This window comes from Narcine bancroftii, chromosome 1 (assembly GCF_036971445.1).
Source record: "Narcine bancroftii isolate sNarBan1 chromosome 1, sNarBan1.hap1, whole genome shotgun sequence".
Taxonomy (NCBI): domain Eukaryota; kingdom Metazoa; phylum Chordata; class Chondrichthyes; order Torpediniformes; family Narcinidae; genus Narcine; species Narcine bancroftii.
Window position 1 is genome coordinate 452,584,137 of NC_091469.1, and position 66,173 is coordinate 452,650,309.

The window sequence follows — 66,173 nt, forward strand, 5'->3', positions numbered from 1 at the left end:
ACTCCAGAGAAATTGAAAAAGTATGGGTTTAGTAATTGGATTCTTGTTTTAGATGTGGATTATGTACTGGAACTTTTTTACATCCAGTCTGATCTTGTGTTAAAGTACAACCATTTTGGGAAGGAAGTAGGTTGATTTTGGAAAAATTATTTAATTATTTTTTTGTTGGAATATATGGTTTCTTTGAAAGGATTAGGGTTAGATAAATTTCAAATTACTTTTGTACGTTTGGTGCTATCTGTAGCACGGAAATGTATAGCTAGTACCTGGAAAGATAATGTGGAGATTAATATTTCATGTTGGCGTGTAATGAATCGAGAGCTTGTATTATTATGGAAAAAATTACACGATAATTATCCGTTTTTTGTTCAAAAGTGGTCTCCTTTTTTGGAGTATATAAATCTAGACATACTTTGAAACATTTTTTATATTTACTGTATTGTTCTTTATATTTGGCTCCCCTTAAAGGAGCTGGCTGAAGGGGTGGGAGGGTGGGTGGTTTTATAATATTATGTAAAAAAAATCTCTATTTTTCTTTGTTATTATTGTAAGTTGGTTGTTATCTTTAAATAAAGTTTTCAAAAAGAACAGTGCTAAGATGCACTTAGCAGAGAACTTTAATTTTAAGCATAAATATTATCAACAATCCACTCCAATTCAACCACATTGAAACTGTGACCAAGATCTCCATCAGTGCTGGAGCACCAGAGGGCTGTGTTCTCAGCCCCCTGCTCTACTTGCTCTACACCTATGACTGTGGCTCAGTACAACAGTACCATCTAAAAATTCACTGATGATACCACAAAAATGGATTGTATAAAAAGGAGTGATGAGTCAGCATACAGGAGGGAGATTGAAAACTTGGCGGGTTGGAGCAACAACAAAACTTCGCACTCAATATCACCAAAAATAAAGAGCCGATTGTTGACTTCAGGAAGAGAAACCCAGATCTAGTAATCATTGGGGGGTCAGAGGGGAGAGGGTGAGAAAATTTAAGTTCTTGGGAGTCACTATCTCGGAGGATATTTGCTGGATCCGACACTCCGATGGCATCGGGAAGAAAGCACGTCAACACCTCTACTTCCTCAGGAGTTTGCAGGTGTGATATGACATCAGAAACCCTAGCAAATTTCTACAGATATGTGGTGGAAAGTGTATTGATACCCCTAAGCATAAAGCCCTGCAAAAGGTAGTGGGCACAGACCAGGACATCACAGGCAAAACCTTCCCCACCATTGAGAACATCACCAGCAGCGATCATCAAGGATCCATATCATCCAGCACACACTCTGTTCTCGCTGCTGCCATCAGGAAAGAGGTATAGGTCCCACAAGACTCACACCACCAGGTTCAGGAATGGCTACTTCCCCTCCACCATCAGGGGACTCATTTGAGGACTCTGACTTTTGCACTTCATTTTTTTTTTCTCCCTGTATTGCACAGTCAGTTTGTTTACATTTCTTTATTTGCTTACATGTATACATTGAGTACAGTTTTATGTTTGCACTTCCAATAAGTGATAATTCTGCCTCGCCCACAGAAAAAATCTCAAGGTTGTATGTGATCTCATGTGTGTACTCTGACAATAAACTTAAACTTTGAAATTTGATAGTGTACCAACACCTCGACTTCTTCAGAAGCTTAAGAAAAATCAGTATGTTCCCAGGGTCCCTAAACATTTTTTTTTAGCTGCACCTTAGAATGTATCTTGTTGAGATGCAACACAGCTTGGTATCGGAACTGTCTTGCCCAGGGTTTTGATCTCAGCTCAGACAATCATGCAAACCAACCTCCCTATATTGACTCCATCTTCAGCTCCTGCTGCCTTGCAAAATGAGCCAGCATATTAAAGGACACATCCCTCCCCATCGCAAGCTCTTCTCTCCCACCCCCCCCCCAATCAAGAGAAAGTACAGGAGGTTGCAAGCACCCTACTCTGTCCTTGTTGTGTGTTTTATACCAATGATAAAAAAAAATAAATGGCGTGACACACACATTTCCAGATTTAAGGACCATTTCTTTCCTGTGGAAAAAGAGTAAAATATGATACTGTTTAACTGTAGTAATGTCTTCAACACTGCACTTTGTCTTGTGTGACGTTATACCCTGTACCTTTGTTTTTATTTTTGAATTACCTGTTGTACTATGTGCAGGTTGACTCGAAATATTCACATGAAAAATAAAAGATGTGTTTAATCCCTTACTTTAACCCAGAGTGAGCAGCAAAGTTGGGGCATCAAGCTTACAATTGCTTACCATTGCTTACCATTGCTTACCATTACATACCATTGCTTACCATTGCTTACCATTGATTACCATTGCATACCATTGCTTAGCATTGGTTACCATTGCTTACCATTGCTTACCATTGCATACCATTGCATACTATTGCATACCATTGCTATCATCGCATACCATTGCTTACCATCACATACCATTGCTTACCATTGCTTACCGTTGCATACCATTGCTTACCGTTGCATACCATTGCTTACCATTGCATACTATTGCTTACCATTGATTACCATTGCATACCATTGCTTAGCATTGGTTACCATTGCTTACCATTGCATACCATTGCATACCATTGGTTACCATTGCTTACCATTGCATACTATTGCTTACCATTGCTTACCATTGCTTACCATTGCATACCATTGCTTACCATTGCTTACCATTGCATACCATTGCATACCATTGCTATCATCGCATACCATTGCTTACCGTGGCATACCATTGCTTACCATTGCATACTATTGCTTACCATTGATTACCATTGCATACCATTGCTTAGCATTGGTTACCATTGCTTACCATTGCATACCATTGATTACCACTGCATACCATGGCTTAGCATTGGTTACCATTGCTTACCATTGCATACCATTGCTTACCATTGCATACCATTGCTTACCATTGATTACCATTGCATACCATTGCTTAGTATTGGTTACCATTGCTTACCATTGCATACTATTGCATACCATTGCTATCATCGCATACCATTGCTTACCATCACATACCATTGCTTACCATTGCTTACCGTTGCATACCATTGCTTACCGTTGCATACCATTGCTTACCATTGCATACTATTGCTTACCATTGATTACCATCACATACCATCGCATACCATTGCTTACCATCGCTTACCATTGCATACCATTGCTTACCATTGCTTACCATTGCATACCATTGCTTACCATTGCTTACCATTGCTTACCATTGCATACCATTGCTTACCATTGCATACTATTGCTTCCCATTGCTTATCTTTGCTTACCTTTGCCTACCATTGCTTATCATTGCTTACCATTGTTTACCAGACCAGGCCAAAAGCAACACAGAACAAGAGGACTCAGGCATGGATATCCAAGTATGACGTTGTGCATAATAATGGAAGATAGGGAGCAGAAATGGAAATACAGTAATTGTCTGCAGGAAGCAAAACCTGAAATAAAGCATGCTGGTTTTTTTTAAATTGGCAATGGCTCTCCTAAATCCATCATCTGAGAAGGAATAAATTCTCTCTCCAGACCCTCCTCTGACCACATGCTTCTTGGCACTGGGTCCTCAATGTTCTGAATGAAAACAACAGGCCCATATTTCTGCATGTCAAGATGGTTTGGGTTCAATGAATTGAGAGCTGGTATCACTGCCAGAAACATGCCTGTTAAGTGGGGTGAGTTGCCAGTGCTGTGGCAAGTTAAGCGCACACTTTTGATATTCTCACTCTGCCAACATCCCTTTCGCATAATGAGAACAGATATATGTTTGTATTTGAAGATACAAACCAGTTTGACAGGATAATCTAAAATATCTTGCTGCTTGGAACAAAATGATCTTGGAACACAATTATGTTTTCTGGATACATTCAAATTTGATGTGATTGAACACAGAAAATAATTTAATCACAAAGCTTGCCAGCTATAAAAAATTCATATTGAATACATTTCAGCTGTAATTAGTGTTCACACACACACACACACACACACACACACACACACACACACACACACACACACACACACACACACACACACACACACACACACACACACACACACACACACACACACACACACACATTTAGTCTGAACACCAAAATGTGTTTTTTCATTTCTTCAGTTCTATTTGAATTATACATGGGATGTGAATACATGAGTAACCTGCTAAAACAGATTTATAAATATTGAGTGCCAAGATTGCACAGCAATATGGGTAATCACACTGCTGTCCAGAACCCAACCACCCTCATACCATATGTCATTTTTGCAAGCATGGAACTTTGACATGAATTTTGCAGTATTTTGTCTATAAATAATATTTAAATGCACATGCATACTAAATATGCATGACTGCAAAAGGAGGCAGTGAAAAAAAAATATTTGCACTTTCATTTCTTCTACTATAACAGATATGGCATCATGACACTGACATTAACAAATGAAAGAATGAATGAAGAGTTTCATGAATGAAGAGTGGCAAGGTCCATGAATGAGTGTCAGCACCCTTAGCGTAGTGGTCAGCGCAACGCTGTTACAGCACCAGCGTCTTGGTTTGAATCTGACACTGTCTATAAGGAATTTGTATGTTCTCTCTGTGTCTGCCTGGATTTCCTCCAGGGTGCTCCAGTTTCCTCCCACCCCTCAAAATGTATGGGGTTGTAAGTTAATTGGGTGTAATTAGGTGGCATGGCCTTGAAGACCAGAAGAGGTTGTTAGCATGCTTTAAACCTACTTTTTTTTAAAAAAAGAGACCAGAAAAATAATCTGCTGGAGAACTTCATGGGTTGAGCATTTTCAGCGGGAGAAAAAAATGGTCAGCATTTCAGGGCTGATCCCTTGAATTTTACTGCCACATGAAGTTTATTGTCGTGTACGAAAGTAAAGTATACAATACATGTGGAATCAAAGTCTGACTTGCTGCAGCTTACCAGACACATAAAACTCACTCATAACAATTTAAGTATAATTAACAAATAATAAGATTTTAAAAAATATATAAAAGAATGAGAAATGTATATCACAGTTGGCTGGTAGTGCCAAAATATATACTATGTCAGTAGTACAGGCAGATCTTTGATGCTTTGAAGTAGTGTTATGGTTAGGGTAGAACTGGAAGGTTGAAGAGCCTAATATCCACTGGAGATGATGTTTTCAAACCTAGAAATGCCCTCTGTATCTGCACCAAAAAGAGAGCATGGTCAGGGTAATGTGAATCATTAATGATGCTTGAAATAGCACCTCACCTAGATCTCTTCAATGGACAAGAAGGCTCTTGCATGTGATCTGCCACTCTACAATTTCCTGTAGTCTTCTGTGTTCCTGAGCATTCAAGTTTCCAAATCAGACAGTGAGGCAGCTGGTCAGTATACTTTCTGCACTACACCTCTAGAAGTCCAATAAATGATTCAATTACATCTTGAATCTCCTCGAGCATTAAGACATGAACAGGCAGGGAATTGAGGGATACAAATCACATGCAGGCAATGGATGAGTTTAGATTGTCATCTTGGTCAGTGGGCTGAGCTGAGGACCTCTTCATGTGTGGTAATGTCCTGTTTTGGACAACATGGTTGTCAACAGCATCACAAACAGCAATGAGGAAGCATCTAGAAGGGAGATACATCAGCTCGTTGAATAGTTTCACAACAGCAACCTTGAACTCAACGTTAGCAAAACCAAAGAGCTGCCTGTGGACTTCAGGATGAAATCCTCCCACCTGGGTAAGCAATGGAGAGGGTCAAGAACTTCAACTTCCTGAGTGTCATCATCTCTGAGGATGTGTCTTGGGGCCTCCATGTTGATGCGGTCACGAAGAAGGTTCATCAGTGGCTATAATTTGTGAGGAGTTTGAGTGATTTGGTATGTCATCAAAGACTCTCAAAGATGTACCATGTACCATGGAGACCATTCTATCTGGTTGTTTCACTGTCTGGTATGAAGGTGTGAATGAAAAATCTCCAGAAAGTTGTTAACTCTGCCTGCAACATCATGGGCACCAGTCTTCACTCCATCGAGGAGATTAAGACATGGTGTCTTCAGAAATCTGCCTCGGTCTGAAAGAACCCCCGCCACCCAGCACTTAACACGCTACCATCAGGGAAAAAAAGTAAAGGGCCTGAAAACAAGCAACCAGTGGCCCAAAGACAACTTGAACCACAGAAACCATCCGACTTTCTTTGATGTCCTTGCTCTATTTATTTTTGAAATGTAATTTATTGCAAAGCAAATCGTTTTGTGGCACGTTCATGTCCACAAATTCTGATCTTCTCTGGGATGTTGAACCATCGAGATTTATGAACAATTTTCAGAAATTTACGATAATCTTCTACCCATAATTTCGTTACTAATGAGAAGCAGGAAATTAAGAATTTGGAATATTTGGACTTCTGAAACCCATTCATGTCTTCCTAGTTTTCTCTCACTAAAAGAATCCATTAGTTTACTCGTGTCTATCGCCCTCCTAATCTATCGCTAATACCTTGGGTTTTGTTATTGATTATTCTCCCTGACTCCATTGTATTTGTTCTATCATGTCATTGCCTATTCGTCTCTCTTCAACTCAATTACTCCATCTCATTGTCACCCTGTCTGTTACCCTCTGTTGCTGTCTGTCCCCTGTTCTCATTGCACTCCATCAGATTTATCCATCTTTTTCCTCCTTCCTCATCTCTCTTGGCCATGTTTGCAATTAGTCTGTCTCCATTCCTCGCAGTTCTACGATGAACATTTATCCCCACTCATTCTTTGTTACTCTCTGAGTTCTTTGTCATTTATTCTGTACATCTCCTTCTATCACCCTCCCTCTTCTCTGATATCGTCTCTGTGACTTTTATTGCCTGCATCCCTCGCCTCTATTGCTCTATTTAGACCGTTGGACTTGACCCTGCCCTCCCCGTTTCGCTGGCCCCGTCGCTGCACCATTCATTCCATTCCCGGCAGAGCGTGGTGACGTATTTGGATACAGTAAGTTGTTAGTAACCGTCTCTATGGTGACGCGTACTGACGATCTATCAGTCGCTGCAGCTTCCCTCGTGCCATCATGGAGGAGCTGGTTTCCAGCGAGTGCATCTACAACTTGCTGCCCTGTCCTGAGGAGCCAGCTCGTCGCCCGCTCAAGTGAGTGTTATCTGCAGGCCGGCAGGCTCGGATAGAGGGGCGAGAGGTAGAGGTAGAGGAGGAGGTGGAAGGAGAGGGAGAGGGGAGAGGAAGGGGGAGGGGGGAGAGGAGAGGGGAGAGGGGAGAGGTGGGGGGAGAGGGGAGAGGTGGGGGGAGAGGGGAGAGGTGGGGAGGGGAGTGGTGGGAGGGAGAGGAGGGGGAGAAACGGGGAGGTGTGAGGGAGAGGAGGGGGAGAGATGGGGAGGGAGAGGAGGGGGAGTGACGGGGAGGTGGGAGGGAGAGTGACGGGGAGGTGGGAGGGAGAGGAGGGGGAGAGACGGGGAGGCGGGAGGGAGAGACGGGGAGGCGGGAGGGAGAGACGGGGAGGCGGGAGGGAGAGACGGGGAGGCGGGAGGGAGAGACGGGGAGGCGGGAGGGAGAGACGGGGAGGCGGGAGGGAGAGACGGGGAGGCGGGAGGGAGAGACGGGGAGGCGGGAGGGAGAGACGGGGAGGCGGGAGGGAGAGACGGGGAGGCGGGAGGGAGAGACGGGGAGGCGGGAGGGAGAGACGGGGAGGCGGGAGGGAGAGACGGGGAGGCGGGAGGGAGAGACGGGGAGGCGGGAGGGAGAGACGGGGAGGCGGGAGGGAGAGGGGAGGCGGGAGGGAGAGGGGAGGCGGGAGGGAGAGGGGAGGCGGGAGGGAGAGGGGAGGCGGGAGGGAGAGGGGAGGCGGGAGGGAGGCGGGGGGAGGCGGGAGGGAGGCGGGGGGAGAGGGGAGGGAGGCGGGGGGAGAGGGGAGAGGCGGGGGGAGAGGGGAGAGGCGGGGGGAGAGGGGAGAGGCGGGGGGAGAGGGGAGAGGCGGGGGGAGAGGGGAGAGGCGGGGGGAGAGGGGAGAGGCGGGGGGAGAGGGGAGAGGCGGGGGGAGAGGGGAGAGGCGGGGGGAGAGGGGAGAGGCGGGGGGAGAGGGGAGAGGCGGGGGGAGAGGGGAGAGGCGGGGGGAGAGGGGAGAGGCGGGGGGAGAGGGGAGAGGCGGGGGGAGAGGGGAGAGGCGGGGGGAGAGGGGAGAGGCGGGGGGAGAGGGGAGAGGCGGGGGGAGAGGGGAGAGGCGGGGGGAGAGGGGAGAGGCGGGGGGAGAGGGGAGAGGCGGGGGGAGAGGGGAGAGGCGGGGGGAGAGGGGAGAGGCGGGGGGAGAGGGGAGAGGCGGGGGGAGAGGGGAGAGGCGGGGGGAGAGGGGAGAGGCGGGGGGAGAGGGGAGAGGCGGGGGGAGAGGGGAGAGGCGGGGGGAGAGGGGAGAGGCGGGGGGAGAGGGGAGAGGCGGGGGGAGAGGGGAGAGGCGGGGGGAGAGGGGAGAGGCGGGGGGGAGAGGCGGGGGGGAGAGGCTGGGGGGGAGGCGAGGTGGAGAATGAGGATATTTTGTTGGTTATAAATAAACAAAGTTGAGCTGGGTTACTTTGTGTGAAATGTGCAGTCTGGATTAGTATTGTGGTCAAAGCTAGTGTGTGATGGGCCATGTTGAGTTGTCAGTCACAATCTGCAACTATTGATGTCCAGGTGGTTGTACAATTGCTAATGGAACTAAAAGTCAAGTTGAGGTGGTTACATTTTCTCTAGTGTATCTGTGAATTGTTTCAGACAAAGGGCTGAAAGATGCTTGTTACCATTATCCTTGGCCTTGATAAGGTTTCATTTGCAATACTTGTCCAAAAGGTGAAGGCCTATAAGACCAGGAAAACTGGGCAAAGTGGATCCAAAGGTAGCTTGGTGATAGGAGGCAGAGGGTTGAATTTGTAATTGGGAGTCAGTGACCAGTGGTGTATCACAGGGATCCGTGCTGTTTGTCAAATACATTGTAGATTTTCATACCCTGTATGCATATAGGAGAAGTGATTGGTAAGATGACTAGACGTGTTGATTACTAGTAGAATGATATTTATTGATTGATTGATAAAATAGGCAGATCAATGGCACATGGAATTTAATATTGATCAATGTGAGAAGATGCATTTTGGGATGACTAGTAAGGGTAGTCATGACTAACAGATATTGGTAGTTTAAACTCTGAATGGTTGGACTCCAGGGAGAAATGAGGAACAGGAATCTCTGAGCAAGCCCAAGGATTTCTGAATATAGAAGCATAATTTGATAAGGTGGTGTAAAATTAATATGGGACATTAGCCATGGCATGGAACATAAAATCAGGGAGTTTGTGGTACATATTTATAAAATATGGTTATGGGCCACAGTTAGATTATTGTTTGCATTTCTGGTGAAAGATGAAATTGCTCTGGAGAAGGTGCAGATTAGAGTCACTGGGATGGAGTATTTTACTTCTGAAGAGAGACTGGATAGGATGAGTTTGTTTTCCTTGGAGTGGAAGATCTGAGTGAGGTGTATGAAATTGTGATGGGCATAGACGTGGTAGATGGTTGGAAACTTTTTCCTAGGATAGAGATATCAGAAACTGTATGATATAAGTTTAGGTTTGAAGGGAAGTGATATTGATAGGCTCACAGCATTTAAAAATTGGTATACTGACCAATTGTTAGTGTGACAGATTATGTTATATTTTATTGTATATATGTTTTAAAGGAGATAAGTTGTGGCAGGGTTTTTTTAGTGTAAGTCATAAACAAACACTAAAAAATCGATCTCAAGCCGGACAGTCCAGGCTCTGAGCGCCTTTGCAAAAACTTTGAAGAATACCTATAGAGACTTTACAAATAGGTGTTAATTGGACATGCTGTGGAGTAATGGATTATTGTTTTGGAAAGCAACAGATGAACACACTCAAAAGATTAGGCCCGGTGCTGTAGTCTGATTGAATGTAGTTGGCTAGTCTAAGTAGGTCATGTGGTTTTGCAAACAGGTTTTTTCTAAGAGAGAGAGAGAGAGAATTCAGTTCAACAGTTTAGCAGCAGCAGCAGCTGGGACTGGAAAATGACAAGCTGGCAATCTTGTGGAAAAACCCCATTTTGAAGATGGGTTGTGAGTTCTTAGTTCAGCCTGTTCAAAGCCCTTGTGGTCCATACAAAATGAGATGGCTGGCTGTATGATATTTCACTTGAAATAAAAAAAATCAAAAAGGAACTCTCTGGTGACCCTGAAAGAAAGAAGTTATCATCTGGAAAACACTGATGGGGCAAATATAAGAAGGAATCAGCTGTGTGTATCCATCAAGCAACAAATCTCTCTCTGAAAACCAACAAAAACATTCCTGAGCGGTAACCATTTACCTTTCAAACACCAAAGCCTAGTGACATTCATAAATGTTAAATTCTGTGCACAATATAAGAATTTCCTGATACTGGTGAACTTGGAGGAGTGAGAAGTGAGATTGGACTGTGAATCAAATAATTTTTCTGAACTTACACACACAGACATTGCATACATGTGTGCTTAGAATGAGAAAGGGGTTAAGTTAATAGTAATATGTTAGCATTTGATCCTGTTTTCATGTTTAAAGATCATTAAAAACAACTTTTGTTTAAATAACCATTTGTCTTGATAAATTTCTATTACTGCTGGGTTTTGGGGTCCTCTGGGCCCATAACACTGGAAAATGGGATTAGTGTAAATGGGCAATTGACGGTTGACATGGACATGGAGAACCAAAGAGTCTGTTTCTAATATTCAATCAACTCTGTCAGTGAAGTAGTAACCAGATATTGGTAGTTTAAGACCACACTTTGAACTCTTCCCCTTCATTCCTCCATGTTTCTTTTGAATAGTATTCAACAAGGAGAACTATTTGGGCACTAAGAGAAAAAGTAGAAGAAACCCTAGTTTTTTTTTTCTTTCTCTGTCTATGAATGAATTTACAGGGTCTGTAGTCAAGGTTTAAAATTCACAAGGATGTTACCACTGACTCTGCATTACAAAGGTCTAACAATATCATTAGTCCATTCTGTCAATGGGCAAAATTTACCCAGGGATGGTTGCAGAAAAGTGTAGGATTTTGAAGTGAAGGCATGGTTTTCGACTAAGGTAGATCGTTGTTTGACTTGTTAGTGCAAAAGTTCAGCCTACTTTGGTCCTATCCCCAATTGTTAGTGAGTCACTAGAGAGAAACAAATGTTAATGGAGACAAATGAGAAAGAAGGGGAGAGGAGAGAAGAGAATCAAGGAAAGGAGATCTGGTGAATGACATGAGATGAAAGGGAAGGAGGGAATATGATAAAAATATAAAACCTAAATGCCATTGAAACAGTGTGATGGCCAACGAGCCTGGATCCTGTGAAATCTTCCAGTGTACTTTCTGGCTTAGCACATTGCTTTCACATCCAAGGTGTGTGAGGAGTCTTAATGGCATTAGTGAAGTAGATGAAGTACTCAATACATTCTTTCATGGCTCTGCTGGCATAGAGTATTGTATTGTCTGCAAAAACTGCTGCTTTGATCAGAAGAAGCACATGCATTTATAGCTGTAGATGCTTGTATATGTTTATTAGAATGTGCTGGTGCAGCCTGATCAGGTTGCACCTATTCTTTGAACATCCAATTCTATCAAAAGACCCGATGTTCTGACAAAAGTATCCTGTTTGAGTTGCTGGAATGTGAAAGATTATTGCAGAACAATTGGCACATAGATTTTTAGGTTGTAGCAAGGGGTGGTAACAAGATCAGTTTGAAAATGACGATAATTTCTTGAACAAATTTCTTCCTAATTTCGCTGATATTTTGTTGCATTTATGGAATGTACAGGCAATTCTTTATTGCCCATCCTAAGTGCCCTTGGACAGCTGGTACTGAGCTGCCAACTTGAATGACTGCAGTCCTCGTGATAAAGGGAGACCCTCAGCGGTTTTAAGTCAGGGATTACAGGATTTTGACCCAGCAGTTAATTTCCAAGTCAGGATGGAGTGTGGAACTGGTATCTGTCTGATAGTGATGTCAAAAGTTTGGTGATATCGAAATGCCAGGTGCCAGAAGTTTGGAAGTTACCATTGAGAAAAGTCTGAGTGTGCTGTTGATGGTAAACGATTGCGCGAGTATGTCAGAGGTGGGTGTAATGTTGAAAAATTGACATCTTTCTCCTTTATGATGTTTTATGCTCTTTGAAGAGGTTTAAAAGAGGGTAATATTTAAAAATACTTGTCCTGGGTAAACTTGTACCTCTCACTTTGTTCATTTTAGATTGGTCACAGTGTTTGAGCTACCGAAAGAAAACAGACTCACACGCTGATGTGATCTTTATTACTAAATCTAAAGCTGAATTCAAACTACAATATGCAAACCCTTCCCAATTATACTTATCAACGCCTGGACTGGTCCCAACTGCCAAAGTGAGGCAACGACTGCACACTTGTAGTAGGTTGTCTGGGTGCCGGTAGCAGCTTCTCCACTTCCCCCGACCGGGACGTTGGTTGAAGTCTAGATGTTCTTCTTCTTGCTGAGTGATGTTGCCACCTCCCAGAGAGTCTCCAACTTCAGGAGTGGGACCATGGCTTATATTACCCAAAAATTGTTTACTCATAGCTTATCTCTTTGAATAAATGATTTAATTATCTTTAAGGTCTCCTGACAGTCTGCGACCAACAAAAGACAACTGCATCTCTGGGCCTCATGGTGGAAATTAGATAATATCTACTGATGCAACTGCATCCCTTCTTGCATAAGCTGGTCTAAACCCTCCATTACAATACTTTCTTTCTTTGCAATTTCATCACTTAGAATTAATAGGAACACTATCTGCAAACTGTTTGAGAAAATAAGATGGTGCTCCTGACAAGCCATGTTAGGGCTTTGGAGCAGGAGTTAGATAAGCACCAGAGCATTTAAGAGGCAGAAGGTGAGAAAGTTAGCAGCTACCCTCTTCCTGTCTCCTAGGTGTAATAGTGTCCCTGTAACTGCTAACTATCTCACCTTCTTCCTCTTAATGCAGAGTTGATTCTGCAACTACCATGGGTTACAGTTAGGAGAGGGAACAGGCAAGCAGAGCAGGGCCCCCTGCTGGGCGTCCCCCTGGAAAACAAGAATACTGTTTTGGATACTGTTGAAGGAAATGATCTACTGGGTACAAGCCATAGCAATCAGGTCTCTGGCATGGAGTCTGGTGCTGTGGTTAATAAGGGAAGGGGTGGGGGGGGGGGAGAAAGAGGTGAGCTGTGGTGATAGGGTCTTCCATAGTTAGGAAGACAGATGACAGGAGATCATGAATCCCAGATGGTGTGTTCTTAGGTGGGAGGGTGATCAGCCAGATGTAGGGACCAATGACATAGGTAGGAAGGAAGAAGAGGTCCTGCAAGGATAGTTCAGCGATGTAGGTGGTAGGTTGAAGAAGAGGACCTCAAGGGTAGAGATCTCAGGATTGCTTCCCATGCCACATGCTAGAGAGATTAGAAATGGGAGAATAAGGCCATTTAACATGTGGCTGGACACATGGTGTAGTAGGGAGGGCTTTGGGTTTCTAGATCACTGGGCTCTATTCCAGTAAAGGTGGGATCTGTACCGACAGGACAGATTGCATCTGAACTGGAAGGGGATTTATATTCTTGGGGGTAGGTTTGTTAGTCTTGCCCTGTTGGGTTTAAACTAGATTTGCAGGGGGAAGGGAACCAGATGTTAGAGAAGTTAGTGAGAAGGAGGTGGATAAAGGTTATGTGAGGACTGCATGTATAGGTAGAAATCAAAGATTTGTAACGTGATAGAAATTTTCTCAGGTGTATTTATTTTAATGCAAGGAGTATTGTTAGGAAGGCTGATAATCTTAGGGCATGGATTGACATGTGGGATTATGACATTATTGCTATTAGTGAGACTTGGTTGCAGGAGGGGCAGGACTGGCATCTTAATGTTCTGGGGTTCCATTGCTTCAGATGTGATAGAGGGAGAGGGTTGAAAGGGGGAAGAGTGGCATTGCTAGTCAGGAAAAATATCTCAGCACATGCAAAGTCAGGACAGCCAGGAAGGGTTGTCTACAGAGACCATATGGGTGGAGTTGAGGGACAGGAAAGGTGTAACCACACTGAGTGGGTTGTATTATAGAAGCCTAATAGTGAGAGAGAATTGGAGGAGCAAATCTGTCAAGAGATAACAGACCAATGTAAGAAACAGGACATTGTGATAGTAGGAGATTTTAACTTTTCAAATATTGATTGGGATTCCCATTCTCTGAAAGGGCTGAATGGCTTGTAGTTTGTGAAATGTGTTCAGGAAAGTTTTTTAAAGCAATATATAGAGGTACCAATGTGAGAGGATGCAATTCTTGATCTTGTATTAGGAAAAAGGCAGGTTAGGTGATAGAAGTATGCTTAGATGAACATTTCGAGTCCATAATGTCATTAGCTTCAAGTTAATTATGGAAAAGGACTTATCCTTTTCCATAAGTCATGTTGAAATTCTAAATTGGAGGAAAGCAAATTTTGTGGAAATGAGAGGTTTACAAGGTTATGAGAGGTATAGGCAGAGTGGATGCAAGTAGGCTTTTTACAGTTAGATTGGGGAGATAAATATAAGAGGTCATAGTTTTAAGATGAAAGGGGAAAGGTTTAAGGGAGACATTAGGGGAAAGTTCTTCGCTTAGATAGTGGCGGGAGTGTGGAATAAGCTGCCATCTGATGTGAATGTGGGCTCGATCAAGTGCTTTGAGAATAAATCAAATAGATAAATGGATGGGAGAGATCTGGAGGGTTATGGAATGGGAGCAGGTCCATGAGATTAGCGAATTAATGGTTGTCACAGACTAGAAGGGACAAATGGCCTGTTTTCTGTGCTGTAGCATTCTATGGTTCTATTTATTGTGCCAAAATAATTGCTAGTTTCTTTGTTTATCTTCTTTCACTCAAAAATATTTTAACTGTCTTATTGTTTTTGAGGTATCATTCAAAACAACGGAAAAGAGTACAAGATGAGTGGAACAGTAAGAAATCTTCACACAAAACAATGGGTTTACCCAAAATTGAGCCTCCTTGTCCAAAGCATCACCTGCAGAAGCATTCCAAGGAGCCAAAATTACCAGAAAGTAAGAATCTAAAAATGCAACAAAATATTTTATTCTTTGTAATTATAAGCCATAGCAAGTAAAATAAAAGTTGTATTAGTCTCTGTGTGATTCTCAATACATATTCTCATACGTTTTCTGAAATGTTTTGCAACATTTGTTGTTTCATTTTCACTGTGCTCTTCTGAATGTTAAGCACCATTTCACAAGCCAACACAGTGCTTGTGCCTTCCATGAAGAGAAACCGACATTTATAGCAAGCTCAAAGAAATGAACTCATCTGAAAGTAGAATTGGATGAAGAACCTGATGCCCTGAATTCCGTAATGGATGTGGCAATTGATATGCACTAGTTGACATCTTTCACACCTCTAACAATACTGGAACAATTCAACACAATGAAAGGTAGCAAATATAACCCCACTAGTTAATAAGAGTGCGTTAAAAATACGAACAATTAGCCCACATGACCAGGATGGCAAATCTTGGAATCCAAAATTAAGAGGTGGTAAGAGGGTACTTGGGATATAATACAAGTTTGGCAGGGTTAATGTGGATTTATGAAAGGGAACTAAAGTTTTAAACTTTATTTGAGATTGTAATTAGAATTAGACAGCATGGTTAGGGTAGCAACGAACACAATGCTATTACAGCGTGCCAGTGAATCGGGTTCGAATCTGAGACTGTCCCTAAGGAGTTTCCATGTCCTCCCTGTATCTACATGGGTCTTATCCAGGTGCTCTCGTTTCCTTCTCCTTCCATAACTTCCCAGGGTTTGTAGGTAAATTAGGAATAAATGGGCTGTACAGGTTAATGGATCGGAAGGGCTTGTTACTAGGCATATCTCGCTTTTTTAAAAAAAAGAGAGTGAACCAAATATTGCAGTGGGTTTTTTTAACTTTCAGGAAATCTTTGGTGATTAGAGTTAACTGAGAATTAGCTAAGTGACAACAAATAGGACAATAGAATAATTTTTTGATCAGCAGCCTATGATCAGTGGGCTGCTGGATGGATCGATGTGGTATGCCCAGTCTTATCAATGATGTAGATGAGGGGATCAAGGTCAATACATCCAAGATTGATGCTTATATAACTGCTTATAAAACTAGGTTGCAATGCGAGGTGTTGAGAGGCTTTGGGAGATGTAGGGAAACTATTTTGTTTCAGATGCAAATTCCTTAAGTACTAGAAAATTTGATCGTCTTACTGTATTTAAATGATTTTACTCTTCTGTCCACTGAATGCTATCTGTCAATTTCTTGTTCACTCATTTAACCTATCTGAATCCTTTTGCAGGCTCTTAATGTCCACCTCATCACCTGCTAACCCACCTATCTGTGTAGCCACAGCAAATTTGGCTATTATATTTTCCATCCAAGCCATTAATATGTATTGTCAATAGATAATGTCCTGTGGTTCTCCATAAGTTACCGAATGCCAATTTGAAAATTACCATTTTAATTAACTGTGAAACATTTCTGTTAATAGTGATAATATGTTGCCTCTCAACCTTCTTGAAATCCAAATCCATCTGTCTGGTTTCTTATCCATTTTACATGCTCAAACATCTATCATTCTTTCTTTCATGTAATGTGTATTGATGTCTTATCTTGCTGTTACCTTTTTAATGCTTGATTCCAGCTCTTTCCCAATGACAGGTATTAGGGTATCTATTCTACCATTTCCCATTACATTTTCGTTTTTCCAATCTTCTAAGACCCTTTTAGAATCTAAGGAATTTTAATAGATTACTTACAATGCGTCTGCTATTTTGCAGTCACTTCATTTAAGGTCCTGAGTTGGAGACCTTTAACCTCCTTAGTTCCTCTGGTACTTTTTTTTTTAAAGTATTAGATACTGTTCCAGAATAACAACACTCCTCACAAAGGAAGTTTTTCATGATATCCCTCTTGTAGCTTTTGCCTTTAAATCTATGTCCCTAGTCCTTGAACCACCTGCAATAAATTCTCACTGCTTCACACATCAGCAAAATCTCTTCCCAGTTTTTTTGACTCCAAGAAGCATAACTATAGTTCAGTCATGACCTGTCAACTGAAGTTGCTTATCCATAAAACCATTTCTAATAACTCACTTCTGCATTTCCGAACAATGGAATCTAGAATTGAACTGTGATTCAAGGTGAGGACTGATGGCGATTAGCATCAATCACACGAGACAGGGTGCAAGTAAAACGCTAGTTATAATAGGCTAATATATACAACTAGGCCTTGCCTCTGTGCAAGCCGAGGCCAGAATAAAGGAGAATGAGCAGTAACCGGTTTATATAGACAAGGTCGCCAGATGGTGGCCCCTGGTGACCTAGTGGTGGTGTAATAACATACCAACATATTCACCCCCCCCTTAAATTTTTCCCCCCACCCCCCTTCTCTTTTCCATGTGTTCATCAGTCCAGTATCTGACGAGGTTTCCTTTTCCTCCTGGATCTTCGGGGTACTGGGGCAGGGGGGCTGGAGGGTATTGAGGGCCGAGGATCCTGACATTGGGAGGGAGTATGCTGAGGGGGTGTAGTGCTTTCCGTCCGAGTACTGGTTTTTGGGGGTGTTTTCGGCGGGGCCCCATGGAGTGGCATGACAGTCGTCCGTCAAGGTGTCTGTCATTCTTTGTGCTGGTCCGTAGGGGTCCGCGACTCTCCCGCATCGTCCACGGTCCTTTCCTGCTGATCTGCAAGGGTCTGTGGCTCTCCTGCTTCATCCGCCTGGTGTGAGGTCCATGGTGGCCACCGAATCTTCCTGTCTGTCCCTGAATGCCTCACTTCCACTGGCTCCACCAGAGGGTCCATTTTGTGGGACCTGCAGTGTTTCCGGTGGAGCGCCGGTCCCAGTATCATCAACCATCTAGGCAGCACCGTGCCTGTCGTGGCTTTCTTTGAGAAAGAAAACATACGATCGTGAGGTGTCATGTTAGTGGTGGTACACAACTGTGAGCGTATGGAGTGTAAAACCTTCGGTAACACATCTTGCCACATTGCCACTGGTAGGTCTTTTGCCTTTAAGGTCAGTAGGACAGTTTTCCAGATAGTGGCATTTTCCCTTTCTACCTGCAAATTACCTCTGGGGTTATAGCTTGTGGTGCGACTGGTGGCGATGCCACTATCTCTCGGGTACTGCTGGACCTCAGCACTCATAAAGGTGGCACCCCTATCTGTGTGTATATAGCTGGGGTACCCACATATGCTGAAAATGGATTGCAGGCTGTGGATACGTCATGACACGGAATAGCAAAAGGGAAGCATGAGTATTCGTCTATGGCATTAAAGAAATAGACGTTCCTGTCATGGGAAGGGAGCGGGCCTTTAAAGTCGAGGCTGAGGCACTTGAAAGGGCTTGAAGCTTTTATCAGCATGGCTTTATCCAGTCAGTCAAACTGCGGTTTGCACTCCACTCAAATGGGGAAGCCCCTGCTTACCGTCCGTACCTCATCTACCGAGAATGGGAGATTTTGGGTCCTTATGAAGTGGAACAGTCTAGCGACTCCCAGGTGACCCAGCTCATTGTGTAAGCTCTGCAGCTGGGATATGTGGCTGAGGGCTGCACAGGTGCCCCTAGACAGTGTATCTGGGGGCTCGTTGATCATCCCTGGACGGTATAGAATGTCGTAACTATACGTAGACAGTTCTATCCTCCAGTGCAGAATTTTATCATTTTTTAATCTTCCCCCTGTTCTGGTTATCCAACATAAAATCCACAGATCATTGGTCCGTGACGAGGGTGAAGCGTTTACATGCCAGATAATGTCTCCAGTGCCTTACAGCTTCCACAATGGTTTGAGCCTTCTTCTCCACTGCTGAGTGTCTTACCTCAGACTCCTGTAGGGTCCACGAGAAAAAGACTACCAGTCGCCCCTCCTGGTTTGGAGTTGCAGTTAATGTTACGTCTGAGGCATCGGTCTCTACCTGAAAAGGGATCGTCTCATCTATGGATCGCAGGGTTGCTTTTACAATCAGATCCCTAATCTCCGTGAAGGCTTTGATAGCTGCTGGACTGAGAGGAAAAATTGAGGTTTTTATGAGTGGGCGGGCCCTGTCGGCGTAATTGGGACCCACTATGCATAATATGCGAAAAGTCCCAAACATCTCTTTAAGGTTTTCTGTGAGTGTGGGACCGGGAGGTCTATAAGCGGGCACATGCAGGCAGAGTCCAGGCTGATTTCCCCGTTCTGCACCACGTAGCCCAGACTAGCCAACTTCCTAGTGCTGAAGACTCATGTATCCTTATTATACGTTAGATTGTGGTCCTCTGCTGCCTGAACAAAATGTTGGAGGTTAGTGTCACGGTCAACTTGAGAGTGGCCGCAAATCGTAACATTGTCCAGGTATGGGAACACCACCTGGAGTTGGTACTCATCTACTATGTGGTCCATCTCCCGCTGGAACAGGGATACCCCATTGGTGATGCCAAAGGAGAGGTGGAGGAACTGATACAGCCTGCCGTCTGCCTCGAACACTGTGTATATGCCGTCGCTCCCTCTCATGGGCAACTGGTGGTACGCTGCCTTGAGGTCTATGGTAGAGAACACTTTATACTGAGAAATGCTGCTTACCATGTCCGCAATACTTAGCAGTGGGTAGGCATCCAGCTGCGTAAATTTGTTGATCGTCTGACTGTAATCCACCACCATGCGCCACTTCTCCCCTGACTTCACTACAAAGACCTGTGCTCTCCGGGGGCTGGCGCTCTTCTCTATAACGCCCTCCTGCAGGAGTCTGCGGGCTTCTGGTCTAATGAACTCTCTGTCTCTTGGGCTGTACCTCCTGCTCTTGGTGGTCACTGGGGTGCAGTTGGGAGTGAGGTGAGTGAATAGTTGGTGGGGGGGGGGGGTTTTCTATATTCAGGGCCATCAGGCTACATGTTGCCTGTTCTTAAGGGGCCCATTGTGTACTATCATGATGCTTTTCAATTGGCACTGGAAGTCCAGCCCCAGTGGGACGGGGGCACAGAGGCGTGGGAGAACTAGCAGCTTAAACTCTTCATACTCTGTGCCCTGTATTTCCAGTGTGACCCTGCAGAAATATTTTAATTTAGCTACGTGTCTGTTAGACGCTAATAAAATCTGGTGATCACTCAGGTACATGTTTAGAGCAAGGCGTTCTACCAGCCCCTGGTCTGTGAAACTTTCCGTACTCCCGCTATCCATCAAGCAACTTACTGTTGACCCATTAACTTTAATACTAACGGTAGTGTCTGATAAATTGGGTGGACTCGCCTGATTCAAATGCAGAGAGGCCAGCATGGCATGTCCTCCATTCTGGTAGTACTCGGCATCCTGGTTGTAGTAGTACTCTGTATCATATTCATTCCCCCGATAGTGATATCCTCTGTCCAGCATCCTTTGCCCAAGATGGCCGACAGCACATGGCACTCTGCCTGAGGAGAAAGAAGAAGAGCTTTCCCACCTCTCATTTGCATGAGAAAGGGTTTTGGCTGGAGCCTTGAGGCTTCTACAGATTTTCGCATAATGTCCTCTCTTTCCACACTTTGAACAGTCCTTTTCCCTAGCCGGGCAGTGAGCTCTGGGGTGCTTGGGCTGTCCGCAAAAAGGGCACTTTAGAGCACTCCAGTGGGGCTGCTGCTGCTATGTGCTGCCCTTGATCACTAATGTTCCTCTCCCTGTGAGGGGCTAACGAGTTCAGCAGTGAGTACTCTTCTAGTTCTCTCCTAGCGTCCTAAAGAGCCTTCGCAATAGTCTCTGCCTCTTCCATCCTAACTATCCCCTTTTCCAGCAGCCTTTTCCTGATTTCTGTAGATCTGATGCCGACCATGATCCTGTCCCTTACAAGGTCATCTGCATACTCTTGGGCTGATACTGCTTTAAAAGTACAGGCCCCTGTAATTTCTGCACTAGCCTCCCTTATAGTCTGAGGGAGTATCCTGTCTGGCCCTGGGGATTTATCCATCTTTATTTACCTCAAGACAAGTGGTGAATCTCTGCTAAGCTGTCTGTCTTCCCTTCGGCGAGCCTTGCTGTACTAATGTTGGCTGTGCATTATTTCTACTGTTAAGGACACTCCTCTTGGGTATAACTGTATATGCACACATTGTCTTTCATTATTGTACCATTAGTTTCTGCTAATTAAAGCCATGATTATTGCTTGAAAAAAAAAAAGTACAGGCCCTTGCTAAGTCATTCAGTGGAAGTATAAAATCTCTATCAGGCTCCCCTGCTTGCTACGACCTGGTCATAAGCTGGTGCCTAGAGTGTAGCTCACTGTGCTCTCTATTATAATGTCTCTGTAGGGTACTCAACGCCTCTTGGTATGATTTAGCGTCTTGTATAAGCGAGTACGGGCATTCTCCCAGTTGGGCTAACAGTAGCATTAGCATCTCCTCTTTTGACGCTTCTTCAACCCCCGCGTAATTTAAAAACCATATCTGCCATCGGCTGAAGTGCATGCTTGCTCCGGGGATTCTGCTCCAGCCTGTCAGGCCTCAGCACTTGGCTAAACCTAAGCCTTTGATTTGGTGGTGGGGGGGGGGGGGAGCACATACCTAGCCTGATCCCTCTCTCACGTGGCCACCCGATCCTGCAGAAACATGGGTAGTTGGGGGTGTCTCGGGGGTAGTAATCCATCCCCACAGTCCTGGCGATAAATCATGATCGGGAGGGTGACTTGCCATACGCCTTCCACTTGCACTTGACGCGATCCTTGGTTATAAACCAGGAACCCAGTGGGTTGCATGGCCGGTCCCGGTAAATTAGCTAACAGGCAGGGCTCTTGGCTGCTCTTTACCTGCTCTGGGATACTTCTGTCCTTCTCATAGTCCATGATGACCACTGGGTGAATCCTTCTCTCCCACGATTTCGGATCCACAGCTCTCTGTCCTTTCCATCCAGTCTGTACTCGGCGGCACATGCGCAGGAAGCATCCCTGTTTCTTGGTCCCTAAGCCAGGCCTCAGCAGAGTCGGGAGCATGGGCAAGGGCAGAAGCAACACCCATTCTGGATGTATATTAGCCTATTAAATTGATGATGACTAGCATCAACCACACGAGACAGGGTACAAGGAAAACGCTAGTTTTAATAGGCTTATATATACATCTTGGCCTTGCCTCTGTGCAAGCCTCGGTCAGAATGAAGGAGAATGAGCAGCAACCGGTTTATATAGACAAGGTCGCCAGGTGGTGGCCCCCTGGTGACCTGGTGGTGTAATAACATACCTCCACAAGGACATCATCTCTGTGGACTGAATGGCTTCCTCCATTGTTATTTCTTGGAAGTCTCTTTTTAGAATCTGGGCAAAGGATTTCAAATTGTTTGTGCTGAGCTGTGTTTAGAATGATATGTGCTACTATTTTCTCTTTGTTCAGTATTTCTGTTTGTTTAACATTCAGCAGTATTGATCTGTTTTGACATGTGATTGGAACTCCCAATTTCAGAGTTTCCAGGAGATGGGACTGATTTTTCTTCACATTAAAAGTAGAATAAAGTAGGTTGCCCCTCATCACCATGTTCAATACTGGGAGATTCTGGCTGTGATTTCATGATAAATACTCAAGATTATTTTATTATGTAATAAAACAGAAAATATATTACACAAAATTTCCTAAATCATACCTAGACAGAGATTCACTAACAGCAAAAGAATTGCCCATCACCCTAGAGACAGTGAAAGAGAAGCAAAAAAGAGTCCCCCAGAGTCAATGAATGTCTACGGCTTTGCCTCCAGCATCCACAATCACACAGCCTTCTGTGCAAACCAACCCCAACATGAGCTCCAGAAGCATCTCTCTGACAAGACCAGGAAGACTGCAGCACCCTCTTGCATCCCTCTAGTTACAGAAAGAAAATGCAGCCTTTCTTTGTGAATTGTTATATAATCATAGATTATTAGAGATATCTGAATACCATAGTTTTGCCATTAGTCATGAATTCAATTCCGTGGTGGAATCAGCTTTCTGGTGGAATCAAAGTTTCCCACATTTCTGCTTATTAATGGATATTCTATTTTTTGCAGTTATTGAGAGGGTTAGGGTTATATTCCAAATATGCTACAGCAGAGACTGATAACTACTTAACTTGTAACATTTAGATTACATATCAGAAGCTGAGGTACCACACAGACTTTTCCAAGAATTAATATTATGTTCCTAATTGGGCAGAGCTTGCAGAAAATTCTGAATGCAGTCGATGGTTTTATGAACATTAATTTTAGTGGAATGAAAATTGCAGGCTTGATGCCCATATTGTGGGCCTGGTTCAGAATGCAAGATTATGGAAATAGTCCAAATTCTTCATGGATATCAGTTCATAGTTGGCACATGAATGGGAGAACCCATTGTTTCATTCTGGGATGTCACAGACAGGAATGTGGCAACAGAGAATTCTTCAGTCTGAAGTATCTCAAGAATGTAATGTATTTCATTCCACAGGGGAACCTTACAAAGTCCCTGTAGATGGAATAAAATCCTCTATTCCATCTGAAAAGCCACTTATGGGACTCCAGACAAAGAAAAATTTTGTTGAAGCCAATATAGCTGAAGTCAGGATGTCAGTGCCCAAAAAACCAGTGCCCATCTATGTCGATACCAGAAGAGGAAATAAAAATTTACTGGAACCATCAGGGCTTCTTCCAACCCTCCTGCACAGAAAGGTAGAAACCATCATTTAATGGAGTACATTCATGGACTGGAGAGAATGTGTTTTTTTTTTTCCCCTCGTTTGAACCTTTAAAATCAACTTTTAAAACTTTTACCATATTAAAAGGAAACTGCATTGTCATACACCAAATGTTTTAATTTGTTGAAAGAAACTAGGTTGTCTTCTAATTATTGGATATCATTAATTTCAAGAGGAAAAGAATATAAGAGCAGGAATGTATTGTTGAGGCCTTTCTAGGAGAAATTAATTGGAGTATTGTGAACAGTTCTGGGCTCCTCATTTAGGAAAGGATGTGCTGTTGTTGGAGAGGGTTCAGAGAAGGTTCACAAAGATTCCGGGAATAAACGGGTTACTGTAGGATGAGCATTTGACAATTTGATGATTGGGCAATCGAGTTCAACAGTTGAAGACAAAATTGGGCAATCAAGTTCAAGTTGAAGACTAAAGGATTGAAAAGGAGAGACTCAGAAGATAGCAATTGATTGGGCAATCATTGGATCAGGTGACCCACTATAAGAGTGAGGCTGTGGTCATTGTTTGAGTGGAAAGGCTTTGACAAGAAGAGACTGAGGTGGCGTTACAAGAGATGAAGTTTTAAAAAAAAGTCTGCCATATTCGAAGAACAAAAAGATAGGCCCAGGTAAGGGTAGGTCTTGTATGTCATTCATTTCCCCCTAGTCATAGACAGTGGATATGGTAGCCATGGCAAGGGAATCCTCCTCTTGCAGAATGTGAGTCATTAGTGAAAACAGCAATATCCCTGACAACTTCATCTGGTGAGAAGTGGATCCAGTTGCTGCTCCTGACAAACTGAATTATAGAACTGAAGCTGGAGTTGGATTAACTGGATCATTCGGGAGGCAGAGAGGGTGATAGAAAGGAGTAAACAAGGACATTATCATACCTAGGAGGCAGAAGGAGAGTAGATAGGTGACAGTCAGGAGAGGGAAAGTGAACAGGGTAGCAGTGCAGGGCGCCCCCTGTGGCCGTTCCCCTCAATTACAAGTGTAGCTTTTTGGATACTGTTACAGGGGATGACTTTCCAGGAACAGGCTGCAACTATCACTTCTCTGGTGTAGAGGCTGGTCCTGTGGTTAAGAAGGGAAGGGAGGAGAAGAGATGTAGTGATAGGGGATTCCATAGTTAGGCTAACAGATAAGAGGATCTGTGGAAGAGATTGTGCATCTTGGAGGGGCAGAATTAGCAGCTCAATGTTCCAGGCTTCATTCACGTTATAGCAGGGGTGATGAAAATGGGAGGAGTGGCGTTGCTCATCAGGGATATTATCACAGCTGTGCTCAGGTAGGACAGACCAGTGGACTCATCTACTGATGCTATGTGGGTGGAGCTGAGGAACAGGGAAGGTATGACCACACTCATTGGGTTATATTATAGATAAGCCAATAGTCAATGACAATTGAAAGTGCAAATTTGTAGAGAGATAGCAGACAGCTGCAGGAAACATAAGATTCTGAAAGTAGGAGATTTTACCTTTTCAAACATTGACTGGGACTCCCATGCTGTAAAAGGGTTGGATGGTTTAGAGTTTGTCAAATGTCTTCAAGAAAGTTTTCTAAATTAAGTGGATAAGAAGTTGGTACTTTTTTTGCATTTGACTTGGAAGTGTTCCACAATTAAACCTTTTTGGGTTGATTTGGGTAATTTATTAGAATGAATAACTGGAGTAAGATTCCCACAGGATCAATGTTATTTTTACTGGGGAATGTTAGAGGGATTAAACCTAAATTAAAACTGAATCTGTATCAAGTAAAATTTATTCAAATTGCCTTGGCAATACCTGGAAAATGTATTGCTATAACTTGAAGGTCAGATACTGATTTGGGAATGAATAGATGGCATGCAGAAGTTCAGAGTTGAGAAAATTACTTATAATTTAAGAGATAAATATATATTTTGTGAAATATAGAGCCCATATTTGTGTTAAAATTTAAATGAATCTTGAACATACCCTTTCTCTTACAGGTCTCTATAAATATTTTTATGTTTAAAAGTATTCAAAAGTGAAGTGTTCCTGTTGTGGGTTTCTTGTCCTTTTTTTTTAGTTTGTAGGGGGTTGGGGTGGGGGGATTTATAGGTTTTTCTTTCTTTTGTATTTCTTTACATTTTTAATATAAAATACAACAGGTATTTAGATTAAGTTTGAAATAGTGTGATATGTTTGCTATGTGGTTTTATATTAAATAAAATATATAAAAAAGGAGTTTGTTCAATCAATATATAATCACTAACTAGAGAGCATGCAATACTGGATCTTCAATTGGGGAATGAGACAGGACAGGTGATAGAAGTATGTGCAGTGGAGCATTTTGGGTCCAGTGATCATAATCCCATTAGTTTCAAGTTAATTAGGGGCGATAAATCTGGGGCTTGGGTTTAGATTCTAAATTAGAGAAGGGCCAATTTTGAGTTAATGAGAAAGGATCTGTAATGTGAGGATTGGGATAAATTGTTTTCAGGCAAGGATGTGTGAGTTAAGTGGAAGACATTTGAAGGTGAAATTTTTGAGAGTACAGAGTTTGTATGTTCCTGTCCAGATTAAACACAAGGTTATCAGGGATTGGGAACCTTGGTTTTCAATGGATATTGGAGATCTGGTTCAGAAGAAGAGAGGTGTATAACAGGTATTGGCAAAATGGAGCAAACGAGGTACTTGAGTATTTTTTTTAAAAATAAGCAAGAAATTCCTCAAGAGAGGAATCAGAAAGGCTAAAAGAAGACATGAGGCTGCTTTGGCAGACAATGTTAAGGAAAACCCTAAGGGTTTCTAAAGGGATATTAAGTGTAAAAGGAAAGTAAGGGACAAAATTGGGCCCCTTGAAGATCAGAGTGGTTGATTTTATATGAAACCAAAAGAAATTGGGGAGATCTTAAACAATTTTTAAAAAAATCAGTATTTACTCAGGAAATGGTCACAGAGTCATGGGAAGTATGGAAAACAAGCTAGCTTGGGTCAGTATTTACCAAATTAATAAATCCAGATCAAGTTGGATTTAAACAAATGGGAAAATCAGCAGAAAATGTACGTATATTACTCACAGTCAAGGGTGAATCCAGGTGTGGCCATAGCTCTGGACGCAGAGAAGGCCTTTGAAAGTCTAGAGTGGGATTTGTTATTCAAAGTACCAGAGAGATTTGGATTGGGACAACCATTTATTAATTGGGTTTGGATGCTCTATCATAAACCCCAAGCTAAAATTTATACAAATGGGTAAATCTTTCCAGTGTCCCTGCTGGTTAGGTCTAGTAGGCAGGGCTACCCTCTGTCCCCAGCATTGCTTATACTAGCTATTGAACTGCTGGCAGAAACCATCTGACAGGATCCAGAAACAAAGGGGTTCAAATTGGGTCAGGAGGAGCATAAAATCAATTTATTTTGTTACAAGCCCAGAAAGCAATAGATATTCACCAAGACAAATATTTACTTAAAACAAAAGTTGCTTTTAATTATCTTTAAAAATTAAAACCGAATCACACTTTAACATCACCATTGACTTAACTAACCTAACTTAACCCCCTTCTAATTCTAAGTGCACGTGTATGTAATATGTGTATAAGTTCAGTAAAGTTCTTTGGTTCACAGTCAAATCTCACTTCTTATTCCTCCAAGTTCACTGGTTGCAGGCAATTCTTATACTGTGCACAGAATTTAACATTTATAAAGTTCACCAGGCTTTGGTGCTTGAAAGGTAAATGGTTACTGCTCAGGAAGGTTCTTGTCGGTTTTCAGAGAGAGATTTGTTGTTCCAGGACATCCACAACTGATTCCTTTTTAATCAGCCACTCCAGTGTCTTGCTGATGAAACTTGCCCCCCTCAGGGTTCTCCAGATGATAACCTCTTCCTTTCAGGTCACCACAGAGTGCCTTTTTATTTCTTTTATTCCAAGTGAAACATTAGACAGTCAGTCCTTTCCTTTTACATAAACCACAAGAGCTTTGACCAGGCTGAACTAAGAACTCACAACCTGTCTTCCAAATGGGGTTTTCCACCAGCTTGCCAGCTTGTCCTGTTCCACTTCCAGTTGCTGCTGCTGACTGTAAAACTGTAGAACTGATCTCTCTCTCTCTCTCTCTCTCTCTCTCTCTCTCTCAAACAGAAATCCTGTTTGACTCTCTCTACTTGCAAAACCATATGACTCTCCTAGAACAGCAAGTTCCACTCCAGACAGAATGCTGCTCCGACAAGCTCTTTCATCTGTTGCCTTTTTGTAAACAACAATCCATTAGTGAAGTCTCTTAGGCACTCTCCAAAGCTTTCCAAAGGCTCTGAGGCCCCGACATGTCTAGCATTAGCAGAGCTCCAGTATTTTAAATAAGATCTGTTTTAAAGTGTTTGTATGTGACCTACATTAACAAATCCTGTCTCAATTTATCTTCCAAAAACATATCTATATACTCTGTCACAATTTGCAAATGATGTGTTTGTATATTTGACTGACCCAGGTGGGGGTGGGGTCATTGGCCAGGCTGAGGACCATATTGGAAGATTATGGCAAGATCTCTGGGTATAAATCTGTATAAGAGTGAAATCATGCACTTGACAAAGGGGGATTACAGGCAATAAAAGTGGATGGAAGAGGGCATTATATATTTGGGGATAAAAGTACATAAGGATTTACACAATTTTTATAAACTCAATTATCTCCCTTTGCTCCAGAATATTGAGGAGGACCCTGGTAGATGGAGAATCCTGCACATAATTTTGGTGGATAGAATTAATTCCATTAAAATGAAGGTGATGCCAAGACTACAATATCTATTTCAGTCCTTGCCCATTCCATTTCCCCAGGACTTCTTTAAAATGCTCAATGGGTATGTCAGAAAGTTCTTGTGGAATGGTAAAGTGCCTAAAATCTCCATGGAGAAGTTGAATTGGGATTATAAATAGGGAAATCTGAAATTGACGGATTTAAAAAAATATTATTGGGTGGCCCAGTCGAGGTTTATCGCCTCACTCTTTGAGGGAGGTGATACCTCCTCCTGGGCTCAAATTGGACTACATATGTTAGGACAAAAGATAGCAGGAGAGTTTATATATTAATGGGGCACTAAATTGATGTCAAAGAAATGGATAACCCCATATTAAAACATGATATTCAGACATAGCAAAAATAAATCAACGTATAGGAATAAAGGTGGGGATATCTCTTAATGACCCCTTGACCTGGATCAAATTAATACCCATGACTCTGGATAATAGGATCCTGAACACCTGGTGCCAGAAGGGGATCAGATGTATTGAGAATTGTTATGAGCAAGGGCAGCTTATGTCATTCGAACAGTTAAGAAATAAATATGATTTGTCTAATAAAATTTTCCCCTGCTATCTTCAGCTGAAGTATTTCTTAAGGGATAATTTGGGACCACCTATGGCCCTGCCCGTGTGTAGTGACATGGAGATTCTAATTCAAAAGGGGAATACGCACAAGTTCATCTCTATGATGTATCTCCTATTCCAAAGTGAGGGTCAGAGCCAGGCTTACTCAAGTTGAAGGAAAGGTTGGAAAGGGAATTAGACCCAACAATCCATGAGTGGTGCTGGTAAGGCTTGTGTCTGGACAGCATGACAGCAGTTATTAATGTCAGGTACAGGTTGGTACAATATAATTTCCCGCATCAACTGTACCTCACACCACAAAAATTGCATAAATCTAAATCAGAAATTTTGGAAATGTGCTCTAGATGTGGTGATATCCTTCTGGGAAGACCTGGGGGACATTCTGGGGAAAAAAAAATTACAAATGTGGATTTTCCACAGGATCCAGAATTGTACCTCTGGGAAACATTATGGATGTGTGTTTAAAACTGTCCAAGTACCAAATTCAGTTTGTGAAGGTCGCCTTGTCAGTGACCAGGAGGTATATAATGGTCACATAGAAGTCCAACTCCCAACTAAATATTAGACAATGGAAAATGGAAATACAGAGTTGGATTCCCCGGAGAAGATCACAAGCAGTTAAAGGAGGAAATATGGCATATTTGCTAGGATGTTGCAACTCTATCTGCAACACATTGGTACGCAGATATAATTATACCCCTTCTGAATAAATGAATGCAACAATCTATGCCAATAGTGAAATGGTTGAGATCAATGTAGTGGATCATGGTGCAGTTGGCGTACACTTGTACTTCAATCCTTAACTATTTATTTTGGATTTCTTTGGGTTTTTCTTAAGTTCCCTTAAGGGTTTGTGAGTTTTCCAATATTTGGTGCTTTGTATTTATTTCATTTATATAATCCTTTCTTTGTTGTATATGGGTATGGAAGTGAGGCAAGAGGAATAGGGGGAAAAAAAGACTCTGTATACAATATACTATTGTTGAAAAATTTTTTTTTGTTTGGATTTACGAATCTTTAAAAATCAAAAATAAAATATTCCAAAAAAAAAGTATGGAAAACAAGCAATGAGGTAATGGAACCAACACAGGTTAAAGAGGAGGTACTTAATGTCTTAAAAGCAAATGTGGGTGGATAAATCCCCAATGCTTGACAAGAGATTTCCTCAGGCCTTGAGGGAAGCTAGTGCAGAAATTACAAGGGCTCCTGCAGAAATATTTAAATGTCCTTAGCCATGGGTGTGGTTCTGGCGTATTGGAGGGTAGCTCATGCTCTGTTGTGTTTTTTTTAAAAGTCTCCCAAAGGTAACATGGAAATTATAGCCTGGTGAGCCTAACATCAGTAGTAGGTAAATGATTGGAAGGGGTTCTAAGAGATTGGATATACAATTATTTAGATAACCAGAGGCTGATAACAGATTGTTAACATGGCTGTGTATGTGGTAGGTTGTGTTTAATCAATCTTATAGAGTTTTTCAAGGAGGTTACCAGGAAAGTTGATGAAGGAAAGGCTATGGATATTGTCTATAGGGACTTTAGTAAGGCCCTTTGACAAGGCCCACATGGAAGTTTAGTCAGGAATGTTCAGATGCTAGATATTCATTGTAAAGTAGTGAACTGGATTCAACAATGGCTGGATGGGAGAATCCAGAAAGTCGTGGTGGATGATTCCTTCTCAGACTGGAGGCCTGTAACTAGTGGTGTGCATCGGGGATCAGTGCTGGGACCAATGTTGTTTGTCATCTGTAGCAATGATGTGCATGATAATATGGTAAATTGGGTCAACAAGTTTTCAAATGACACCAAGTTTAGAGGCATTGTGGACAGCAAAGAAGGTTTTCAAAGTTTGCAGAGGGATCTGGACCAGCTGGAAAAAGGGCTAAAAATTGGCAGATGGAATTTAATGGAGGTGTTACATTTTGGAAGAACTAACCAAGAAAGGACATACACAGTAAATGGTAGGGCACTAATGAGTGTGGTAGAACAGATGAATCTGGAAATACAGATACACAATTCCCTGAAAGTGGCATCACAGGTGAATAGGGTTGGCATATTGGCCTTCATAAATCAAAGACTTGATTATAGGTGTTAGGCTGTTATGATAAAGCTGTACAATACATTAGTGAAGCAAAATTTGGAGTATTGTGTGTAATTGTAGTCACCTAACTACAGGAAAAACATTAATAGGATTGAAAGAGTGCAGAGGAGATTTACTAGAATGTTGCCCAGACTTCAGGAATTGAGTTACAAGGAAAGGTTAAACAGGTTAGAACGTTATTCCCTGGAGTGTAGAAGAATGAGGGGAGATTTGATTGAAGTATTTAAAATTATGAGGGGAATAGACAGAGTAAATGTAGGTAGGCTTTTCTCACTGAGGGTTGGTGAGATACAAACCAGAAAAGGGGAAATGTTCAGGGGGAACATAAGGGGGAACTTCTTCACACAGAGTGTGATGGGAGTGTGAAACAAGCTTCCAGGTAAAGTGGTGAATGCAGGCTTAATTTTAGCATTTATTAAGAATTTAGACAAGTACATGGATGGGAGAGGTATGGAGGGCTATGGACAGGGTGAAGTCAATGGGACTAGGCAATAAAATGGTTTAGCACAGATTGAATGGCTTAAGAGGCTTGTTTTTGTGCTGCAATGTTCTATGGTTCTATAGTTATATGGTTGTAATGCTTGGCCTGTACTCATTGGAATTTAGTAGAATCAGGGGATCTCACTGAAATATTTCTAATATTGAAAGGCATGGAAGGGTAGATGTAGGACAAGAAGGGACAGGATTGAAGGGTGTCCACTGTGAACAGACATATAGAGGAATTTCCTTTGCTCCAGAGGCAGTTGTGGAGGCCAAATATTGAAGGAGATATTGATAGGTTCTTGATTAGACCCAAAGGGCATCAGAGGTTATGTGGAGAAATCTGGGCAGTGGGACTGAGTGGGGAAAATGGATCGGCTCCTGATTGAATGGCAGGGCAGACTCAATGGGCTGAAAAGCCTATTTCTGCTCCTATATCTTATTGTCTTGCATCCCATTCATCAAAACCATATGTCGTTATCACCATTGAAAATATCTGATCATATCTCAAAATTTGATAAGTAAAATTTTCTCCTTATCCTTTTCATATATTTGCAAAACCCATGTTAAATTTTTAAAAATTGCATAAAATTATAGTTAGTTTTCATCCTTGTATCTGGCTTATCTAAATTGTAGCTTTGTACCAAGTTGTGGAAAAGTGTATAATCAACATCCTGCAGCCAGAAATGGATTAAGAAAATAATTCAATGGGAATTTTTTAGTTAATTTATTTGGGATTAAATGAGGAATATGTGATTTATTAGATTAGCTTCTCGTAAATGTCATGAAAACCTAAGAGCTTGTTAGGCAGCAGAAATTCTTGGAAAATAAAAAAATATTTTGGATTAATTGACATTTTAATATAATTTCATTTATGAAACTTTGATAAAATGTTTAAATTATGACATTTTGATTGAAAATTTAATTGGAGAAATAAAAACCTATAACCACAAATCTTTTGCAGATCTGCATTACTGTATTACATATGACTGTATTACACATGACTGTATTACACATGACTGTATTACACATGACTGTATTACACATGACTGTATTACACATGACTGTATTACACATGACTGTATTACACATGACTGTATTACACATGACTGTATTACACATGACTGTATTACACATGACTGTATTACACATGACTGTATTACACATGACTGTATTACACATGACTGTATTACACATGACTGTATTACACATGACTGTATTACACATGACTGTATTACACATGACTGTATTACACATGACTGTATTACACATGACTGTATTACACATGACTGTATTACACATGACTGTATTACACATGACTGTATTACACATGACTGTATTACACATGACTGTATTACACATGACTGTATTACACATGACTGTATTACACATGACTGTATTACACATGACTGTATTACACATGACTGTATTACACATGACTGTATTACACATGACTGTATTACACATGACTGTATTACACATGACTGTATTACACATGACTGTATTACACATGACTGTATTACACATGACTGTATTACACATGACTGTATTACACATGACTGTATTACACATGACTGTATTACACATGACTGTATTACACATGACTGTATTACACATGACTGTATTACACATGACTGTATTACACATGACTGTATTACACATGACTGTATTACACATGACTGTATTACACATGACTGTATTACACATGACTGTATTACACATGACTGTATTACACATGACTGTATTACACATGACTGTATTACACATGACTGTATTACACATGACTGTATTACACATGACTGTATTACACATGACTGCATTACACATGACTGCATTACACATGACTGCATTACACATGACTTTTGATAATGATAAAATATATACAATTTTGCTGCTCATGTTTGATGAACACTTTTGCTCTCTGCATTGGCCACAACTGCTGGCTTGCAAATTCACATTTAACCACATGCATGTTATCCAGTGCAAGCTTGCCCCTCCCTTCATCTCCCCCTCTCAAATCAATGATATGGAATGGTTTAGGTATTGATCAGAGATAGCCAAGGAAAGGAATCATTAATGGGAGTAGTCTCTATGGCCTCTAACAAAACCAGAATGATAGGGAAGAGTATAAATAAAGAAATAACAAAAGTTTGCAAGTATTCATAAGTAATTTTCATCATATAAATCAGACAAATCAAATTAGCAAATATAGCTTTGAGGATAAAGCATTGAATCTTTTCAAGACAATTTCTCAGAACAGTATTTTGTGGAAATAAGCAGGAAACACAATATAATAGTTTTAATTTGGTCAGGTGTAATGAGACAAGATCTTGCAGTGAAGGATCTTCTGCAGAGTGAACAGTTTAAATGTTCAGTTTGGATATGAAAGTCATGCCCTTAAAGTTAAATAAAGGTAATGACAATGGTGTGAAAACCTGATAATTTTTACTGCTAATATACAATGGTGATTTTGTGTTTGTGCAAATGATCAACAAAGGGTAGAACAAAGGCTCTTCAAATAGATATGCTTGCATTTTAAAATCCTTATAACAAAATTATCTCTGGTCCACAAGTTAAAGGCCCGTCAGAGGAATCATGTTAGAATTAATTGAAAACTGGCTGTTTCATTAAGCAAACAGAGCGAAGCACAAAAGTCTGCAGATGCTGTGACTGTAGTAAAAACACGAGCATGCTAGACAAATTTAGCACGTCTTCCAGCCTTCATAGAAGGTAACGACTGAGGTTTTGGGCCGGAGCCCTTCTTTAGGGTATGAGTAAAAAGCAGGCAGATGCCTGAAATAAAAAGCTCAGCACAAGGAAAGAATAGACAGGGGATAAGAACAGACAAAAAGTATTAATTGGATATGGATGGGACACAGGAGAGAGGAAAGGTGAGAGTTGACTGAGTTGTTTTTGACCCTGGAAGCAGAGCTGGGGAAAGGAGACAAAGAAAAGGGAAGAGAGAGAAAGAGAGACAGAGCTATAGAAAATGAAACATGGGGAGCAGGGGGCTAATGGAAACTGGAGAAGTTGGTTAATGCCATCCGGTTGGAGAATGCTCAGATGAAATATGAGGTGTTGTTCCTCAAATGTGCAGGTGGTCTTAGTTTGGCAGAGACCATGGAGAGAAATATCAGCATGCGAATGGGGTGGGGAATCGAAATGGGTGGCACACCATTGCAGCAGGCAGAGCCGAGGTGCTCAACGAAACAATCTCTTAGTCCTCATCCAGTCTCTCAGATGTAGAAGAAACCACAACAGGAGCACTGGTTGTAGTAGATGACCCCTGCAGCTTCAAAGTGAAGTGTTGCTTCACTTTGATGGACTATTTGGTGTGCCGAATGGTGGTGAAGCTGTGGGTATAAGTGGAGCATCTCCTGCAGTCACAGGGGTAGGTGCTAAGGGGGTGTTTGAAGGGAAGGGAGGTATGGGCGTGGGAGTCCAAGAGGGAATAGTCCCTGTGGAAGGTAGAGAGAGGTGGAAAAGGGAAGATGAGTCTGGTGGAAGATGGCTGAAACGGCAGAGGATGATATGTTTTAATTTTTTAAATATTGGATGCTGAAACTGGAAAATGGAGATTTGGGTAAATGTGTCTTTTTCAGACAGGAAGGATGTCACAAAATCATAAGACCTAGGAGCCAGAAGTAGGCCCAGTGACCCATCGAGATGGCTCTGCCATTCTAATCATGAGCTGATTCATCTTCCTACTCAGCTCCACTCCCTTGCTTTTTCCCCATAATCCTTGATGCCCTGACTAATCAAATATGTAAATTTCTGCTTAAATACACCCAACAGCCTTGCTGTCTAAAGACATCTGTTTTAAATTGATGCCATTTTATCCTGAAGTTATGCCCTCTTGTCCTAGAATCTGCTACCAGGGGAAAACTTGCCACATCTACTCTGGCCAGGCCTTTTAGCATTTGAAATACCTCTGAGATACTCCCTCATTCTTCAGGAGGCCAATGAGTACAGTCCAAGAGCTGATAATCATTCTTCATATGTGAACCCTTTCATTCCTTGTATCATTCTAGTAAATCTTCTCTGAACCCTCTCCAACACCAGCACATCTTTTCTCAAATAAGGCACCCAAAGCTGTACGCAGTACTCCAAGTGAGGTCTCACCAGTACTTTATAGAGCCTCAACATTATATCCTTGCTCTTGTATATTTCTCTAGAAATGAATCCCCACATTGCATTCACTTTCTTCCCCACTGACTCAACCTGGAGGTTAACTTTTAGGGTCTCCTACAAAATGACTTTGCCCTTCGATAACTGGTGAAGTTCTGTAGGGATCAGATCTTTCCCTGCAATTGTTCACTATTTACCTGTGTTAATGATCTGGTGGCAGTAATGGTATGTTTGGTTCCCAAATGTGTCAACAATACAGAAACAGGTGGAAGGGCATGTTGTGATCAAGATTCAGTATTCTGCAACTGGAAAGAATATAGAATGAGTGAGTAGGCAAAAGGCTGGTGATGGAGTTTGATGTAGAGAAGTGTGAGGTCATGTACTTTGGTAAAATAATTTTTTAAGTGAGTGAAGTGTAGAGGGATCAAGGTGTTCTAGTCCATGCTCGCAGGCAGATCCAAAAACAGTTAAGACACATTGCATTTTGGTCATGGCAAAGAAATTGCAGTTTAAAAGTAGGGAGGTTCTGTTGCAATTGTACAAATCTTGGGGAGGCTTCATCTGGAATACTTTAGTCCCCTCACCTTTTTTTTTATTTACAGCATGACAGAAGCAGAGTTCAGCCATTTAACATGCTACCCAATTAAACCCAAATTAAGTCAAGTTTATTATTATCAGATTGCTCAAATACAGCTCGACAAAACAGCGTTCTCAGCTCCTCTGTGCAAAACATGTAGACACAGAATCAGACATAGCACACATAGAGATGGACAATACATATGCAAGACAAGTATTCATCTATACAAATAAATATTATTTCATAAGTATGAGCGTCTCAGATGGTCAGCATTCTCACTGCCCATGGGAAGCAGCTAATTCCCAGCCTGGTGGTGCTGGCTCTGATACTCCTATATTTCTTTACTGACAGGAGCAGCTGAAAGATGCTGTGTATAGGGTGGAAGGGGTCCTCAGCAATTTTTGCAAGTCTTCTTCAGACAACCATCACATGGATGAGGGTGAGGGAGAGTCCAAAGATTCTGCCACGCTTGTGGTCTTGTGGATTGGCCTCTGATCCATAGGAACATAGGAAGAAGGAACAGGAGTAGGCCAAAAATGGCCCATCAAGCCTGCTCCGCCATTCAATACGATCATGGCTGATCTAATTTATGACCTAACTCCACCTACCTGCCTTCTCCCCATATCCCCTAATTCCTCTGCAGGAGGAATTTCTTTGCAGCCACCATACCACACTGTGATGCAACTAGCCAGGATGCTCTCAATAGAGCTCCTATAGAAAGTTGTAATGATGGTGGCTGATAGCCTTGCCTGCTTCAGTCTTCTCATGAAGTTAATTCACTGTTACACCTTAATGACAAGTGAGGAGATGTGTGTCCACAATAGGTCACTAGTTAAGTAGTCTCAAAGGAACTTGGTGTTATCTACTTTCTGCAAAATAGAGATATTGATGTGTAGTCTTGTTAACCTATGTTATGCTAACATTGGATGCAGTACAAAGGACATTCACTGGGCTATTTCCTGAAATGACAGGGTTGTCCTATCAAGAAAAGGATAGACCGTTTGGGTCTGTATTCCCTTGAGTTCAGAAGATCCTAAGGGAGCTTGACAGGGTAGATGGTTGGGTATTTTCACTAATAAGAGATTCTTGAAGAAGGAGACATCGGTCAAGATAAGGGACAGGTAATTTAAAACTGAGGTACAGAAATTTCATCTGAGGGTCATGCATCTCTGCAGTTTTTTGCCCCTGAAAGTGAGGGAAGCAAGATCATCAAATATTGCAAGGGGAGGTGGATAAATATTTGATCGAACAAGTGGTATGGAGGAAGCAGATGAGGAGTTAAGGCAAGCATTGGTCAGGTATGATCATGTTAAATAGAACGACACACTTGAAGGATCTGATGGCCTCTCTTGCTCGTGTTCCTGTTACTATTGAAAGTACGTCTAAAAATTTCTGGAGGAAGTGACTGCCACAGGTGGATTATTTTCAATGATTCGTCTAAATTAGATGTCCAACTGCAGGGGACATTCAAGTTATGTTTTCAAGAGGAGTTAACAGATTAAAGGAAACACTTTCTGTAATGCTTATTTGTTTGAATCAGAAATATGCGGCAAGGTGTTAATTCAGTGGAATTGCTTTTGAAGCGTTGAGTACATTAAATAAGTGAAAGTTGTTAGTTCGGAGTCTGGAAAACCAAATGGAAAAAAAAGAGGAAGGAAGAGAACAGCTTCCAGCTTGGAGGTAGAACTGAAACAGATTAATATACTTGTATATGCTTATGTATCCTGAAGTATGATAAACTATTGCAGTCTTGGATAGTGAAGTAAATAATTTTTAAAAACACATAATTTAGACATTTCGATAGGATTTAGAGTATGAAACCAGAATATATGAATTTTAGATCTGCCTTGCCTTAATCAACAACACTCAAGTTTGCAGGTGCTGTGTGGGTGTGTGTGTGTGTGGGTGGGTGTGTGTGTGGATGGGTGGGTGGGGGTGTGTGTGGGTGGGTGTGTGGGTGGGTGTGTGTGTGGGTGGGGGTGTGGGTGGGTGGGGGTGTGTGTGGGTGTGTGTGTGGGTGTGTGTGTGTGTGTGGGTGTGGGTGTGTGTGTGGGAGTGTGTGTGGGTGTGTGTGTGGGTATGTGGGTGGGTGTGAGGGTGTGTGTGTGGATGGGTGGGTGGGTGTGTGTGTGGGTGTGGGTGGGTGGGTGGGTGTGGGTGGGTGTGTGTGTGGGTGGGTGGGTGGATGTGTGTGTGCGTGTGTGTGGGTGTGATTTTGCAATGGATTTTATCAGAAAATTTCTGCCTATGATCTCACTTTTTTACCTCCTCCCATGTGGGTATGTGTAGGCTGTGTTTGATTAAGTAAGGTATCATGACATTAAGTCAGTGAATCAGAAACAGGAATTTGTAGAGCTGTCAGACTTCTCACCAGATGTTTTTCTTAGCGAGACAGACAGAGATTGTTTAGTTTAGGAGCGTGCATTCTGAATTATGAATAATATGAATGGGTAATGATGAAAGATTTTCAAATGAACATAATTTCATCTTATTCCTGTGTTGAATCAATCAGTTCTCATCTCCTTCTCTTCCATCTCCCTCTCTATATATTTCTCTCTGCCCATTTGACTTCTGTGGTATGTTTTAGAGCTACTTCCCAAATTTAGACAACACGGTAACAGGCCCTTTTGGCCCACGAGCCCATGCTGCCCAATTACACCCAATTGACCTATAACCTCCAGTAGGAGGAAACCGAAGCACCTGGAGGAAACCCATATATAAACATGCAGAGAATGTACAAACTCCTTACAGACAGCATGAGATTCAAACACTGGCCCCGATCTCTGGTGCTGTAACAGCATTGCGCTAACCATGCCACATATCAAGTTTGATGGTTTCTGTTCTTGCGAACTTCTTAGACACTGCCAAGAATAATTCTATGTACCAAAGAACATCTATGTGAATGGATTGCTAATTAATTTATAATGTCACCTCTCTCTCTACAGGCATTCTATTGTCTTCCTTTTAGAACAGGAAATGTGACAGTTTCCCCTCCAAGGAAATGTGAAGTGGTATAATTTTAGGAGTGAAAAAAGTATTTTGAAGTAATTAATGTGACCTTCTCTCATTGCACAAATATTTGCACGAGAAAATCATAATTAAATCATCATCCAATGAATGAATGAAAGGCGTGATGTAGATTGGGAATTTAAGGTGGTACTAAGGTTCAAATAAATGGGAGTTGCTTTCTATTGAATAAGACAATTAATAGCTTCTTGGTGGCTACAGAGTATCCTTTTGTACTTTTGCAAAGAAATCAGTGTCCTGAGATCACCAGCAACATTGGTTTTCATGCAAAGCTTAACAAATAAAGGAATTCTGTGAATGTTTACTCGACTAGTACCTGGAATAAGCAAGTGGAGGAAGGTCTTGGCTTGCATCCACTTAAGAGAGGAGAGTGAAAGAGGACTTTGAATATTTTATTTTTGATTTTTTTTTCCCAAAAAATATAAACAGTAACATTTTAAATACAAAATATATTAAACTTTTTCTTACAAAGGCAACAAACAAAACAGTCCTTCCCTCCTTTCCCCCACCACCATACATACAAATCTGTTCACCATCAGAGCTTACGTCTATTTTAAATATATAAAGTTGGCGAAACTATATGTATAAATAATTACTTTTATTACCTTTTTTCATTGTTGTGTCTGGGCCCCTATGCGGTCCAGGTATGGCTGCCAGACCTTTACAAAAGTGTCATTTTTATTCTTTATGTGATTTTTTTCCCCCATAGATATACAGCTGTTCTTTTCCGCATCGTGCTATAAGTAGAGGGGAGTCATGCATCTAAGTGATCGTAATACATTTTTTCACTACCATCAGTATAAATGAGATTTTTATAAATGAGATTTGATATTTAGTCAATTTCTTGGTTATTTCCATGAAATTACCTAATAGATAGAGCTCCAGGTCACCCGCGAAGGCCACTCCTGTTATCCTGGTTAATTTTTCTATGATTTCTTGCCAAAATGGCCTCACCTTCATGCATGTCCATGTGACATGTAGAAACGTTCCTGTCTCAGTCCCACATCTGAAACAGATCTCTGAAATTTTGGCTTTTGATCTGTGTAACTTTTGTAGAGTAAAATATAATTGGTGTAAAACAAATTATACTGCAAATTATCTTGCATTTATAATTGATGTCATGCTGTCCTTGCATCAATCTGACCAGCTTCTTTCTGAAATCACCACACTCAAATCTGACTCCCATCTTTCTCTTGACGTCTGTAATCCTGGTTTTGCACTTTAGCTATGGAGAGCATAGTATATTTGTGTTATAAATTTGGATGTGGTCCCCATCCAAATTGTTCATTCAGTTTCACTAATTTCAGGTTGATCCCCATCTTTCTCTTAAGAATGATCTAAGCTGGAGAAAACAGAAGGTCCCATTGGCCACTCTGTTTTTGTATTTTAATTGTTTAAAGGACATAAGAGTTCTTTCCATGTAACAGTCCTTAATATATCTTATACCTTTATCATACCACACATTAAATATTCTATTGCCTTATGTTCATTGACAATAACACATTTTTACACAGTGGAGTTTTTGTTGATATCCAAACTTTTTTACCTATACATTCATTCATTTCTTGCCATGTTCTAATCATGTATTAAAATGGGATTATCCATCTATTTCTTTAGTGATTTTAAACTCCATTTTTAGATAAAGTCCTTTGCTTCCCACCCTCCATTGAGTACATTCCCATTTGAACCCAAGGTGGGGGAGAGAGGGCTATCTTCAGTGAAGAAGACTGGGAGAAATCTAGCCTATGCAGCTAGGTAATATATTTTTTGAAATCTGGGAGTCTAAGTCCTCCCAGCCCATAGTCCCATGTCAGTTTTTCCAATCCAATTCTTGATACCTTATTATTCCATAGGAACTGTCTAATATGGTAGTTTAGTAGCTTAAAAATTTTTTGGGCAATGCGATAGGCAGCAATTGAAAAATTATTGCAATCTTGGCATCACTTTCATTTTGATGCAGTTGTTACAAGCCCAGAGGATCCCAAAACCCAGCAGCAATAGATATTCACCAAGACAGATAGTTATTTAAATTAAAGATGATTTTTATTATCTTTAAACATGAAAACAGAATCACACTTTAACTTATCACTATTGACTTACTTAACCTAACTTCTAGTTCTTTGGTTCATAGTCCAATCTCACTTTTCATTCCTCCAAGTTCACTGGTTGCAGGCCATTCTTATATTGTGCACAGAATTTAGCATTTATAAAGTTCACCAGGCTTTGGGGCTTGAAAGGTAAATGGTGATCATTCAGGAAGGTTCTTGTCAGTTTTCAGAGAGAGATTTATTGTATATTTACTTCCATCAGCCACTTCAGTGTCTTGCCAAAGAAACTTGCCCCTTCAGGGTTCTCCAGATGATAACCCCTTTCTTTCAGGTCACCAAAGAGTTCCTTTTTGATTCTCTTATTCCAAGTGAAACATTAGACTGCCAGTCCTCTTCTCTCGGATAAACCACAAGGGCTTTAACCTCAGGCCATCTTCCAAAATGGGGCTTTCCACAAGCTTGCCAGGTTGTCTTGTTCCAGTCCCAGCTGTTCTTTCTGGTTGTAACAAGTTCATTCATTCTGTCATTCTCTCTCTCTCTCTCTCTCTCTCTCTCTCTCTCTCTCTCTCTCTCTCTCTCTCTCTCAGAGAAAGCTTGTTTTACTCTATCTGCTTGCAAAGACCCTCTTACAACAGCTCCAGACCGAAGCGGGGCCGACAAACTCTTTCATTTGTTGCCTTTTGTAAACAACAATCCATTAGTGAAGTCTCTTGAGCACTCTTTAAAAACTCTTGCAAAAGCTGTTGGCCCCGACACGTCGAGCATGGGGGAAAGCTCGAGTATTTCAAATAACATCTGTTTTAAAGTGTTTGTATGTAACCTACTCTAACAAACCTTTCCCAATTTACTTCCCAAAAACATATCGATATACTCTGTCACACAGTAAACTCTTCCCATGAAAGTAATTGGTAATTCTTTATTTCTGTAAGTCTCTTTGTATCTTCCCTAGAAGAGGACATAATTTAGTTTGTACAGATTTTGCAAGTTATTGACAGTTATCCCAAGATATTTTATTCCAACTGGCTTCCATTTAAATTTGCTTCCTTTTGGTATCCTTCGTAGTTAAAATTTGTAAATGGCATTATGTCAATTTTATCATATTTATCGAGTTCTGACGGGTAAATCATCATCAGCAAATAGATTGATTTTGTGTTCTTCTTGCCTGACTTTGAAGCTCTTTGTATCCAGATCTCTTATCTCTGCCAGTGATTCAATCGCTAAAATAATTCAAGGGGAACACCGCTGACCTCTGATTATTTGCTATTATTTTAGCTTGCACTTTATATGGTATAAAGTTTCTATCTCATTTATAAATGTTCTGCCTCTACCAAATTTTTAGTGTTTTAACTAAAAAGGGCCATTCCAAACAGTTGAATGCTTTTTCCACATCTTGTGCTCTTCAGTTAATTGTTGGAATACATCCTCAAACACAGAGGATAAATCTTCATTTAAAATTTTATAAAATTCCACAGAAAATCTGTCGTCCACTGGTGACTTTCCATTTGGCATCTCCTGTATAGCTTGCTTAATCTCAAATTCTGTAAACGAAGCTTTCAATTCCACAACATCTTCCTCCTTTAATGCTGGTAACATTAGTTTGGATAAAAAAGGATTCAATAGAACCACTATCCTGTTTCCCCTCAGAAGTATATAATTTTTGATAAAATGAATAAAACTGGTCATTAATTTCCTGAAGTTTTTAGAAAACTATTGAGTTCTTTTTAACAGCATTAATAATATGTGAAACCTGTTCCATCTTTAACTGCCATGCAAGTACCTTATGTGGTCTCTCACTCAACTCATAATAACACTGCTTAGATCGATTAATTAAATGCTCAAATTGATAATTTTATCTTCTGTCACATCTTTCTGAAATTCCTTCTCCAATTCAGCAATTTGCTTCTCCAGTTCTAAACTCTCTGCCATATACTGTTTCTTAACTTTAGTAGTATAACTAATAATATGCCCTCTTAAATAAGCTTTTAGTGCATCCCATAACACAAAATGACTATCTACAGAATTATCATTCTCAGTTAAGAACAAAGTGATCTGTTCTTTAATAAAAGTAACAAACTCTGATTTTTTTCAACAACATTGTGTTAAATCTCAATCTATAAAATGAGCGTACCACTTCTGAACTTACACAAGAAAAAAAAAGAATGGTCTGATATAACCCTGCTTTTATATTCCGCCTGTAATGCACTTCCTTGTAAATGTGCCGATACTAAAAAAAATCTATTCTGGAAAATGAATCATGTCGAGACGAATAAAAGGAAAAATCCTTCTCCGTAGGATTGACCCTTCCCCAAATATCCACCAAATTTAAGTCTTTCATCAAGGCCCCAATTTGTATCGCCATCTTTGATTTCTTTATACTTTTTGGAGATCTATCTAATAAAGGATCCAGAACACAATTGAAATCTCCCCCAACTAAAATATTTTCATTAGCCTGATTTAACAACACAAAATCATCAGAAATAAAATGCTCATCATTTACGTTAGGTGCATAAACATTAAGCAAAGACCAAGATTCACCAAAAATATTAAAATTCACCCTTAAAACCCTCCCAACATTTCCTTCCATAGATTGTAATTCAAAGGGCAAATTCTTATGAATTAAAATTGCTATACCTCTTGCCTTGGAATTACATGAAGAAAAAAAACACATGACCAACCCAATCTCTCGTCAATTTGAGATGTTCTTTTTCAGTCAAATGTGTTTCTTGCAAAAAAGCAATATCAATTTTCATTTTTTTAATATAAGCCAGAACTCGTTTTCACTTAATCGGGCTATTTAACCCCTGAACATTAAAAGTTGCAAATTTCAGATTAGACATCCCAACAAATTAACAATATAATCACTCAGTACAAATTGCTCCCCTTATAATATCTTAAAATCACTATCCCTCCCCTAAATATTTAAAAAAAGAAAAAAAATTTCAAAACAAAATGTTTTATTAACCCCCCCCAAAAAAACTACCCAAAGGTAGTAATGCCCTAAAAAAAAACTTAGTATGGTAAACCCCACTAATGGTAGATGACTATCAAAGATTTCAATGCCATCCACCCCCCAGCCAGAAATACATTATTCACATCAACATAATCAAATATAATAAATATATTCAACCTATTGACTCCAATCCCAATGATTGGTCTGAGTCTTCAATGTCATAAAGACTTTGAGTTAACACTTCTTTCTTTCCATTCTTCCCATTTCTCCCATTCTTCCCATTCCCATTGCCATTTCCATTTGCCTTCCTTTTAGGCAACGGCGGCGAGGATCAACCATTTCCTCGCAACTCTGGTAGTGAATTATAAAAATTAATGCATCATGGTCATTTTCAAAAAAATTGAGATTGAAAATTACCATAAAAGACTTTTAACACTGCAGGATAACGAAAAGCAAATTTGTAAGCGTTCTGCCACGACACTTTAGCCGAATTGAATTCCCGACTTCGCCTAATAATCTTCTGACTTAGATCTGCGTAAAATAATACTCTGTTATGTTGAGTCATCATTGGAGATTGACTTGGTCGTCCCTTCTGCGCCGCCGACTGTAGTATCATCTCTCTGTCCTGATATTTCAGACAACTGATTAAGACCGCCTGTGGCGGTTGTCCCGGAAGCGGTTTCCTCTGCAACGCTCTATATGTCCGGTCCAACTCTAGGCCTTCCAAAAAAAACTCCTTGCCCAACATCTCGGGAATCCATTTCTTAAATAATTTTATTGGATCGGAACCTTCGATATCTTCTGGAAGAGCCACAATCTTCACATTATTTCTCTGACTTTGATTTTCCAGTGAATCAATTTTTTTTCAATAATTCCTACTTCTGAATTCCCCAATCCACAAAAGAATCTTCCACTTTCTCCATTTTTTCCCTATTACGTTCAACTTGATTTTTACATTCAAAAAAAGCTCTTTCAATTTAAAAAAAATTTTCTACTGATCTGATACATTTATTACATCACTCTTAACTGCAGTCATATCTTCAGACATAGTATTCATTTTAGTTGTCACTTCCAAAAATCCTCGAGTCATTTGTTAAAACATATTATCCATTTGATAAACAATCCCTTCCAAAACAGCACACATAGACTCCATTCCAGATTCCAGTGCCTCTTTTTGAAGCCTACCTTCTCTAGTCTCCACTTCCAATTATTCCTGCGTGCCGCCCAGTAGAGGTAAGTCTTCTTCCTCTTCAAATGTTGTTGGTCCCTTTCCAGTGCGACTGCAGGCCTGAACACCCGACGACGGCACCCCGACCACATTGAGACTCCGCCGCTCAGGCCCACCCACAGCCCACACTTGATCCACAGCTCCCAAACCCTAGAGGCACCGCGCATACCCGGTAAAGTCAGGGAATGCACAGGTGAGTCTTCCAATGCCACTCTGCGCGTCCCAGGCCCACCCGACGGCAGGGTGAGCTCCTTTCTAGGTTGGGTTGCCCACGCGCCCGGCATCATGGGTGCGTGGTTCAGCATCAACCAAGCTCGTCATTGAGCTGGCGCCATCTTGTGAAGGCAGGATAGCGCCAGCGTCATACTCATCCAGGCAGGGGTCCTCTCAAGGCAAATTCCCGAAGTCGACTCCGTGGCTTCAGTTAGGCAGGTAGGCCTCAATTCTTCAGCACTCTTAAAAGGTAGTTTCTTCTGCAATTGAATTTTCTTTTTTTTTACATTAGTAGCCATTATAACCCACTAATGTTCCAAAAAATAAAAATACAATTTTTATTCACTTTTATAAACTTTAAAAATGGGTACTTAAAAAAACTAGCTGAGGAAGGGTGGGATCGCACGACTGTCCTCTATGCCATCTTGCCTCGCCCCGCCATCCCATTAATATTAAGACTAATAAACTTCAGTGTTTTATCCATATAATTTTTCAAATAGAATCTTTCCAATTTTTTAAATACTGGCATAATATTTCCCTTTTAAGAAACATTTCCAACATATATTTCCCCTTTAAGAAACACACACACATTCCTAGCTCTGACAGTGGCATTGATAATAGTTCCCGGAAGCCCCGCAAATTCTTCCGCAGAAGAAGAAATTCTCCCTTTAGCACCATGTTTTAAAACCGCTCCTCTCCTGGTGCCATCTTCTTCCCAACCTCCAACCCCACCCCCCAAAATTGGAGTTTCCACCTTGCTACTTTCCTTACCACCTTTGTCTTTCAGTGCTCTCCATATAAACCACAATTAGTGAAAGCAAGACAGTTCAATAACAAATAAAAAGGTACGTCTTTCAGTTAGTCCTGTTTTGAAATGGTCTTTCCAGTCCTTTCACCTGGCGACTTTAATCTTTTTATAACTTTCTTAAAAATGCTTCCACTTCTTTATGCCCTTAGCATGTCTTTTGTTTTGTCCAGCTCAACCTCTGAATGAGTCATTTGTTCCATTGTCTTCCATGACTTCTTTGATTTATATTACTTCTCTGATATGTTTCTCATCACTGATTGTACACTCGTAAAACGAGAACATAAAATTTCTATTTTGTCAGGATGTTGAGCCGACTCTTCCCCCCCGACCACCCCCCCCCCCCCCCCAAAGCTCTGCTGGATTCAGCCAGTCCAAGGCTCCTCCTGAGTTGCTCCTCATCGGGTTTCCACTCGATGTTCTTGGCTGAGCTGTTGTTTCTTCAGCTTTTGCTTTTGATTGCCTTGGTCATTTGGCACTAGTTTTATCCATTTTTGACACTAAAATCTGGTTTTGAGCTTTTAACTGTCTTTTTAATACATTTTGTGGAGAGGTCTTTCAAAGTACGACTGCTCAGTGTAGAGCTCGTCAAAAGAATCAAAGACTTGTTGATCCAAACCAAGGCTTTTATTAGCAAAAGACAGGAGCTCTTCACAGGTGGCCGACCAGTCCGGAATGATCCGACCTGGCTAGGGACACAACCCTTTAAGGCCCAGACAATAGGCATGGCTTAGCTCTCAGCCAATCGCTGTAAGCACAGTCTAGATACAGTAACTATATACACTATGTACATTGGTAATAGATCTGTACTATCACACTCAGCTCCTTAACGTGGCCACACCCATGAGTGAAAAAACACTTGACTGACAAGGTAGTGCAAAATATTGACAATATATATGAAAAAATGCTTTCCATTGTAGGTCAGTCTTTAAAAACAAAAGATTGCTCATTCAAAGTAGAGATTAGGCAATTTTATTTTTCTGTAAGGGTAGAGAATCTTTGAAATTTGAATATCTTGAAGACCATGGTAGATAGATACTTGATAAACTTGATAGATAGACAACAGACTCGCCAAGGCAAATAGCGCCTTTGGAAGACTACACAAAAGAGTCTGGGGAAACAACCGGCTGAAAAACCTCACAAAGATAAGCGTGTACAGCGCCGTTGTCATGCCCACGCTCCTGTTCGGCTCCGAATCATGGGTCCTCTACCGGCATCACCTACAGCTCCTAGAACACTTCCACCAGCGTTGTCTCCACTCCATCCTCAACATTCATTGGAGCGCTTTCATCCCTAACGTCGAAGTACTCGGGGTGGCGGGGGTCGACAGCATCGAGTCCACGCTGCTGAAGATCCAGCTGCGCTGGGTGGGTCGCGTTTCCAGAATGGAGGACCATCGCCTTCCCAAGATCGTGTTATATGGCGAGCTCTCCACTGGCCACCGTGACAGAGGTGCACCAAAGAAAAGGTACAAGGACTGCCTAAAGAAATCTCTTGGTGCCTGCCACATTGACCACCGCCAGTGGGCTGATATCGCCTCACACCGTGCATCTTGGCGCCTCACAGTTTGGCGGGCAGCAACCTCCTTTGAAGAAGACCGCAGAGCCCACCTCACTGACAAAAGGCAAAGGAGGAAAAACCCAACACCCAACCCCAACCAACCAATTTTCCCCTGCAACCGTGTCTGCCTGTCCCGCATCGGACTTGTCAGCCACAAACGAGCCTGCAGCTGACGTAGACATTTACCCCCTCCATAAATCTTCGTCCGCGAAGCCAAGCCAAAGAAACAAGGGAATCAAGTATTATGCAGGTAAATGGGAATGTGGAGTTGAGGTCATAATCAGATTGGTCATGAGAGATAAACATGATAACTGCAGATTTCTATTGTAGTTCTAGTCTTAACACCGCATCCATAGAGAGCAAAGGATAGTCGATGGATCAGGCGTGGGCCAAAAATCTAACAGGTGTGTTGCACCACCTTAAGCAATCCCTTTTACTAATCACAGAGCACTTATGGCATAGGCAATACTTAAACTGGCCTATGGGTGGAAAGAAAAAGGTTGAGAACCATTGTTTTAGAACATATGAGACTGGAGCAGCAGGCCATGGAGAGAAGTCCAAGCTGGTGAAACCCAGAGGGGGAAGTGGCGAAGGCAAGATCAATATTTCTTTCTTTTTAATTTTTGGTCTAAACTATCGTATAATACTAGAAATAGTATTGCTGGTAGTACATCACTATTTTCAGTGATCTCCTGGAGCTTTGCTTGATTGCCACTAAGGAGTCGTGGAGAAATTTGCCAAAGTTTTTTTTCCTGAAATTGACCGCAGGATTTTTCTTTTGTTTAACGTCTCCCCCAGGAGACACACGATCAGCGTAGTGGACCGAGAGTGGTAGTGTAGTGTAGAAAGGGTGGGATAGAGATAGAGAGAATGTGATAGAGTGGGAATGATAGGGAGAGCGTGGGTATGGAGCCTAGAGCAGGGTAATGCTTCTGTGGTGGATTGTTTGGGAAGTCAGTAGTTTCCCTGAAGCATCCAGCTGATGCTCCTGGCAAGCTGTGTTAATGCTTTGGAGCAGGAGGTGAATAAATTCCAGAGTATTCAGGAGGCCGAAGGTGTGATAGTTAGGAATTACTGGGACATTATTACACCTAGGAAACAAGAAGAGGGTAGATGGGTTACAGTTAGGAGAGGGAGAGGGAGCAGACAGGCAGAGCAGGGCCCCCCAATGGGCATCCCCTGAAAAACTATGCCTTTTAAGATACCATTGAAGGGGATGGCCTACTGGGTACTAGCCATGGCAATCAAGTCTCTGGCACGGAGACTGGTGCTGTGTCTAAGAAGGGAAGGAGGAAAAAGAGGTGACCTGTAGTGATATTGGATTCCATAGTTAGGAATACAGATGAGAGGTTTCGTGGAGGAGATTGTGAATCCCGGATGGTGTGTTGTCTCCATGGTGTCAGAGTATGGGATATCTCAGATCAACTTCACAACATTCTTAGATGGGAAGGTGATCAGCCAGATCTCATCGTCCATGTAGGGACCAATAACATAGATAGGAAGGGGGAAGAGGTCATGCAAGGAGAGCTCAGGGAGTTTGTCACTAGGTTGAAGAAGGCCTCAAAGTGGGAAGATATGTGATTGTAAAATGTATTCAGAATATTGGACATTGATGAATACATATGCACTGAATATACATGATGGAAAATTCATGCAAGCTGCTTTTAAGCAATTAACCAATGCAAAGGGGAAAATAATTATGGGAGAAGATTTTAATTTTACTTTTGATTCGAAGTTGGATAGATCAGGTGGAATTATGGTTTCAAAGCAAAGTAGTTAAAACTGTAGTGAATTTTATGAATGAAATGTAATTTATTGATAGTTGGAGGAAAATGCATCCTGGTACTAGAGACTACACATTTTATTCTTTTAGACATAAGACATATTCACGTATAGATATGTTTTTAACCTCCTCTCAACTACAAGCTAGGGTTCAAAAGATTGAATATCAAGCAATATTGTCTCATCATTTACCTTTAGTTGTGTCAATTTTATTGGAAGAAGAGCAATATATAGGTTATAGATGGAGGCAAGATTTTTGAGAATTTATAAGATACCAGATAATTTTTTTTAGACAGAAATGAACACTCTGAAAGCAATAAATTGTGGTTTGGGACTATGAAGGCTTATTTAAGAGGACAAATTATATGTTATACGGCTAAGATTTTAAAAAATGTCTGAAGTTAATCATTTGGAAAATTAAATAACAAAGTTGGAAAAAGAATTACAAAATCAAGTAAATGATGAGAAGCGAAGAGTATTAGAATTTTTTTAAAAATGATTTAATGAAATACAAACATATACAGTGAAGAGAGATATAAAAGGCGAACTCAACAAAAATATTATGAGTTGGGAGGTAGAGCCCATAAAGTTCTAGCGTGGCAGTTGAAGACAGAGCAATTATCGAGAACAATAATAGCCATAAAAGAGGAATCGGGTCACCTTATTTATAAAACGCAGGTTATCAATGATGTTTTTATGAAATTTTAGAAGAAATTATATCAGTCATAAACTTTGAAGGATGGAGATAAAATAGAGAATATTTATCACAAATTAAATACTGAAGAGAAGATTGAATTAAAAAATTATTTTATGGTTAAAAAATTATGACATATTGATGTCTTAACCAAATAATAAGGCTGCAGGGGAAGATGGTTTCTCTCCAGAATTTTACAAAGAATTTAAAGAGCTATTGGTTCCTATATTTATGGGAATTTTAGATCAAATGAATGACTTCTGTGATTTACCAGAGTCGTTTAAAATAGCATTAAAAAGTTATTCCAAAAAAAAGGAAGAAGTCCTTTGCTTCCATCTTCATATAGACCAATATCATTATTGAATACAGATTATAAAATTTTGTCTAAATTAATAGCTAATAGGTTAACTAAATATTTACTTAAATTGATTAATAGGGACCAAACAACTTTTTATCAGGAATAGAAGATCAGCTGATAATATTGTTAACATTTTAAATTTATTAAATCTGGCTCAGAAAAGAAAAATGCCATCAAAATAAATTGGATAGAAACATGGATGGGAGAGGTCTGGAGGATTATGGAATGGGAACAGGTCAATGGGATCAGTAGAATAATGGCTGGCACAGACTAGAAGGGCTGAATGGCTTGTTTTCTGCGCTGTAGTGTTCTATAGAATAATTATTCACTTGATGAATGTCTGGAATTTGTTTTTTCCCCACATCAGTTTGCTAGGTATTGTGGGCATGATTTAAGGCAAGGAGAAACAGTAATTACTTGAGCTCTAACTCCAACATGCATTTAAAATTCTTTTCAGATATACAGCACAGTAACAGGCCAATTCGGCCCACAAGCCCATGACTAATTATACCCAATTAACGTATGCCTTGTATGTTTTAAATATTGGGGGGGAGGGGAAACCAGAGCCACCAGGAAAAACCCACGCAGATCGCAGGGAGGACATACAGTGTGGGATTTGAACCCTGGTCTCAATTGCTGGTGCTGTAACAGCATTGCGCTAACTGCTACATTAACCATGCCGCACATTGTAAAATGTGCTGCATTTAGATTTTCTACTTAAAATATCTCCTCCAATTTATGGAACACAAAGCAAAGGCTATAACATGTTATCCATCAGTTCAAGCTGTCATTTTTGTGCCTCCTTCTTTGTGAATTTAATACAGACTTCCTGAATAATTTATTAAAATTTGTTTCATCCTTTTCTTCAAATAATTATGATATAAGTTAACTAAGACCAAAAAGAAACTGAATTAAAATTTTGGGGAGTTTGATTGACTGCAACATAAAAGTGGTCGACAGGGCAATGAAGAAGGTATTTGACAGACTTGCCTTCATCGGTCAGGACAACAAATAACAGGCGTAGGAAGGTTATGATGCAACTGTATGGAACATAGATGAGTCTGTACTTGGGGAGTACTATATGCAGTTTTGGTCCCCCAGCAAAAGGAAACGTATCATTAAGATGAAAAGAGTGCAGAAATGATTCACAAGAAGATGGCCTGGACTGCGGGCCTTAAATTAAAAGGAGAGTTTGCATAGGCTGAGGCTTTTATCCTGGGAGCATAGGAGGCTAAGGGGAGGACATTATATATATTTATAAAATTGAAGTTAACATTAAAATCTTATTCTAGAATATACTTTCAAATGAGCATACTTTTTTATTTAACACCTTGGTTAATAGTACAACACAGGAACAGGCCCTTCGGCTCACTGTCTGCACTGACTATTCTGTGAAACTAATGCCACCTGCCATCTTATGTGCAAAAATAAAAGCCTCATAAACCTCCATTAAATGTTTCCACTTTCACATTAAACCTTTGTTCTCTGATTTTTGAGGTTTTTGCTGTAGGATAAGCCTTTCATAAATGTAATAATTCAATCAGGCTACTCTTACCTTCTAATGATCCAATCAAATAATCCCAGTTTACCCAACTGCTCTTTACAGTTAATAATCTAATCCAGGCATTATCTTAGTGAATCTCTTTTGTGTGCCACCAAAATTGCATACAATACTCCAAATGTGGCCCTACTAAAGTTTTATATAGTTGCAGTATAGTTTCTCAACTTTGATACTCAGTGCCAAAACCAATCAAGATCCCTCTGTATATCAGTGCTCCCAAGGGGCCTGCCACTTTCAGTATACATTCATCTTACATTTGACCTCGCAAAACACAATACCTCACTCTGGATTGAACTCGGTCTGCCTTTCTCCATTCAAATTTCCGACCGATCTTTATCCTGTTGTATTCTTTGACATCACTCCTCAGTATCCACAATTGCACTGATTTTTGTGTCATCTTCTAACCAATTAATTCAACAATGAAACAGAAAGTGTACTTAATGTTTTGTGACCTAATCAAAATCATTTACTTTAACAGGGCTATGGTAAAATACCAGATTATATAATCAAGCGGTCTGAAAAGGAGAAAAAAGCACAAGAAGAATATGATGCCTATGTAAAAGAACGTATTCGACAAGGTTCCATGAAAATTCTATCTGAAGAAGAGCGAGAAAATGTTTTAATGGTATGGACTAGTTACACACTTCAATTATTTATTTTTAAAAATTCAAATCTCTGGATTAGTTCAGGAGTAAAGGGAAAATAAATGATCAAACCTCTTCACTATTCTGTAATGCCTTGGATTCCCCTCTGCAATTTGTTAATGCCATTTTCACCATTTCCCATGAGTTGAAGATGATACACTTCTTGCTCTTCAGTTTCTGGTGACTTTGGTTTCTCTCTAATTCTCTATACGTAATCCTATCTTTCCATCATGATTTCCCTATTCAGTTCATACTTAAAACAGTCTCTGACATCTACAATTCATGATTGCAGAGGGGTTACAACATAGAAGTAATACATTCAGCCCATGTAGAACATTACCTTGAGGTCATGATGCTGTGTCAACCTATGCCAACTCACTCCACAAAATTCAATTTTGTTTCTACCTCAAACCTGTAAACCTTTTTTTTTTCTTATATCTATGTGCCTAGTTATTTGAATGCCCCCTAAACTTTTCTCCATCCACTTTAAACCAATGTCCTCTGGTATATGTTATCGTTGCCCCAGGAAAAGGTGCTGGCACCTCATCCTGTCTTAGCCCTTCATAATCTCCCCATCCTTCATCAAACTTGCTTCGTATGAGATATTCTCCAATCCAGACAACATCCTGCTAAATCTCTGTATCCAAAGCATCCAAATCCTTCCTGGTGATCAGAACTAAACACAATGCTCCGTGTAGTCAAACCAGAGTTTTATAGAGCTGCAAAATTTCCTTATGGCTCTTGAACTCAATCCTCCAACTAATGAAGCTCAATAGACCAATTGCCTTCTTAACCATTCTATCAACTTTTGCAGCAACCTTAAGGGATCTGTGGACCTGGACTCTAAGGGCTCTCTGTTCTTCTACACTGTTAAAAATCATGCCATTAACTGCCTACCTTCACACTTTTCAGGATTGAATTCTGCTTTTATGTAACCGCCCCGGTCCTACTCCAAATGGCCCTACAATTACCTACATTTGCGTAATTTCTTCCAGTGTTTTAACTCGCCTAGTTTTCAGTTGTATTTTCACTTCCACCCTTTCCCTCTGCATATTATTCACCTGCTCTTGTATCTTCCTTTGAGAAGATATCTTTCCATTAATATTTTGCATTTTAACCAAACATCACGATTACCATGTAATAAAAAGAGATCAGAGGAGAAATTATGCAGAAAAAGTCACATTTTCTGTCCCCCAGAAAATTATAATATACACTGCCCTCCATAATATTTGGGACAAATACACTTTTTTCCTTTATTTTTCCCTTCCTCCACAGTTTTAAATTTGTAATCAAACAATTCATATTTAATTAAAGTGCATGTTCCAGGTTTTATTCAAGATTATTTGTATATATTTTGTTTTGACCATGTAGAAATTTGAGCAATTTTTATACATAGTCCCCTCATTTCAGGGCACCATAAATTTGGGACATTTGGCTTCAGTCGTATTCAGGTATGTTTAATTGTTTCATTGGTGCAGGTATAAGAAGGCTAGGCTTGCTTCTAAGCTTTTGATCACCTTTGAAGTCTGTAGTTGCCATTTTCCAACATGAGGACCGGAGATGTGGGAATTGAAGTCAAAGAAGCCATTATGAGGCTGAAAAACAAGAATAGAACTGTAAGATACATCGCCTAAACTTTAGGATTAAGAAGAAAGAGAATACCAGTAAGCTCAGTAATCGCCAAGGGACTGGTATTCCAAAGAAGACCTACACTACTGCTGACAGAAGAATTCTCATCATAATAAATAAAAATTGCCAAATGCCTGTCTGACAGATCAGAAACACTCTTCAGGATGAAGGTGTGGATAAGTCAATGACTACTGTCCGCAGAAGATTAATGAACGGAAATACAGAGGCTACACTGCAAGTTGTAAACCATAGCAAAGCTGGTATGCTTTGGACCCTTTTATGCCTCTACACTTGGTCTCATCTTTCCATGACCTTTTTTTTAAAAAGAATTCTGCAGGTTCTTTTAGATACTTCTTGTTAAACTGTAATTTGGCCATCCTTTCTGTGGCAGACTAGTGGTTTGCTTCTATTAGGAGCTCCCATTTCGTTTAGTGTGACTGTCGCTTTAAGAGAAAACAAGCTGCAACCATTCACATCTTGTGGTGAGACTGAGTGGCACCATTAAGTCAAGACTTCCCAAAGTTGATACTCTGGAAGAAGACAAACAAAAAGGTGGTTTATCCAGGAAAACAGATGAGACACTTAAAGAGAGTCTTGTGAGTGGGATATTTAAAGAAACAGAGATTACATTAGTGACCACCAGCCATGTGATGAACATAGAGGTGAAGTGACTTTGTGTGAAATGGACAGTTTGGCTGATTTGCCTTGTCAGGGAATTATTGGACCACTGTGACCATTGTAATGGTTACTTTGATTGACCAATATCTGGTAAAGGAAACTGGAGAATTCCTGTATTTGGATTGTGACCATTGTGATGGTCATTTTGACTGACCTGTGTTTTGGATGCATCATGGAAGTCATATATTTTGTTTTCCCCTATGCAAGTAAAAGGGGACATGTAACAACTATTCGTATGAAAGGAACTTTCTCTAGAAGCAACTCAACAAGGATTCTTGAGTTTTAAGCAGTCCAGTCACTCATTCTCCCCCACTTTTTTTGTGATTACTTCTGTACATTAGTTTGTTTGTCTTCTTCCAGAGTATCAACTTTGGGAAGTCTTGACTTAATGGTGCCACTCAATCTCACCACAAGATGTTTCAATTATGGATCTCTAAGACAGGAATTTGGAATGACTCTCCAGAATTGAGTGTAAGCTGTAATGGACTCACTCACTCACATTCTTAATAAATATATTGTTTAAAAAGAAAAACGATAGCCGTCTCTTGGTGAATTTCTATTACTGCTGGTCTGCAAAGTAACACATCTTGTAGTGTAGCCTCTGTACTTCTGTTCATTAAGTCTGCTGTGGACAGTAGACATTGACATATCCACACCTGTCTCTTGAAGAGTGTTTCTGATCTGTCAGATAGGTATTTGGGTATTTTTCTCCATTATGACAAGAATTCCTCTGTCAGCAGCAGTGGATGTCTTCCTTGGAATACCAGTCCCTTTCCAATTACTGAACTCACCAGTACACTCTTTCTTCTTAATGATGTTCCAAACAATTGATTTTGGTTAAACCTAAAGTTTGGGTGATGACTCTGTTTTATTCTCAGTTTTTTTCACCCTCATAATGGCATCTTTGACTCTTATTTGCACAACTCTGGTCCTCACGTTGGAAAATGACAATTACAGACTCCAAAGGTGATCAAAAGTTTAGAAGCAAGCCTAGCTCTCTCATACCTGCACCCAAGAAGTAATTAGACATACCTGAATACTCACGAACACCTATAAAGTCAAATATCCCAAATATTATGGTTTACTGAAATAGGGGGACTATGTTGAAAACTGCTGTAATTTGTACATGGTCAGTAGAATTTAAATGGTTGGTCACTGGTAGAACCTTGGTGTTGGAGCGGACAGAGTTAAGATGTTCAACGAAATAATCTCCAAGTCCGTATTCAGATTTGCCATTGTAGTTAAGTCTGCATCGGGAGCACTGGATGTAGCACTTCCAGATTCACAAGTGAAATATTCCCTCACTTATTGGACTGTTTGGGGACCTGAATATGATGAGTGAGCAGGTGTAAGTGCAAGTGAGGCACTTTTGGAGTCACACAGGTAGGTGCCAAGGGGAGATATCATGGGAAGGGATGAGTGGATGAGGGAGTCAAAGAGGGAACTATCCCTATGGAGAGAGGAGAGAAGGAGAAGATGTCTGGTGGTGGGATTCTGCTGTAGGTGGAGAATAATATATAGATGTGGAGACTAGTGGGGTGGCAGGTGAGGACAAGGGAGCAGAGCCAGTGAATAGGAGGAAATGGGAGAAAAGAATAGAATCCTTACAGGAAACAGGATGGAAAGAGATGCAATCAAGTTAACTGTGGTAAATGGCTCCCAAGATGGAGACCGCAAGATTGAGAAAAGGGAGAGATTTGCCAAAGATAGGCCAAGTGAATTTGAGGTCAGGGTGGAGGTTGCAGCATAGTAGATAAAGTTGATGAGCTCATCACATTTGAGAACACAGTGGATTTCGAAGCATTTTAATTGCTTTATACCATGTTTTGTTACTGAATTCGTATTCTATTCTGCAAGCTCCAGTTATTTTGTTGGGTAAAGAGTTTCATTACACTTGTATTACTCCAGTAAAGAATAGGGGAAACTTGTCAAAATATCATAAACCAAACTAAAAACTATGGACAGAAAAAAGTATTCAGAATTTGACTTGTTTATCCTTTTGAAACTTTGTGGTTCAATATTTTATCTTAAAAGGATAAACGAGTCAAATTCTGAATATTTTTATGTCCATTATTTTAGTTTGATATTTTTAAACAATTTTTGAAGATTGTTTAATTGTAGCACCAAAATGTGCTTTGACTAGTTCAAGTAGCATTTTTAGTGAATGTCATCTTTAACATCATCAGTTGTTCTCCTCGATGTCATGCCACAATTGTCCAGTCATGAAAGAAAATTGAATGCTCAATATTTAATTTTGAATGTCAGTGATATAATGATGCCAAGTTAGCTTGAGTCAAGCTATATTAATTATGATGCCAAGGTAGCTTGAGTCAAGCTATATTAATTTCAAACTGATAATACAATGTTGACATGTTTGCTTTCCTATTTCTGGTAACTTTTCAGGGACTAAAGCAGAACTGGGAAGAACTAAACCATGCATTTCAAGGTCTTTCAATATTGATAGATACCCTTTCCAAGCAACGCCATAAAGAAAAACTTGAGGCTAAAATGAAAAAACTAGAGCAAGATATTGACTTGATTGAGAGACATAAATTTATATACATTCCACAAAATTAAAGACCATCATAAATGTATCATGTATGTTTTGGGGAAAAAAGTAAACTGTACTGCAAAATGCATCTTGTTACATTTTCATCCAAGTAATTGCTCCATATGAAATTTCTACAATTTCCATATTTTGAGGAGATGAACATGTAAGTGCAAAAATATAGAAATGGTTGCAATCAGTGAACACGTCACATGCATTGTAATTGCACAATTTTTCTATTATTCTTTTGAATGAATTGACATGAATTATTTTATGATAATATGGAATTTTTTGATTTGTATAAACATTGTACTCATTTTATATCAATATCAGTGATTTTTTTTTCCAAGAAGCTGTTGGTGGGTTTGAATCTGAATCTATAATTTCAGACCAAAATGGATTAAAATTTACATTTAGAAAGTTACCATGTCATTAGCAAAGGAAAATGATTGAACAATAAGTCATCTAGTGGTTGACTGCACAACAAGGCTGTGAGAAGGATCACATGACTCGGGCAGAGACATTACTGTAAAACAGCTCATTGGGGCATAAATTGGTATACAAAAAATACCAGAAAAACACTAAGGAAAATTTTGCAAGTATATTCTACATTTATTGATAATGAACAATATAATCTGCAAGAAGAAAAATTAATTGAATAGATTCCCTTGTCTTAATCCACATTGTAAGATTTGCTATTAAACAAGAACAAAGTATCTGGCAGGTTATGACAGTAAATTATGAACACCGGAGGAAGTTGTACCAACACTACTGAATGTAGTGAATATTGAATTGTATATCAGAGTGCAGCCTTGCTTCTGAAGATATTTATGGATTCAAGACCCATCACGATCGATTAACCACCAAATTTAGGCTGTTATTTCAGTATTAATTATTCTGAGTGAGCAGAATTATACTTTAAACAGAGACCTTATTTGACCTTACACAAAAAAGCAGCAGCGAGTTCCTCCTCAAGGTACACATTTATGCCTCAACCAACATTGTGATTTTATTTTTAAAAAGGCCATCATCTCAATAATCCAGATAGGGCTTCATCGGGTAAAACTTGCTTCTGCAATGTCTCAAAGGTACATTATTGGCTGTAAAGTATCACAAGGCAGTGGGGAAAAATAACATTTCAATACAAAAGAAATAAAGAGCATTGGTGACTAGGGAGTCACTGACCATAGGGGTGACAATCATATCTTGAGTGAAGGAGACATGGGTGAGGTCTGATCTAAGGTAAGGTGGTAAATTGGAGGATTCAAAAGAAACATTCCCATTACTCCCGGCCTGAATAATGTGCTGTTCAGAGAATTCTTCCCAAAACCCTACTGCCTCCCTGCCATTGCTGAACTTGGTTTGCTGACAGATCTGGCTGGCAAAGATTTATTGGATACAGATGCCAGGAAGTTAGTACCCTTTCCTGCTCCTCTTCCTACCTCCATTACACTAGAAGTGGACCAGGAAGACACAAAGTGGACAGGTTGGACAGGAATTGAGATATAACTGCATCCGTAATATTTTGGCATTTGATCTAACTGCATGTATCCATTTATGTGTGCTAAAATGCTAAAATTACCCGCCTCACCCCCCCCCCCCCCCGCACAATGTGCATTATTATTTCTTTTTTTCATTTTTGTGTTGCATCTGCAATGCTGTTTGAAGGGGTTGATTGATACTTTTGTGTTGAAATATGTATATTTTATAAATATTCATCAAACTTGGAAAAGGGTCATCCCTCGAAGCATCTTTCACACTTCAGAGAATGAGTAACCAAATTACCATAGAAATAGTTGCTCGTTTCATAGAAAGGCCACCAGAGATCTTGAGTGGTTTGTTAATGAAGCTACAGGGAGGAAGGGTGTTGATTCCTCTCTTTCCTTGTGTGCAGAATCCACTTCAGGGCCAAATTGGATAATTGTAATGTTATTTCATTCCTGCCTTATGGGTATTCTCAGAGCCATAAACTTGTTATTTGAAACACAGGAACCTTGTATGCCCTGGGGATATTGTAAATGAAGATCAACGTCACTTAAAATGGTAGGCTGCGTAGTCTGGATATTTAAGGGATATCTGTAAGATACAGGGACAAACTTGTATGGACATTTCTATGATGCTTTCCTGTGTTTGATGCATAAAATATATCAAAAATTGCAAATTATGTACATAATCTGTAATCCAGGATAGCGGCGATCCCGCAATTTGACCTTGTCTCCTCAGACCTTGTCCTGTCTGCTAGACCCACCTGGTAGAATGCAAGGCATGCCCATAGTCTCACACAGCTCGATACAATGGGCGAGGAAGCCTGCCGTGAACACATTATTACCATGTTCCTAATGCCATAGTCCCCAATTCTCACTTGCCGCTCTTTCAGCCTTACTTCATGTGTCTAGATATGCTCTAAATTAATGACGTGGTAAAGCTATTTAGAATGATCTTCACACCTAAATAATCTCTCCAGAATTTTTGTGATCGTAACTGCTGAAGAGTCATCTCATATATTTCTAACAGTCTGTCAAATGAAATCTCTTATTTTGTCTCCAAGTCCAAATTTCAACGAAGGTTATTGGATATCAGAAGAATGCTCCATTCTGCCAGAGCAGTTTTCATCATGAGCAGGTGGAAAGAAAGAGGTTGTTCATTTTTTCTGCGGCTGCTGTCTGACCCGTTTCCAAGGCAGCAAGAACCTTTGGGGACAAAAGAAATGAGCTCGCTATCACATCTGTCACTGTAACCTAACCCAGGAAACAGTGTGTGATGAGGGCAAGTTGTTGTTTATATTTTCATTTGAGCATTGAAAATTTCCAGTTGCTTGATCTTCAGTGTTTGCCAGGTAGCCCATCCGGTGAAGGATGAGTATTCCTTTGGGATTTAAAAAAAATGTTTATCTTATGCCAGAAATCTATTTGGTTCTACTTTTCATGTCAATTCATTCAAAACCAAGTATTTATGATACAGTTGCAAGACATTCATCCCTAATGTAAATGAAAAATTCTGAAATATGAATGGGAATCAAATAATATTTAGATTGGAAATTATTCACATTCTAATTTAAAAAGGATTGTGTTCCTGCACAACATACATAATTTTTAAAACAGAACTGTGAATAAGTATCACCTTTAAAAATATATTATCAGAAAATTTACTTGTCAAAAGTGAACATAGTCCCTATGCGCTACCCTTTTCGATGCTCTGTATCAAAATATAAATCTTTATTGGAGGAAGTAAAAACACATGCTTGCTTGTGGTTTTTACACACTAGGCATAAACCTCAGAAACAATTCATAAATTGTCATCACAGCAGGGAACCATCAAGGTAATAGGTGAAGACCTTAAGGATTATTTGTTAGTAAGTTCTACATGTTGATTCACCTAAATGTTTGTAATAAATGTGGCTTTTTAGCATTGAGAGGTGTGTATTTTTCAAACTGAGAATGCGCAGCTTGAGTTTAATTATACACCTGCCTAACCTTATCTTTGTCCACCTCAATGATTAACCAGTTTAGTGATTTTTTTTTAGTGTTCTAGCCCTTGATAAGATGTGAGCTGCTATGTCTAGTTCCCAGCGTAAAAAATGTCAAAATGCTGCAGGACGGGGAAGAACCACCCTTCCACAAACCCCCCCCCCCCCACGTCCCTGATGGTCCTCTCCTGTCCTTGTTCAAGGATGGTGTGCGGGCTTCCTTCAGGAGAGTGAATACAAGGAAAGCATCTGGTCCAAACAGAGTACACAGCCGAGTATTAAAAATGTGTGCTGACCAACATACCAATGTATTGATGGATATCTTCAACATCTCACTCCAGCTAGGCATAGTAGACACCTGTTTCAAACACCTACGACTATGTCAAACAGGTGTCAATCATACTAGTGCCCAAGAAGAGCGCAGTGACCTGCCTTAATGTCTATCAACCCAGTAGCACTTACATCAACAGTGATGAAGTGTTTTGAAAAGCTAGTGTTGAAGTATATCAGCTTTTGTTTCAGTGGTGACATGGATCTGTCCCAATTTGCCTTTTGTAGCAACAGGTCTACAGCAGATGCCATCTCATTGGGTCTACACAAAGCCCTGGAGTACTTGGACAGCAAAGATGCATTCATGATTATGCTCTTTATCAACTACAATTCAGCATTTAACACCATCATCCCCTCAAAACTGATCAACAAACTCCAAGACCAGGGACTCAACACCCCACTGAGTAATTGGATCCTAGATTTCCTTGGCTCCAGACCACAATCAGTGAAGATTGGTAAGAATATCTCCTCTACAAGCCCCCTGATCTACTCACTTTACACTAGTGGTTTTCAACCTTTTTCTTTCACTTTAAGTAATTCCTATGCCATTGGTGCTCTGTGATTAGTAAGTGGTATGTGAGTGGGAAGGGAAGGTTGAGAATCACTGTTCTAGGTCCATTTGTTACTGAAATATTTTGTTTGAGAAAAATTGTCATTGGTCCATTCCTTTTGGGCTTATGAAACTGCACACATAACTAGCATCTTGACAACTGAAGTCACAGCCACCAAGGTAATTTTTAATGAAAAGCATATTCACTACATGGTAGAAGCTGATTCTGGCCATTTCGGGGTGATCAGGAGTGGGAATTAGTGAGGGCCAGATACAGTAATGAGATTAATACTATAAGGGAACACACCAAATGCTGATGGAATTCAGCAGGCTGTGCAGCATCCATGGAAGGCAATAGATAGCCAATAATTGCAGTCTCTCTTGTTTATCTCCTTATAAATATAGAGAATTTCAATGAACTGGAATGATTGAGAATCAAAAAAAAACTTGTGTGAATGAAAAAGTTGAATGAGGACACCCGCTGCAGTGTTTTCAATGACCTTTGATTGACAGGGAATAAGACAAGGACGTGGCGGCCCGCCACTGCCGAGATCGAGCCGGCACATCATGTGGCAGCATAACACACTGTAACACATCCCTTAACTCAGCGAACCAGCGCGGTTGAAAGCTGGAGCAGTACAAGACCAGCAGCCCTAAAATGGCGCTGGCCAAGCTGCCCAGCTAACAGATCAATAACAGGCTGGGGAAGAAGAGTATTCACAGGCAAGAATGTTCCCACCCGCTATTGTTATTCATGTGGTTGATGTCAGCCAATAAAACAAACGGCAGAAACTCCAACTGTAAAAAAGGACCCTTTCCAGCCTCAATAAATCTGAGCTTAACCTCCCACACTGCAAGTGTGTGTGTGTTTCTTTGTAGCAGTTGGCTACAATTGGTGACCCCGATGATTTAGACAGCATCTAAACCCAGCGATCAGCGCAGTCGGCCTCAAGCTCCCAACCTACTAGACAGTTTGACCCAGTATGTGGTTTGACCAGGCTGAGGCTCAGTTTCAGATTTGGGGCATCACATCTGAATCCATATGGTACTACCACATGGTCAGTGCCCTGGATCCAGAGATTGCAGACAGTGCCCAACTTCATCCACAGGCCATCATCGGAAGGCATTTACACGGCCTTCAAAGAGCTATTAACCGAGACAATCGGGCTCTCGTGGCGAGCGAGTGGAGTATGGCTACTTCACCTGGATGGGCTAGGGGACAGATCCCTGTCAGTGCTCATGAACAAGATGCTGGCCCACCTGAGAGACCATGAGTCCTGCATCATGTTCAAGCAGGCGTTCTTGGAGCAGTTGCCTGAGGACATCCAACTGCTCCTGGCTGACACAGATTTCAGTGACCCGCAGAAAGTCGTAGCACAGGCAGATATTCTGTGGAAGCAGAAACAGAAGTGCTCAGCTACCTTAGGGTTCGTCACAAAGTCTCACAACCAGACCAAGGTAGGCACTGGAAAGGAGCAGCAGGGATGAAGCCAAGGAGAAATAGTGCTTCTACCACCAAAGATGGCGCTCCAAGGCCCACCTCTCCCTGTTTCAGGGAAACAACAAGACCAGCCATTGGTGATGGCCATGGCGGCTGGCCATTGAGAGAGCCTCCTGTATGTATGGGATCACTTTTCCAGTGGACGATTCTTGGTGGATACAGGAGCGGAGGTCAGCGTGATGCCCCCGACAGGTTTGGACACTAGATGCAGGCAAACAGGCCCTGTGTTGAGAGCTGCCAACAACAGCAACATGCGTACCTATGGCACATATAACCATATAACCATTTACGGAGCAGAAATAGGGCCGAGCTGCAGTTCGGTGGCAGTCACTTTCATGGGAGTTCATGTGGACTTCCTGTGGGCCCACAGCCTCCTAGTAGACGTCAAGGGCAAGAGACTTGTGCACTCGGAGACGTTCCAAACCTTCACACTGAGGGGTGCTGGGCTCCTGACACTGCACCTGGACTCTGTCCATTGCTTGCACGATGAGTTCTCCAAGGTGTTGGCTGAGTTCTCGGCGATCCTTTCCCCTCAGTTCATGGTGGAGGTGCCCCGACCCTTACCAAGGGTCCACCTCTCCATGCAAGGCCAAGACTTCGCCCCCCGGAGAAGCTCCAACTGGCCAAGGACAAGTTCCGCAAGCTTGAGAAGTTAGGCATTATTTGGCGGTCGGACAGTCCATGCGCTTCTCCCCTGCACCTGGTGCTTAAAGCATCTGGGGGCTGGAGACTGTGCAGTGACTACCGCCGGCTTAATAAAGCCATCACTCCAGACCATTGCCCTGTGCCGCATATCCAGGACTTTGTGGCAAACCTGCACGGAGAGACGATCTTCTCCAAAGTGGACTTGGTGTGAGGGTACCACCAAATTGCAGTGCACCTGACGACATCCCCAAGACAGCCATCATCACTCCATTCGGGCTTTTTGATTTCCTGAGGATGCCATTCAGGCTCAAGAATGTGGCACAGACCTTCCAGCAACTGATGGACACGGTGGGCCAAGATCTGGACCTCACATTCATCTACTTAGACGATATCCTGGTGGTGAGCAGAACCTGGCAGGAACATCAGCGACACCTTCAAAGCCTCTACAGTCGCCTACGCGAGTTCAGCCTCACTATCAACCTGGCTGAATGCCAGTTCAGATTGAGCACGATTAACTTCCTGGGCCACACCACTACCCAGCAAGGTGGAGGCTATCCACAACTTCCCGAGACCCAGTACGAACAAAAGACTGCAAGAGTTCATGGGGATGATCAACTTTTATCGCAGATTCATCCCCACAATGGCTCGAACCATGCGCCCACTCTTCACCCTGATGACCAGCAAGGTGAAGGATTTGACCTGGCATGACGACTCCTCACAGGTGTTCAAGGAAGAGAAGGAAGCCCTGGCTAATGTTGCACACCTGGCCCACTCCAGGTCAGATGCACCACCAGCCCTCACAGTCAATGCCTCAGGAATGGCAATTGGTGGAGTTCTGGAGCAGCAGGTAGAAGGAAGTTGGCATCCGTTAGCTTTCTTCAGCAAACATCTGCGACTCCCTGAGCTAAAGTATAGTGCTTTCGACAGAGAGCTACTGGCGACGTACGTAGCCATCTGCCAATTCTGGTACTTCCTAGAGGGAAGGGCTTTCATGGACCACAAGCCACTGATGTTCACCCTGGCCAAGATCTCCAACCCCTGGTCATCCCACCAGCAGACACACTTTTCTTGCATCTCGGAATACACCACCAATGTAAGGCACATCTTGGGAAAAGACAACATGGTCACAAGCCTTGTGAGCATCCACTCTCTGGCTACAGACTGGACTTTGTGGCATTGGCAGAGGCACAGCAGCAGGATGATGAGATACCTCAGTACAGGACCGCCATCGCAGGGCTGCAGCTTCAGGACATCCCAGTCAACACAGGTAACACTACCCTCCTGTGCGACGTGGCCACTAGACAGGTTCAACCTATCATCCCAACAGCATGGAGGCGATGAGTTTTCATCTCCATCCACAGGCTGGCACATCCATCAATCAGGACCACGGTCCGGTTGGTGGCCAGCAAGTACATGTGGTGTGGATTGCGGAAACAAGTCAGTGGGTGGGCAAAGACATGCACGCAGTGCCAAACACCCAACAAGGCGCAACAAGGTCCCCCTGCAGCCTTTCAAACCAACGGTATGAAGGTTTGACCACATTCATGTCAACATAGTGGGACCCTTATCAGTCTCACAGGGTTTTCCGCTACCTGTTCAAGGTGGTTGACCATTTCACCCGGTGGCCAGAAGCAATCCCCCTGGCCGACACATCCACCAG

At 41.1% G+C, this 66,173-nt stretch overlaps 1 protein-coding gene across 1 annotated transcript; it reads left to right on the forward strand.

Moving 5' to 3' along the window:
* Positions 1-7,003: 7,003 nt before the first annotated feature.
* Positions 7,004-58,110, forward strand: enkur (enkurin, TRPC channel interacting protein). Its single transcript, XM_069914576.1, has 5 exons — positions 7,004-7,124; positions 14,918-15,063; positions 23,429-23,649; positions 53,001-53,147; positions 57,877-58,110. Exons 1-5 carry the CDS (start codon positions 7,048-7,050, stop codon positions 58,048-58,050), a joined length of 765 nt encoding a protein of 254 aa, XP_069770677.1. The 5' UTR covers positions 7,004-7,047; the 3' UTR covers positions 58,051-58,110.
* Positions 58,111-66,173: the final 8,063 nt, after the last annotated feature.

Coding starts and splice junctions, on each gene's coding strand:
- enkur (XM_069914576.1), top strand. CDS start 7,048: ATGGAGGAGCTGGTTTCCAGCGAGTGCATCTACAACTTGCTGCCCTGT. Junction 15,064..23,428: donor GGAGCCAAAATTACCAGAAA/GTAAGAATCTAA, acceptor TTCATTCCACAG/GGGAACCTTACAAAGTCCCT. Junction 23,650..53,000: donor CAACCCTCCTGCACAGAAAG/GTAGAAACCATC, acceptor TTACTTTAACAG/GGCTATGGTAAAATACCAGA.